Source organism: Hibiscus syriacus, unplaced genomic scaffold (assembly GCF_006381635.1).
Source record: "Hibiscus syriacus cultivar Baekdansim isolate YM2019G1 unplaced genomic scaffold, ASM638163v2 tig00111848_pilon, whole genome shotgun sequence".
In the NCBI taxonomy this organism is placed as follows: domain Eukaryota; kingdom Viridiplantae; phylum Streptophyta; class Magnoliopsida; order Malvales; family Malvaceae; genus Hibiscus; species Hibiscus syriacus.
Window position 1 is genome coordinate 938,815 of NW_024063201.1, and position 72,089 is coordinate 1,010,903.

Below are 72,089 nucleotides of genomic sequence, written 5' to 3' on the forward strand. Positions count from 1 at the left end.
CACCCCCGAGCATAAATACAGGAGATCAGCTATTGTGCCTAATAACTGAATATTGCCTCATTTTTAGAAAACATGATGTGGTTTTGAAAAGTATGTCGACTTATTCAAGGAATTACCAGTAATCACCCCCTGAGCACGATCGCGGGACATATACTATAAATTCCTTAATAAGTGAACAATGCCTTAGATTTGTAAAAACAATGCAATCAAACAAAATTTTATTTGTCATAATTAAACTAAAAGTAAATTAAGGCATTTTCTAACTTAAAGTGTCAAATTAAGGAACATAGGAGCTCAAATTTAAAATGTAAGTTCTAGTGTTAATACTTAATGATATATTTTAAAATGGATTAAATATTCACGTATTAGAAAGTTTCTCTTCTTAATTTTAAAATAGTCGAATATTACCCTTAGTCAATTTATTTCAATTCGAGTCAAACAATTCTTATGAGGATAACAAGCGAGATTAATTAAAAGATGCCTTGTACCTAATTTATATATCAAAATGAATACAACTATATATGTAATTTATAAGCAATCAAAACCTAAATATAACTAAATATTGATAAGAAAATATACATACACATTCTAATAATAACATACAAAAGAAATAAACATTAAATATATACATGCTACGATTATATAAAAGCAAAGGCTTTATTTGATCAAAACCAAACTGTCTTGAATAAATATAAGCATGCAATTACAATTAATATAATATAGAATAAATATATATATATATATATATATACATATATTAAGTCATTTAACCAAGGACTACGTGATATATTAAAAGCATATACACTATTTATATATACTGTTTTTAACACACATACACAAATATAAAATATGATATATATACCATACCAAATTACGTGCATCATGCGATATATATATGTATATATTTATAAATTACACAACACATACACAGTAAAAATCTAATATTATAAGCACTGAAAATGCAATAAACCCGACCACAATTAAATATGCGCGAAATAAAAAGACCAACTAGTAAACATGTAAACCTTGATTTAATGACCTAAATGAATTACAAAGAAAAATATGATGGCCTGAAGTTAAATAACCCAAAAAAATATGACTCAAATCTAAATTTAGAAAATAATTAAATCAACACAAAGGATAAATTAAAAAACATTCCTTGCCAGTGATTAAAATGAAAATACACGGCTAAAGTATAGGGTTATAAGGGAAATTTACCCTACATTTAATATATAAAACCCTAATTATAAACTAAACCTAATCTAATTGTAAACTACCTCAGCCGCATACTCTCTTATTCTTTACACTCTCTCTTGTCCACTCTTTCCCACGCACACACACGGCGCCACTCTCAACCCCTGAACCCGACCACCGTAAACGGCGGTCCGGTGACCTAAACCGATGATCCCGAACTCCTCACAACTTTCGCCTCGCCATGCTAACCTCCAATCTGGGTTCTAAAGCGCATAAAAAAACTCTTAACAGACTCAAAGAAGCCCTTGATCTCTCGACTTCACTCTCTCTTTGGCGCCGCTTCTGTCTTCTCCGGCGAAGACCCACACACAACAAGGTAAGCTAGATCGAAACCACCTTCTCTTACTCTTACCCTTTTTATTTTTTTTTAAAAACCCAGATCTGAAAACCTAACTTATAATCTACATGTAAGCCTTTAGAAGCCTAAGAGTTCTCTAGCTTTCAACTCCTCCCCGACGAAATCGATATCGGCGACACTGGCTCCAGCGAAGACTCCCAACAAACGGTAAACTCAAACGACCCTTATTTTCGTAGTGTCTCTGTTTTGAAACAAAACAAACACACCGCATGCTAGAACAGGGAAGTGAATTAAAAAAATCTCTATGTAACTCAATCAACTGCTATTAATTTATGTTAATTCGAAAACGAGGGACTGAAACCCTTTGTTTACACTGCTTGATAATGAAATATTGAGAGCCCCATACATATCTTTTTTAGTAGCAGAAGACCCCCTCCCCTCCCTTTTTTCTTTATGAATGCCCCCTTTTAAAACCGAGAGCCTCCTGCTCCAATCATTTTTTCTGTTTTTGGTCTCCTTTTTCTTCACCAAATTCCTTTGTCCTTTTGTGTATTTTCTGTGTTTGATGAAGTTTTTATTGGAGCAGGTAAAGTGATTAATTCTTTGCTGACTTTGGAAATGATATTTGAATATGGATTTGTTGCAGGGTTCACGTGGGTAGCTCGGTTGGGGTGCTGACAGGGCGTACACGAGTTGTTGCTAGGTTGAAGTGATTCACGTGGGAGGCATAGATGACTGTGGTAGAGTTGCTGCCAGGTCTTGTAACCTTGCTGCCTGGTCTTGTAACCTGTAAAAAACAATTATATTAATAATTATAATATAATTATAATAATAATAATAATAATATTTAGGACGAAAAAACGAGTGTCAACAATCATCAATCCAAGACGAATCGGCAAATGCGAGATTATAAATCCTGAAACAATTATCACTCTTTTAAAATGTAATATTTAGTTTAAAGTAATAAATATTGAATAAAGTCTAATTTAAGTTGAATTAGGTTTTTGAAGGCTATATAAAGGCATAGAGTCTAGAAACCAAATAATGTCTTCTGCGTTAAACTCTAACAATTATATATTTTCACTTATTCGTTTCAACTAGATGAACTGCATAGAGGTTGTGACATTATCGTAACAGTTTGAAAAAGCGATATCATGAGAAATAAATCGAATTCATAACATAACTCTACAATTTTGAATTAAAGTTTCTCATGCGAAATGTTGTTGATTGATGACAATGAGCTGTTCTTGACATAGAGATTTTAGAATCGATGCATGAATATGTTGTTAGGGAACAACATATTGGATTGACCCGCTATGAGCATATGTATTGGATTATAATGTGATGGTCACAACATTACTCATGGTGGTGACGACATGTATGATCCTTAGACTTGAAATCATTACTATCTCGACCTATATTGTCATGTGTTTTGATACAGTCAATGTTTTGATACAGTCAATGCTCCGTAATAGGTCGCACTATAAATATTGATGTTGAACACATTACGATATATGTAGTGTGGTGTGAATGATCAAGATAGGATTTGTCCTTCCTACAAAATAGAAATTATATCATAGGTCACTTGATTGAGTGAGACTAAAAATGCATGACCATGCTCGAACAAGTTGATATGAAATATCATAAGTTGTTTGTTTATCGTAGTCGACTCTGGATATAAAGAAATGTTAGATGGGCTATACGAGTGTGACTATTTTAGGACTTGTGTCTATTCTAGATATAAAGGATAAAAGGATATAATACATAAAAGGAATTTGTCACGAAGAAGTTATTTCAAATCATGACTTCTTGTAACAATGATACATTGCTAGATGTCACTCATTGTTTGTAATATTAGAATGGTTCTAATAATTACTATTAATGTTACAGAAACCTACAGGGTCACACCCAAAGGTTGAGATGAGCAAATTATAAGTTATACATGTACAATTTTATTTTACTTGAATTAAAAGGTGTACTTAAGATTAATATATATGTGTGTGTGCGCGCGTGCTTTTAATTATATCGTATATGTTGAAAGAATATTAAAATATTATAATTAATGTAATTATTTCTTTCAATAAATAATTCGTAAAAACTCCCAAGAGTTAGGGCAACAACAATATATAAGGAATATGACGGCCTAGCAGTCATTTTATCCCTTTTCCAATATTTCTCAAAATAGTTTTTGAGAAAAGAAAATTTGCTTTCAATCGGATGAACTAAGTAGAGGTCGAGACGTTTTTGTGGAGGCTAACGATTCAAATTGTTTTTGATTATCTTGTTAATTTTTCTTTTATTCAAGGAATTCAAGGTAAATAACGCATCTCTTCTTCCCGAATTCAAGCTTTCGTACTTAAATTACTGGTGAGATCGTCGAATAATTTTTTTGCTGCGCCATAGGATGTACCGGCGATGCCAACAAGAATAACTTCTACTTCTCACACAAGTGATGGAGGACACTTCATTTTAACATACTGTGTAGTGATGAATTATTTCTAATGTACGCAAACATTGAAGTTCTACTTCATTTGCTTAAGAATTGGAATTCTCCAAGGATATTTCCTAATTATTTCTCTAAGAACGTTAATATCCTCTTTTGTGTACATATAGCGTTTATATTCCTTTACTTAATTTGCAATAAGAAACTCATGACTAAATTTGATGTTTTATGATATGAAAGAAAGACCATGAACTTATCAGACCCAAGTCTTGAACTCTATCACTTGTTGCCTTATGAAATACTCGGGATCTCAATATCCAAAACTATTTTGGAGGGTCCTACTGACATGAGTTTGATCAAGTTCATAACTTGTCATTGACAGGTCAAAATCAATATATTTAACCATGAAATTCTCAAATTCACATTGTTTAGATATGTAATTTTTTTTATTAATTTGGGGTTAAATATATGGCAATATTTGTTTATAGATAACTCTCAACCATGTAACATTAAACACTCAAACCCCTGATATTTTTGGTGCACTCATTGAGTGATTGAAGATAATACGTACATGTGCACATCATTGCCATCGTCTAGCTTGTGTTTGTACATTTGCATGTCTTTGACATGTATCAAATGTGTTTCTTCTTTTAAAAGTTCATACATTTTTTCCTATTTTGGCCTCTACTTTTACTTTCTTCCATCTTGGTCCAATATTTTTTAAACTCTAATTAGTTTGCTACGACGTAATTAAAAGTTGTTTGCTGTCAAAAAGTTTTTTGAAAAGTGTGTTTGATGGGACACACCTCTATTGAAAAATTACCAATTTAGAAATTGATCCGTAATAGATATCAGTTCGATAATTAAATTTTTTGAGTGATATTTGAATAAAAAAGCCAACGTCTTGGTCCCTTTGACCAAATGATGAAATTTCATATTTCACTACACTCTTTTCCTTTTGATATAAAATTTCTAATTTATTATCTTAAGAATTTATGTTTTAATCTAGGTAGGGGTGTAAATGAACATAGCGTTCGGTGAACGGTTCGTAAACCATTCATATAACATTTGTTTATATTCATTTGTTAAGCTAAATAAACGAACATGAAAAAAATTATGTTTATTTAATAAAAGAACAAATACAAACATAGGTTTATTCGGTTCGTTTATGTTCATGAACAAGCTCGTTTATGAGCTCGTTTATGAGCTTGTTTATGAGCTCGTTTATGAGCTCGTTTATCAACTTGTTCATTTATGTTCCTGAACAAACTCATTTACCCAATCCCCCTTTTCCTTTTATTTTTTACTTTTTAAATATTCGTGAAGATAAAGATTAAATAGAACACATGTATAGACACCTATTTTTTTATTGGGATTAAAATATATATTATATTTATTATTATATACTATAGTATGATTATTATTATTATTATTACTAATATCATTTTATTTATATTTTATGCAGGCCAACAAGTGACAATTATAAGTCCAGAATATACACTCACTGTCCACACCGCCAACTCCAATTAGCCTCTGTGTCAACGACAAGATCTTATCCTCACCAACAGCTTGGGCCATTTCAATCGAATTCATCAAGTCACATGCACCAAAGTCAAGCAAAATTAATGATTTCACCTAACCCATCAACATCATACCAAAAACAAAGAAAATGCAGATGCATCCAAGGAGATTTGGTGAAGATTTCAATAATAAAAGGGGGAGAGGATTCGAATAACAAAAAAAAAACAGATTGAAATAGAGAGATTGGGGAAAATCCTTGTAAACAATACACTGTAAACTCTATATTCAAGCAACAACAGACTCAAAAGGGGTATCAATTATTTTTTCCTATTATTTTGTCATTTTAATGCATTTTTCCTTTGATTTGTTCACTTTAAATCCTTGCATGTTCGATTAGGTTGAGTAGAGTTTCTTTTCGGTTCTCTTAAGGTATAGTAATATATATATATATATATATATATTTAAAAAAACAACCAACATAGATATACATTTTTATTATTTTCGAATCTAATCTAGTTGCCCTCAAATAACAGAAAATAATATAAAAAAAGAATAAATAGAGAGGAGTCAAGAGGTTACCTGAGAGGAGGAAGGCCATCATCGGAGCATGGTGGCCAAGTTGGTTTTAGTTTTGGAGTGCGGCGCTGTGGAGTAGAAAGAGGAAGAGAAGAGTTGAATGGGTTTTGCTTTTAGGTTAAGTTCACGTGTAAAATAAAAAAGCAGAGGAGATATTATGTCTCATGGGTATTTTTGGGTAATTCACCTTAGGTCCCCCAAGCCTTGCTATGTTCTTGCATTTTAGTCTTTATTTCTGTTGTTTCTTTAATTTAAATGCTCTATTTTCATTCTTTGAAATCTGATTTTTTTTATATCACCTCCCTATTTAATTTTAAATTGGTATCCATGATTTATTTTTATTGCATATTGCTCCCTATGTAAATTTTGCCGATAAACATTAATATTAACTATTAATTATTAACAATTATTTTTAAAATTAAGATTTATGTGCTAATTTTTATTTTTCGTACACATGCCATATATTTTCTTTTGGTTCATTTTAGTCACTAGCTACTATGCAAAGGAAATGCATATTATGTTTGTAATCCCTGTACTTTTGCTCTAAATGTATTTTAGTTCTGCTTTGGGTTACTTTCATATTATTTTGAACCTTTTATTTTATTTGCATTATATTTTTATCCTTTATGTTTGTTTACTTATTAGACCAAATTATCCCTATTTATTTTAATAAATTAATTTCACAATCTATTCGATTTATTAAAAATATACGCACTTGTCTTTTAAAATTTATTGTCCGTTTGTTTTAGTACCTGCATGTTTGATTTTCCCATTTGTAATTCATTTATTTATTCTCATTTTTATATTAATATAGTGGGCACGGTACATCTATATATGTGTTAAGATTTCTTTAAATTGTTATATTTTATCTTGAATTACGTGTATGATATATATATATATATATATATATATATATATATATGTATTAACTTTTATTAAAATATGCATGATATATATATAAATGTTTTACGCATTATACCTATATTTTAACTTTTATTAAATCTATTTGATAATATTTTTAGTATTATTATCCGAACGTCTTTCAAGAACTGATTTATAGTACGGACGTGAAAAATATCATTTGATTAAAGTGGTATAATCCGATACGATGTTCGAATGAAATAAGATTTAAAATAGATCTAGTTTGTTTTACTAATTAAATCTTTTGTGATTCAAGGCATTTGTATGTAGTAATTTATTTGTTGTTTGCAAATTGTCGATAATTTATATTCTATTTGCATTTTTTTTAAAATCAATGAGGATGAAATTTTCTTTATGAATAAGAAATAGATGAAATATCATTCCCGACAAAGGATTGCTAATGTCGAGATTTCTTTTCAAATTAATTTTTTTTCTCTAATTAGTTAATTAATTTGAAGTAAATTAATTAATACTCAATAAATGGATCATATATTAACTATATATATATATTCAATTCATGATTTCTACCATTTACGATGATATGTAAGCGATACAGTACCAGTTTTGGGCGTTGTGGGGGTGCTAATCCTTCCCCACGCGTAACCGACTCTCGAACCCGTTTTAATCGGATCTTTGGTAAACGCAGACCAGCTTTTGTCTCAAAAATGATTTTTTTCTTAAAATTGTTTTTAAAAGACAGTTTTAGGTATTCGACCTACCTAACCCAAAGGTCGATGGCGACTCTTTTCAATTTAATCCAAATTAATCCAAAATCACTGAATTTTCCAAAATTAAAAGTCGTAACTATGGTTTTTAAACAATTAAACGATTGTCCCGCCGGAAAACGGTTACGACAGCTTGGCGACTCCGCTGAGGACATTTTTTTAGAGAGTCAGGCTGTAAGTCGATTACACATTGTAGTTTGGTGGAAATTATGAGTTTGAGTCTTTGATTAACTTATGATCCTTTTATTGAAGTTTTTAATTGCTTCCGTTTTATTATTGTCTTACTAACATTTTGATTTTTGCTTTCAGATTTGTCCATGTTTTTGTCGTGATTTCATTTTCCTTTTGAGTTAAAGGGCTGAATGTTCCTCCTCACATACATCACGTTCACTTGCATACCATAAGCTCACTTACGAGCTTTGTCCCTTTTAGGTTGAAATGAAGTCTTAACCTACGTGAGATAATTTGTTTCTCTGTACGGGTTTTAGTAAGTAATCTTTAGGGTTCATATACCTTATGTCTACGTGAGATAAATTGTTTCTCCGCAAGGACATAAGGGAATGTATCCTCTTGAATTGAACCTCGATCTGCACGAGCCTGTAATGGGTAAGGATTGAGGATTTGGTAGCCCAAGGGGGCACCGACATTAAGGACAATTCGAGTACCTTTTTCCCGGCCAAAACCATGCATATAGTGAACCGTAGAACGGTCACACTAGGTATAGACATATCAAACATTTGACCGTCAGTAGGTACCCAAATTAAGTGTACACAAAGGAAAGGAGAAGCGTTTTTGAACCTTTTTATTTTCTGTTGAATAACATCATGTGAACTAGATACCATGCGGTTAGGATCATTTCATTTAAAATAATTATTTTGGGTAGGACCACTATCTAATAAAAGCATGCTCGGGTATATATCATGATTGGGTAAGTGTTATATTTATTTTTAAATAGCATCTTTTAATTTTATTGTTTATTTCGCCCATACTAATTTATTTCTTTCCTTTTGCATATGTCATTTTTTCGTCATTCTTTGCATTGTATCATTTTTGCATCTGCATTTGCATCTTCGCATTTGCATAATCATCATGAATAAAAGAAAGGTATTAATTAAACCAAGTAATCATCAGATTAGAAGAGCGATCATTGAAATGGAAAAGAGTTTTCATAACAAGGAAAAACTCAATCCAACGGTTCAAGTGATACATGCATCACAAGGCTCACATCAAAGGAAGAAGTAATAACTCTTCCAAATGATCCACTCGTCCAAGCATTGGAAAAGAAGACCAGAACAATAGCATACTTGAGATGACTTTTTGAATGGTATCCTGATCTTATTTGGTCAACATGTCTTCTGGACATACAACCTTCTGTCTCTTATCGTTTCAACGGTTCTTGAATCGCATCAATCTGATATCAGGAACTCAAGATATGACCATTTTACTGAAGATGGTGCATGCAGGAAATCTTATACGGGATTAATACGTTATTTTGTAAATATTACGAATTTTCAATATTTATATTGATTATTTGTAATATAATTTAATATAGGATGATTAATTATCTTTTAGGATCAGATTTATTATTTTATTAGGAATTAAGGTTGGGTTAAAAAAATATTTTTAGTTATTATTATTTTATTAGGAATTAGAGTTAAAACATGTTTAGTTTATTATTATTTTATTATTTAGTTATTTAGGACCTTTAGAATTCAGCCCCTATATAAAGGAGGCTTCATTAAACTTTGTAAGGCATATTTCTTTGATTAATAATACAACGAGAGTTCGTTTTTGCAAGTGATGATTGCCTCGTGCCTTCGAAGCTTCTTCTCCTTGAGTTCTTTCAAGTTCTTGTGAGGGAGATTAATCTTCACACTCCAATTTGCCTTTTCATCACGACTAGGAGGGTTGGTTAGAGCCATTTATCGTGTTTGCCTTTTCATTGCGACTAGGAGGGCTTGATAGGACACTTATCCATCTATTTTTCCACAAATCCATCCGCACCATCAATCATCTTTACCGTTCACCTTCATAAGGGAAATCTTTTGATTTCTTTATTATCTTATTTCATCTTTCATTTATTTATCTTTTTTTTATTTTATTCTAATCGTGTTGTCTTGATTCCAGCACATAAAAGAAACCCTAAACAATCCTAGCAACTGCCGCCACCTTCCCATATTCATCACCTTTGTTCTTCATCGAGTCTAGAGCTTTCTAGGTTTGATTCTCCAACAAGAGCAACGTTCATCAATCCGCCACCGCTTCTCTATCAATTGGTATCAGATTTGGGCCGATTCTTGGAAAGAAGCAAGCAATTTTGCTTGTTCTTGCACACAAAACCGTCAAGGTACCCCAACGGAGCTAGTTCAGAGAAGATTCATCGTTTCAGGTTCTTTTTATTTAATTTTAATTTAGATTCAAATCCTTCTTGTTAGTTTGCTATTTTTTTCAAAAACAAAAAACAAAAAAAAGGCAAAAAAAAAAAACAAAAAAGCCAAATTTCAAAAAAAATTACAAACGGAGGTATTTAGGGCTGATTTTCTGCAGATATTATATCCATCTTAATTTTAATTTCCATCCCAAAATTCACTTCAATCAGAGTTCATTAGAGCCTTCAAATACATCATTCAAGTTTTATCAGCAGATTCGGTCTAGAATATTGTCGAATTTCTTGAAAATTGTACAGGAGGAATTTTGTGGTGAAAATTTCCAGATTGAAACTTCATATATTTGAGATCATTCATACAAAATATCAGAATTTTTAGAGATCAATAACAACTTCGAAAAAAGTGATTAAGAAAAACAGATTGTTTGAGGACTCACCGTTCAACAGAGTCTACTGGATACTACTGAAGGTATTTGGTTCTGAAATTTTATAGGTGGTTTCTTGACGCATCGAAAGACATTCAAGAAATTTTTCAGAATTTTTGGACACCGGTAACCCCCTCAAAAACGTTGCTCAAGTTGATACAGCGTTTTCTAGGTTTTCTGGTTTGGTCCCTTTTTCTTTGACTCTTAGTGCTTTAGGTTCTTTTGTTTTTCCTTGTTATTGTTCTTTTGCATTATCTAACACATTATCTTCTTTGTGTTAGTAGGACTAAAGAGTTTGCATACTTCTTCCTTCTTTGCATTCTCGTTCTCTTGGAGTCTAACCTTTGTTTGGCCTCTTAGAGCTTTTAGGTTTTTCTTATCGCCTTTGCTAGTAATCAAACTCCGATACGAACTGTGAAAGACTACTTGGTAAAGTGAGTTTTAAAGAGTACAAGGTTGGCTTACTTTCCTCTCATTGTGTTACTTTCTTGGAGTGACTTGCGAGGTTTCTTGCTTTGTTAAATTTTCTTTATTTTATTTTTATTTTACTTTTAATTTTTTTTTCGAGTGTTATGATTTCAGGATGGGCGACAATAACAACAATACACTTACGGCTATCTTAGCCACACTTGCACGACTCACGACTCAAGTTGAAAGATTTGATGAACTTACCAATACCGTGAGAGAACGACAAGAACCATAATTGGATCTACCAAACCAGAATCCAAGACCAAACAATATTGAACTTTTGGTACCCAGGCGAGAACAACCACGTTTCCAAGCACCCGAACTCTTTGCAAAACCAAAGTTCATGATCCCTTCTTTCAAAGGAGACAATGATCCGGAAAAGTACATCGATTGGGAAGAAAAGGTTGATCTCATATTCGCATACCATGACTACCCCCAAGCTAAACAAGTTCCCCTCATCACCATGCAATTCGAAGGATATGCTCGAACTTGGTGGATGCAAACAAGGAAAAAGATCAGAACTTCCAAATTCCAACAATCACTTCTTGGACCGACCTCAAACAAACCATGAGGAAGAGATTTCTACCGACACATTATACACGAGAAGTTAAACTACGACTACACCGACTTCGACAAGGTAGAAGTTCAGTTGAAGACTACTACAAGGAGATGCAGTCCTTACTCAATAGGGCTAACATAACCGAAAAAGAAGTCACCGTGTCAAGAATCGTCGTCGGCCTGAACTCAAACATCACTGATCTTCTTGACCTCCATGGGTACGAAAACCTTGAAGATACACTAAAGAAAGCAATGACAATCGAAGCACAAATCCAGAGGAGATTTCGAGAACATTACCAAGGTACTTCATCCTCTTACCAAGGTAATCATTCAAATCCTTCCTCATCTTCTGCTCCATCTTCTCTGAAAAAGCCAAGAGATGACAAACCTGACAATGAGAAAGAACGACCAGCAAAGAATGACACACTTCCAGCCCCTAAAGATCAAATTTGTGAGAAGATAGGGAAATCAAAAAAAGAAAAAGTTGAGAAAGAGGCAAAAGAAAAAGAGGTCACTATTTACAAAAGCCAAAAGCATAATGACCCATGGGATGTGAGTGAACCTAATTGTGAGAAGAAAAGAGTGACAAAATCTACGTGTGAGCACAAAAGAATTGAGAGAGAACCTTCTTTACAAACAGCCTTTCATCCTTGTTCGCTTTAGAGAATCAATTGTTTCGATTTCTAACATTAACAAGGATTTGCCTAGTGTGTTTTCATCTTAGTTACAGGATTTTCGAGAAGTGTTAGGTGATCCACCTAACGAATTACCACCGAAAAGAGGAAAACAACACCAAACCAATCTAATTCAAGGTTGCATCATACCTCGTCAAACATACAATCTCGAAGAAACCAAAGAGTTAGATTTGTTACAAAAAGGCTACATCCAGGAAAGCCTTAGTCGTGACGCCATCTTAATGACGAAACATGACTTGAACAACTCCACATGCTTTATAGTTCATGCACAGAGAATCCATGTAAATGATGAGAAAGTAAAAGCAACACGAGACTGGACCATACCATCTTCCATCGCCAAGAGTTGTCGAATAGTGCTAGGTGACCCTCCTGACGGGTTACCACCTGAAAGCCCTAATCACTATGCCATATCAATTAAGAGTCACAATTTACGGGAGTCCAAAGACCGAGATTCGAGGACGAATCCTTTTGAGGAGTGGGGGAATGATACATGCACCAGAGTCCAGAATACATGCTTCTTTGGACTAATGTTTCTACTCGAACCTATTAGAAGAACAAAGTCTCGAAGATTCAAAGCATATCTATTCGGTAAGAATAATGTGAATGAATCATTAAACGATTCTAATGTTGCTCCATTTAATGTTTCAGATTCGAGGTCAAATCTTTTTGAAGAAAGGGAGGATGATACATGCATCACAAGGCTCACATCAAAGGAAGAAGTAATAACTCTTCCAAATGATCCACTCGTCCAAGCATTGGAAAAGAAGACCAGAACAATAGCATACTTGAGACGGCTTTTTGAATGGTATCCTGATCTTATTTGGTCAACATGTCTTCTGGACATACAACCTTCTGTCTCTTATCTTTTCAACGGTTCTTGAATCGCATCAATCTAAATATCGGAAACTCAAGATATGACCATTTTACTGAAGATGGTGCATGCAGGAAATCTTATACGGGATTAATACATTATTTTGTAAATATTACGAATTTTCAATATTTATATTGATTATTTGTAATATAATTTAATATAGGATGATTAATTATCTTTTAGGATCAGATTTATTATTTTATTAGGAATTAAGGTTGGGTTAAAAAAATATTTTTAGTTATTATTATTTTATTAGGAATTAGAGTTAAAACATGTTTAGTTTATTATTATTTTATTATTTAGTTATTTAGGACCTTTAGAATTCAGCCCCTATATAAAGGAGGCTTCATTCAACTTTGTAAGGCAGATTTCTTTGATTAATAATACAACGAGAGTTCGTTTTTGCAAGTGTTGATTGCCTTGTGCATTCGAAGCTTCTTCTCCTTGAGTTCTTTCAAGTTCTTGTGAGGGAGATTAATCTTCACACTCCAATTTGCCTTTTCATCGCGACTAGGAGGGTTGGTTAGAGCCATTTATCGTGTTTTTCCTTTTCATTGCGACTAGGAGGGCTTGATAGGACACTTATCCATCTATTTTTCCACAAATCCATCCGCACCATCAATCATCTTTACCGTTCACCTTCATAAGGGAAATCTTTTGATTTCTTTATTATCTTATTTCATCTTTCATTTATTTATCTTTTGTTTATTTTATTCTAATCGTGTTGTCTTGATTCCAGCACATAAAGAAACCCTAAACAATCCTAGCAACTGCCGCCACCTTCCCATATTCATCACCTTTGTTCTTCATCGAGTCTAGAGCTTTCTAGGTTTGATTCTTCAACAAGAGCAACGTTCATCAATCCGCCACCGCTTCCCTATCAATTGGTATCAGATTTGGGCCGATTCTTGGAAAGAAGCAAGCAATTTTGCTTGTTCTTGCACACAAAACCGTCAAGGTACCCCAACGGAGCTAGTTCAGAGAAGATTCATCGTTTCAGGTTCTTTTTATTTAATTTTAATTTAGATTCAAATCCTTCTTGTTAGTTTGCTATTTTTAAAAAAAACAAAAAAAAGGCAAAAAAAAAACAAAAAAAAAACAAAAAAGCCAAAATTTCAAAAAAATTGCAAACGGAGGTATTTAGGGCTGATTTTCTGCAGATATTATATCCATCTTAATTTTAATTTCCATCCCAAAATTCACTTCAATCAGAGTTCATTAGAGCCTTCAAATACATCCTTCAAGTTTTATCAGCAGATTCGGTCTAGAATATTGTCGAATTTCTTGAAAATTGTACAGGAGGAATTTTGTGGTGAAAATTTCCAGATTGAAACTTCATATATTTGAGATCATTCATACAAAATATCAGAATTTTTAGAGATCAATAACAACTTCGAAAAAAGTGATCAAGAAAAACAGATTGTTTGAGGACTCACCGTTCAACAGAGTCTACTGGATACTACTGAAGGTATTTGGTTCTGAAATTTTATAGGTGGTTTCTTGACGCATCGAAAGACATTCGAGAAATTTTTCAGAATTTTTGGACACCGGTAACCCCCTTAAAAACGTTTCTCAAGTTGATACAGCGTTTTCTAGGTTTTCTGGTTTGGTCCCTTTTTCTTTGACTCTTAGTGCTTTAGGTTCTTTTGTTTTTCCTTGTTATTGTTCTTTTGCATTATCTAACACATTATCTTCTTTGTGTTAGTAGGACTAAAGAGTTTGGATACTTCTTCCTTCTTTGCATTCTCGTTCTCTTGGAGTCTAACCTTTGTTTGGCCTCTTAGAGCTTTTAGGTTTTTCTTATCGCCTTTGCTAGTAATCAAACTCTGATACGAACTGTGAAAGACTACTTGGTAAAGTGAGTTTTAAAGAGTACAAGATTGGCTTACTTTCCTCTCATTGTGTTACTTTCTTGGAGTGACTTGCGAGGTTTCTTGCTTTGTTGAATTTTCTTTATTTTATTTTTATTTTACTTTTAATTTTTTTTTCGAGTGTTATGATTTCAGGATGGGCGACAATAACAACAATACACTTACGGCTATCTTAGCCGCACTTGCACGACTCACGACTCAAGTTGAAAGATTTGATGAACTTACCAATACCGTGAGAGAACGACAAGAACCATAACTGGATCTACCAAACCAGAATCCAAGACCAAACAATATTGAACTTTTGGTACCCAGGCGAGAACAACCACGTTTCCAAGCACCCGAACTCTTTGCAAAACCAAAGTTCATGATCCCTTCTTTCAAAGGAGACAATGATCCGGAAAAGTACATCGATTGGGAAGAAAAGTTGATCTCATATTCGCATACCATGACTACCCCCAAGCTAAACAAGTTCCCCTCATCACCATGCAATTCGAAGGATATGCTCGAACTTGGTGGATGCAAACAAGGAAAAAGATCAGAACTTCCAAATTCCAACAATCACTTCTTGGACCGACCTCAAACAAACCATGAGGAAGCAATTTCTACCGACACATTATACACGAGAAGTTAAACTACGACTACACCGACTTCGACAAGGTAGAAGTTCAGTTGAAGACTACTGCAAGGAGATGCAGTCCTTACTCAATAGGGCTAACATAACCGAAAAAGAAGAGGTCACCGTGTCAAGAATCGTCGTTGGCTTGAACTCAAACATCACTGATCTTCTTGACCTCCATGGGTACGAAAACCTTGAAGATACACTAAAGAAAGCAATGACAATCGAAGCACAAATCCAGAGGAGATTTCGAGAACATTACCAAGGTACTTCATCCTCTTACCAAGGTAATCATTCAAATCCTTCCTCATCTTCTGCTCCATCTTCTCTGAAAAAGCCAAGAGATGACAAACCTGACAATGAGAAAGAACGACCAGCAAAGAATGACACACTTCCAGCCCCTAAAGATCAAATTTGTGAGGAGGTAGGGAAATCAAAAAAAGAAAAAGTTGAGAAAGAGGCAAAAGAAAAAGAGGTCACTATTTACAAAAGCCAAAAGCATAATGACCCATGGGATGTGAGTGAACCTAATTGTGAGAAGAAAAGAGTGACTAAAAATCTACGTGTGAGCACAAAAGAATTGAGAGAGAACCTTCTTTACAAACAGCCTTTCATCCTTGTTCGCTTTAGAGAATCAATTGTTTCGATTTCTAACATTAACAAGGATTTGCCTAGTGTGTTTTCATCTTTGTTACAGGATTTTTGAGAAGTGTTAGGTGATCCACCTAACGAATTACCACCGAAAAGAGGAAAACAACACCAAACCAATCTAATTCAAGGTTGCATCATACCTCGTCAAACATACAATCTCGAAGAAACCAAAGAGTTAGATTTGTTACAAAAAGGCTACATCCAGGAAAGCCTTAGTCGTGACACCATCTTAATGACGAAACATGACTTGAACAACTCCACATGCTTTATAGTTCATGCACAGAGAATCCATGTAAATGATGAGAAAGTAAAAGCAACACGAGACTGGACCACACCATCTTCCATCGCCAAGAGTTGTCGAATAGTGCTAGGTGACCCTCCTGACGGGTTACCACCTGAAAGCCCTAATCACTATGCCATATCAATTAAGAGTCACAATTTACGGGAGTCCAAAGACCGAGATTCGAGGACGAATCCTTTTGAGGAGTGGGGGAATGATACATGCACCAGAGTCCAGAATACATGCTTCTTTGGACTAATGTTTCTACTCGAACCTATTAGAAGAACAAAGTCTCGAAGATTCAAAGCATATCTATTCGGTAAGAATAATGTGAATGAATCATTAAACGATTCTAATGTTGCTCCATTTAATGTTTCAGATTCGAGATCGAATCTTTTTGAAGAAAGGGAGGATGATGCATGCATCACAAGGCTCACATCAAAGGAAGAAGTAATAACTCTTCCAAATGATCCACTCGTCCAAGCATTGGAAAAGAAGACCAGAACAATAGCATACTTGAGACGACTTTTTGAATGGTATCCTGATCTTATTTGGTCAACATGTCTTCTGGACATACAACCGTCTGTCTCTTATCTTTTCAACGGTTCTTGAATCGCATCAATCTGATATTGGGAACTCAAGATATGACCATTTTACTGAAGATGGTGCATGCAGGAAATCCTATACGGGATTAATACGTTATTTTGTAAATATTACGAATTTTCAATATTTATATTGATTATTTGTAATATAATTTAATATAGGATGATTAATTATCTTTTAGGATCAAATTTATTATTTTATTAGGAATTAAGGTTGGGTTAAAACAATATTTTTAGTTATTATTATTTTATTAGGAATTAGAGTTAAAACATGTTTAGTTTATTATTATTTTATTCTTTAGTTATTTAGGACCTTTAGAATTCAGCCCCTATATAAAGGAGGCTTCATTCAACTTTGTAAGGCAGATTTCTTTGATTCATAATACAATGAGAGTTCGTTTTTGCAAGTGCTGACTGCCTTGTGCCTTCGAAGCTTCTTCTCCTTGAGTTCTATCAAGTTCTTGTGAGGGAGATTAATCTTCACACTCCAATTTGCCTTTTCATCGCGACTAGGAGGGTTGGTTAGAGCCATTTATCTTGTTTGCCTTTTCATTGCGACTAGGAGGGCTTGATAGGACACTTATCCATCTATTTTTCCACAAATCCATCCGCACCATCAATCATCTTTACCGTTCACCTTCATAAGGGAGATCTTTTGATTTCTTTATTATCTTATTTCATCTTTCATTTATTTATCTTTTGTTTATTTTATTATAATCGTGTTGTCTTGATTCCAGCACATAAAAGAAACCCTAAAAAATCCTAGAGACTGCTGCCACCTTCCCATATTCATCACCTTTGTTCTTCATCGAGTCTAGAGCTTTCTAGGTTTGATTCTTCAACAAGAGCAACGTTCATCAATCCGCCACCGCTTCCCTATCATCAAGCTTAGTCTGAAGAAACACAAAGGGCGAAAGGAGACAATTTGCTTGGGGATTACGTATCACAGATGATCACAAATGTCAATGTCAATCTCAAGCAAGAATGATCTACAAGAGCTGATAGAGATTTAGGATATTTAGAGAATAGTTACCAAGGATAAATTTCACAAGAAATATGGTGACATGGTTTATCTCCTCTGCGTAAAGATAGATGAGTCGTTGCTTAAAAGCTCTGGTCTGATGCCGGAATTCCGCATACAAATGTTTCAATTTTAAAAGATAAGATTTGACACCAACAAAAAAAGAGTACCGCTCTATTAAAATTTTGAAAGCCTCCAGGTGGATAGAATTCATTGGCTTCCGAAAGTCCAATCCTTCAAAAGCAAGCTTGTGAAGATTACAAGATTAATGATAGTAGAACACATCCAACAAATGGTAGAAAGGGAGTGTTTTCATTAGCATTGCCTCAAGAAGGTGATACTAGAGCACATAGATGAAGATAAGGAATTAGACACATTTTCTCTAGCTATACATGGTTTAGTGATATTCTCAAAGACTGTGCTACACGTTGAGGTTGTTGTTGTACATCTTTTGGATAGATTGGAGAAAGGTATAAGTCTTTCACTGGCTATCTTGGCAGAGACTTTTTGATTCCTAAATGATTGCCATAGATTAGAGGGAAGGCAATTCAGAAGTTGCACTTAACTACTCACCATCTGGATTCAGAATCATTTCTGGAAAAAGGAGAAAGTTATTGGGATAATGACTGAGATCATGAAGCTAAATAAAAAGGCCAAACCGTATTCATAGATTGATCTTTCTTATAAAGATGAAAGTTCTTTTGGAAGAATGAAACTCTTTCTAAGAATGATTACTTTTGGAAATCGATACCTTTTGTATTTGCATCTTTGCATTTTTATGTTTGTATTTATATTTTCATTTTTTGCATTTGCATCTTTGTATAGTTATATTTATAGTTTCAATCTTACATCATGCATTTGCATTTTGTTTCAAACTATTTTACATGCATTAAATCATGAAAATATGAGAATAATTCGAGGAGGATTCTATGACAGAATTTTTGAAATCAAATTGGAGTTAATTTGGTCTTCCTAGAGAAGGATAAGAACCATGAACGAGATTGTAGCAAGGGTTAGTAAAATCGAAAAAACTCCAAGAACAACTCATAAGGAACCAACACGAAATGATTAATGAAGTAAGGAAGTTCCAAGTTGAATTCAGGGAACAGATGTCCAAGTTGATGAGCATGATGGTTACTGTAATATATGGGGAGAAATCATCAGAGGACCCTATTATACAAGAAAAGATGAAGACTTCAAATGATAATCTGAATGATAGTGGTGCAGCCAATGCGATGGCAAAAAATGATCAAGAACATGTTAAGGAATATGGTAATTCAAGTCAACTCCAAAAATAAAGTATGATTCCAGAAAATGCTACAGAGATCATATTGGGAAAAGTATAAGTTCAGGGTGAAACTTCTAATACGAAAGTGGAGCCAGACTCAAAGAAGAGAGGCAAAGAGGAGGTTTACATGCCAGTAAAGAATGACAAAAAGAATAAAAAGAAAAAGAAGAAGATGATACCTCTGATTCTGATTCTGATCTCATATTCGGACTTGTTACCCTTTCTTTTTGAAAGTGGGATCCTAATGTCTATTCCTCTAAGGCCTAATACTTATTTACGTCTAGATTGGCAAGGTGTCAAAAATTCATGCGGCTATCATTTTGGAGAGTTTAGCCACTCCACGGAAAATTGTGCGACACTGAGATTAAAAGTTCAAAACCTCATCATGAAAGGATTGTTATGCTTTGAAAATAGAAAACCTAAGCTCTCCGGAAGCTCAAAACTTGTCGATGAAGGGATATCTGCAAACCAATGTCTCTCCCAAGACGTTAGTCAAATGTTGAACCTTCAAAATGAACATCTCAATGATTAGTCACAAGGTCTTCAATATGGTCATAATAATGGCAAGGAGAAGGTTTTTTTTAATATCATGTCGGAGCCCGAGGACACTTTATCAAGAATTGCAGCAACTTCAAGCGACAAGTCCAAATCTTTTAACTCATGGAGTTATAGAGGAAGATGTTAATAATCAGTCTGTTTCGGTCAAACAATTGGGATTCAGCTCCCCGAATGATGTTGATAAGGTAAGAAATGAAGTTCAAACGGAAGAGGGCGTAAAAAGAGGAATGAACAAAATCAAGGAAAACAAGATATGTGAAGCAGAGATAAATGATCCAACTTTTGAGACCTCTCTTACATTGAAAAATGAGATAAGTGTGGGAAATGACAAGCAAGAAGCTAAAGGAGAGGTAATCCGAGACTGGTCGCAAAAGATGTCTTGGGAAAATACGACCCTCAAGGTTTTCAAGTGCCCATTTCCAACTTCCTATCCCCTTTAATCAAGAATCAATACCTCACTCCAAGGCCTTTAAGAGTGAAGACTAGTCCATCTGCTTATGGCTATGATCTGAATAGTGCTTGCGATTTTCATCTAGGGGCATTGGGCCATCATACTGACAAGTGTATACCATTGATGGAAGAGATAGAAAGGCTAATTGATAATAGAGTCCTGACAAGAGAAATGATCAAGAAATGGGGGGCAAATGAGGACAAGGACCCTGGGCCAATTATACACCCAATATTATAGGAGCAATATGGCATGATGGATAAATAAGTGGAAGTTGTTATTTACCACTATAGTACTTTTCATTTTCAACATCTTGTTTGAACTTGTTTTTTGTTCATTTCTCTGCCTTTCGTGTAATAAATAAATTTTTGTTGCTTTTAATGTTATGAGCATTGAATCAATTTTGCAATCTTGAAGTTCTTTGAACATCAACAAGATTAAAAACTCTTTATGATTAGAGTTACACATCTTTGACAAATTATCAAGATTGAAAATTTGTAAAACAAGGACCTTGACCTGACTTCAGATGAAATATGCCCAAACAGTATACCCTTCTACAAATATGAGATAGCCTTCTCCAATGCAAAGAATTAGATAAAAGGCTTGGTATTTACATATAGGAGCGTACAACATGGGGCATCTTTCGTGTGACTTTGCGAAATTGTCTAGATTACTTTCTATTGATGACTTTCGATAATGAAATCTTCACAATTAGGTAAAGTCAGTTGCTTGGGAATTGAACTCTAACGATGAGATTTTCTGATTTCCACCAAACCACCTAGACTATAACAGGTTTTTCTTAAGAGTTATATATCCATGTTATATTATTATATATACAATAAAGATTGAGTTGTCCCTCTAGAGCAATTGGTTAATAGCCCCGACTTTATGGATAATATTTAGCTAGATTATTATATTATATGTATACAATAAAGCTGAGCTATTCCTCTAAGGCAATTGGTTATAGAGAAAAATCGAAAGCCCTGGCTTTATGAATAGATTATATTCAAATCATGACCTTGATCGGGTACTTGGCAATTCGGTGTATGCTCCACTGCGATTGTCAAGTCGAAGACTTTGTGATGAGATGAACTCTTCAGCTAGACCGATAAAGGCAAATTACAATAAATCTGATCTCAGCTAGCCAGACCATGGCAAATTTTATAAATAAAGAGTTTCGGTAAAGATAGACTAAGGGAGTTAAGGAACACCTATTATAGTCAACTACACACGAGCACACAAAAATTTCATTTTTAGATCGATATTTTCGCATTGCTATGGTTAAAGGGAAGATTTCAGAGAAGTGAGATAAAGGTATTCTAGATGGTCTAGTAGTTGGCTATGCTAGTTGCATCATTTTATCCGCATCCGGTTAAAATACCAAGTCATAAAAGTGAGGCATATGACAATGTTCACAAAGAATGAGAGAGGAGTGACATCTTCAATAGATGTAACAATAGAAAATAGGAAAGCCGACCTGAAATTTACCCATAAATCTTGATACTTGTCAAAGAACTATAACTTTAAAACATTAAAGAGTTGTTGATTCTTTTGATATTCTTTAAACTCATGCTTATGATTTGATTCTATTGTGAACCTGTAAGAAACAATACTTTACAAAATTCTTTTATTATTTGATAAAGAAAGGAGGAAAACATTTTCAAACAGGACAGTCTCAAATGAGAAAGGTTATTGAATTAAGTTGAGGAATGTTATGCCTCTACTTGAGAAAAATAATGAGCGATGCCAAAACGATGAAGCACTTCACATTCTTGAAAGCAAGTGGTCCGGAAGATCAGGAGGGTTGGAGGAGAGAACTTGTAACACTCTCTTGTGACATTATCAGCAACTTGATAAGAAGAGAATGATTGTCTCGTTCGAAAAAAGATCACATATCCAGTTCATAGCAAAAAAGGTAAAAATGCAACCAGTCAAGCAGAAGATGACCACCTTACGCAGAAGAAGCACATCTCTCAGTCATTTCTGTTAGAAAGATTGATCACTTCTTAAGTTTGTGATAACATGAAGATAATCCCTCGAAGTTACTTGACAACACTGTTGTTTAGTAACACCAAAATGAGAGTATTCAAGATAAGCACATTTGAGCACGAATAAAGCCACAATGATCCATAAATGGGGTATTATCAAAGTTGACTTGAAGGTTGGAGGTCCATATTATCCATGTGGGGCATCATGAAGGTTCACATCAGCATGAAAAAGACAGAAACGATCCATGTGAGGCATATTGAAGGCTCACACTAGCATGAAAAGGTTGGGCATTTTGAAGGCCCATCTCAGACAAAAAATGATTCATGTGGGGGCATTTTGAAAGTTCATTTTGAAGGCTCATATCAGCAATAAACAATTTTGAATATATTTTGAACGTTTATATCAGCAAATGTTGGGGCATGCTGAAGGCCCATATCATCATGTGTCAAGAACATTGATTTGAGTAAATATTTCCAATGAGATAAAAAGATATGAAGACTGAAAATGATAAATCAGTGATAGTGGAGCTAACTATACATAATTGCTTTGTTCATTAGGTTGTTGCATTATTATGGTGATTTGCTACTGGCAGTTAAAGCATCCCATTTGCGGTCTCACTAAGCTTTGTTCTTAAGTGATGTCCTACAAAAGCTCCAAACACTATGAAAAGAGCATCACTGATTGAGAAATCTGAGCAGAAGCTACAGGAAATGATGAATGTGTTGTCAAATGCTTTACGAACCAGTGATTATGGTGCTGAACCAATGTTGCGATCATATGGTGTTTCTATTTGTGGACTCAAGATGAAGTTTGTCTTCTTCAACCCCAAGGTTATAAGTGAGATATGATGAAGATTTCTTTCCACGAAAGAGGTGATAAAATTTTAACAACAAGAAACCAATGGAGCCAACTAAGGTTAAACAATAAATTGTTGTTAAGCATCTCGAGATCATATGGTCTGAATAGCCTTGTTCGAGATCGGATTAGATGTGGAGACATGAAAGGAATTAGGATAAATCCTCCTTGTAATGTGTTTCAAAAGACAAATCAGAACAGATGCTACTCTCCTGATCAATCTCTGCTAAGTTTAGCATATCTACATCTACATTTTTCAAAGATGATAGATTCTCTTTTCAAAGATGAAAGCTTTATTGGATTTTTACACAAGTCCAAACAAAGAAAGCTGGTGTTATCCAGGACAAAATGGGGCATCAAGATCATAATTTTGACTACGGCAAGAGTTCCACAAATGAAACATTTCTTTTGAGACCTTAAAGAAAAGAAAAAGATACAAGTGGATTAAATGGTTTATCAGAAATGTCAGCTTGAAATGACATTTTGACTAAGTAAAGGAAGACCGAGTTCATCACTTTGAAGTCAAATGAAGATTGCATCAACATTTTTGCATTCATAAGAACATCATTTCCATAATAGAAAATGCATTACATTGATACATTTGATTGCATTCAAACATAGTTTTTACAGATCTTCGTATGAAAAAAAAGAAGATTCATGATGGAAAATACCTTACAAACAGAAGGAATTCCAGAGATTAGCAAAGCTTTCAGCAAAGATCATGATCCACCACAGAATGAGGTGAACCAACATTTCCAGTTCATAATGAGAAGAACTCGTCCTAAAGGAGAAAGTTTGTAATGAGAAGAACTTGTTCCTTTCAAGTCCATCACAGAAAGAGATGGATCAACATTTCTAATGGAGAGTTCATAATGAGAAGAACTCATCCAACGAGGAAGAAGTTCATAATGAGAAGAACTTGTTCAACTTCGTATCAACATTTTCAATGGAGAGTTCATAATGAGAAGAACTCATCCAATGAGAGAGAATAAGTTCATAACGAGAAGAGCTTGTTCGACCTATCACTCGATTCACGGTATTTTGAATCAGTGACATCTCGCTTGAGGGATTGACATTTTCAGAAGAGTTCATAATGAGAAGAACTCGTCCTAAAGGAGAAAGTTCGTAATGAGAAGAACTTGTTCCTTTCAAGTCCATCACAGAAAGAGATGGATTAACATTTCCAATGGAGAGTTCATAATGAAAAGAACTCATCCAACGAGGAAGAAGTTCATAATGAGAAGAACTTGTTCAACTTCGCATCAACATTTTCAATGGAGAGTTCATAATGAGAAGAACTCATCCAACGAGAGAGAAGAAGTTTATAACGAGAAGAGCTTGTTCGACCTATCACTCGATTCACGGCATTTTGAATCAGTGACATCTCGCTTGAGGGATTGACATTTTCAGAAGAGTTCATAATGAGAAGAACTCGTCCTAAAGGAGAAAGTTCATAATGAGAATAACTTGTTCCTTTCAAGTCCATCACAGAAAGAGATGGATCAACATTTCCAATAGAGAGTTCATAATGAGAAGAACGCTTCCAACGAGGAAGAAGAAGTTCATAATGAGAAGAACTTGTTCAACTTTGCATCAACATTTTCAATAGAGAGTTCATAATGAGAAGAACTCATCCGAAAGAGGGAGAAGAAGTTCATAATGAGAAGAGCTTGTTCGACCTATCACTCGATTCACGACATTTCTAATCAGTGACGCTTCGTTAGAGGGATTGACATTTCCAAAAGAGTTCATAATGAGAAGAACTTGTCTTAAAGGAGAAAGTTCATAATGAGAAAAACTTGTTCCTTTCAAGTCCACCACAGAAATAGGTGACTCAACATTTTCAATGAAGAGTTCATAAAGAGAAGAACTCATCCACGAGAGAGAAGAAGTTCATAATGAGAAGAACTTGTTCAATCCAACGACGAAGGAAGAATGGACAAAAACTGGTTGTCTTTTTCATCTTTGCTCTATTCTTGTTAACACAAGAATGTGCAAAGAAGGGCAGCTATAGACACCTATTTTTTTATTGGGATTAAAATATATATTATATTTATTATTATATACTATAGTATGATTATTATTATTATTAATATTACTAATATCATTTTATTTATATTTTATGCAGGCTAACAAGTGACAATTATAAGTCCAGAATATACACTCACTACCCACACCGCCAACTCCAATTAGCCTCTGTGTCAACGACAAGATCTTATCCTCACCAACAGCTCAGGCCATTTCAATCGAATTCATCAAGTCACATGCACCAAAGTCAATCAAAATTAATGATTTCACCTAACCCATCAACGTCATACCAAAAACAAAGAAAATACAGATGCATCCAAGGAGATTCGGTGAAGATTTCAATAATAAAAGGGGGAGAGGATTCAAAAAACAAAAAAACATATTGAAATAGAGAGATTGGGGAAAATCCTTGTAAACAATACACTGTTAACTCTATATTCAAGCAATAATAGACTCAAAAGGGGTATCAATTATTTTTTTCCTATTATTTTGTCATTTTAATGCATTTTTCCCTTGATTTGTTCACTTTAAATCCTTGCATGTTCGATTAGGTTGTGTAGAGTTTCTTTTCGGTTCTCTTCAGGTATAGTAATATATATATATATATATATATATATATATATATTAAATAAACAACCAACATAGATATACATTTTTATTATTTTCGAATCTAACCTAGTTTCCCTCAAATGACAGAAAATAATATAAAAAAAAAGAATAAATAGAGAGGAGTCAAGAGGTTACCTGAGAAGAGGAAGGCCATCATCGGAGCACGGTGGCCAAGTTGGTTTTAGTTTTGGTGTGCGGCGCTGTGGAGTAGAAAGAGGAAGAGAAGAGTTGAATGGTTTTTGCTTTTAGGTTAAGTTCACGTGTAAAATAAAAAAGCAGAGGAGATATTATGTCTCATGGGTATTTTTGGGTAAATCACCTTAGGTCCCCCACGCCTTGCTATGTTCTTGCATTTTAGTCTTTATTTTTGTTGTTTCTTTAATTTAAAAACTCTATTTGCATTCTTTGAAATCTGATTTTTTTATATTACCTCCCTATTTAATTTTAAATTGGTATCCATAATTTATTTTTATTGCATATTGCTCCCTATGTAAATTTTGGTGATAAACATTAATATTAACTATTAATTATTAACAATTATTTTTAAAATTAAGATTTATATGCTAATTTTTATTTTTCGTACACATGCCATATATTTTCTTTTGGTTCATTTTAGTCACTAGCTACATGCAAAGGAAATGCATTTTATGTTTGTAATCCCTGTACTTTTGCTCTAAATGCATTTTAGTTATGCTTTGGGTTACTTTCATATTATTTTGAACCTTTTATTTTATTTGCATTATATTTTAATCCTTTATGTTTGTTTACTTATTAGACCAAATTATCCCTATTTATTTTGATAAATTAATTTCACAATCTATTCGATTTATTAAAAATATACTCACTTGCCTTTTAAAACTTATTGTCCGTTTGTTTTAGTATCTGCATGTTTGATTTTTCCATTTGTAATTCATATATTTATTCTCATTTTTATATTAATATAGTGGGCATGGTACATCTATATATGTGTTAAGATTTCTTTAAATTGTTATATTGTATCTTGAATTACGTGTATGATATATATATATATATTAACTTTTATTAAAATATGCATGATATATATATAAATGTTTTACGCATTATACCTATATTTTAACTTTTATTAAATCTCTTTGATAATACTTTTAGTATTGTTATCCGAACGTCTTTCAAGAACTGATTTATAGTACGGACGTGGAAAGTATTATTTGATTAAAGTGGTATAATCCGATACGATGTTCGAATGAAATAAGATTTAAAATAGATCTAGTTTGTTTTACTAATTAAATCTTTTGTGATTCAAGGCATTTATATGTAGTAATTTATTTTGTTGTTTGCAAATTGTCGATAATTTATATTCTATTTGCATTTTTTTTTAAATCAATGAGGATGAAATTTTCTTTATGAATAAGAAATAGATGAAATATCCTTTCCGACAAAAGATTGCTATTGTCGAGATTTCTTTTCAAATTAAATTTGTTTTCTCTAATTAGTTAATTAATTTGAAGTAAATTAATTAATACTCAATAAATGGATCATATATTAACTATATATATATATATATATATATATATTCAATTCATGATTTCTACCATTTACGATGATATGTAAGCGATACAGTACCAGTTTTGGGCGCTGTGGGGTGCTAATCCTTCCCCACGCGTAACTGACTCCCGAACCCGTTTTAATCGAATCTTTGATAAACGCATACCATCTTTTGTCTTAAAAATGATTTTTTCTTAAAATTATTTTTAAAAGACAGTTTTGGGTATTCGACCTACCTAACCCAAAGGTCGATGGTGACTCTTTTCAATTTAATCCAAATTAATCCAAAATCACTTAATTTTCAAAAATTAAAAGTCGTAACTATGGTTTTTAAACAATTAAAGGATTGTCCCGCCGGAAAACAGTTACGACAACATGATAAAAATTACATTTTAAACTATGAATTTTAAAGAGTGTAAGCACATGTGGCATAATTTTATCATTTTTCTTTAGGTTGCAAATGAAATTAAAAATCAAATATGTAAACGAACGATAAACAAACACTGAAACAACGTTAAACAACATTAAATTAACTCTAAACGAACATGTTTATGATCACATTCATGAACATCAATCGAACGCTAAACAAACATGTTTCATGAACACGTTCGTGAACATATAAACGAACACGTTCACATCATTAAATGAACATGTTTGTGAACAATACATAAACGAACACGAACATCTTCAAAAATAATAAACGAACATGAACATGATATTGAAAATCTAACCGAACACGAACCGAATACCTTCAAAAATAAATAAATAAACACAAACATATCCTTTTTCGTTCAAGCTTAATTCATTTACACCCTAAATCCAGGCAACCAATAAGATTCCTAACTTCATCCATGTGCGAAATGATAAAAAAATATTAGAATTTAGGTTAAAATACGTATTGTTCCCGTACTATTTGTCCATATGAAAATTAGTCTCTCTACTTTTTAAGTTAAAATATTAAATTTCAATTGTTAAAACATATGATACACAAATTTATTAAATTTTAGGGGTAAAAATATATTTATTAATAGAAAATAAAAAAAATTTAAAGTATATAATAATCTAAAATTTTCAAGGAAGATTACACCCACCCACTCTCCCTTCAATCCATTTATCACTAAATTTTAAATATATAACAAGGATAAAGACTTAAAGGGTGTTTTGGTTGGTCAGAAATCTCATTCCCGGTAATGTTTTATTACCAATAGTAGATTTTTTGGGGTATATTACCGGGAATGTCATTACCTCCCTTCCCTTAGGTATTGTAATATTACCGGCGTTTTGGACTAAAATGCCCTTAATTTTTTATTTTTTTTCAAAAATATCATTCTTCTGTCATTAAATAATAAAAATTCTATGAGAGTTAAATTACAAATTTATCCTTAAATTATTTAAGATTTACAAAAAAAGTCTATAATTAAAATTTTATATGAAGTTCAGGGATTAAATTTTTTTTACTCTTTCATTAAACCTTTTTTATATTTTTAATTTTGTAAAAAAAATTATATAAATATTATGAATTTAATTTTTTTATAGAAAATATATAAATATTTTACAATTTGTAATATTATACAAATATATAATAAGGACAATTTGATCAAATATACATTCCAATAATCTTTATTCCTTTAACCAAACACGGTAATCTTACATTCCTACGAAACCAACCAAACACGGTAATCTTACATTCCTGCTAAACCAACCAAACACAAAATACAACATTCCCAGTAATCCTATTCCCTGGTAATCTTTTATTCCCACTGGTAATCTTTTATTCCCACTGGTAATCTTACATTCCGTGAACCAAACGCACTCTAAGGGTAATAAAGCATCTCATACAGTAGTGATTTGTTAGGCTTTTCTGAAAATGTCATTCACTTTGTTTTCTTATGTATTAGACAATTTTTTCATTTATGACAAGAATACCCTTAAAATAATATGACTATTTAAAATGATCATTCCTTTTGTGTATAATTATATTGAAATTAATTTATTTTATTTTTAATTGTGATTTTATTTTTTAATACCTATTATAAAATAATATCATACATATAATAAAAATAAAAAAATATTAAAATTTTATTTTATTTTAAGTGTTTATTTTTGTATATGCTTGATTCAGGTTTTATTTTTTATATATATTTTATTGCGTTTATTTTTTTAGAATTAATTTCATAAAATGTTTTATGTTATAATTTTTATGTTTTCTATTAATTTTTTTAAAATAATTTGATATGATATTTTGTTATATAACTCATACATGTAGCATGAATAAAAAACTATAACAATTAACACATGCTTACACAAGTGTAAATACCTATATCTCTTAGTATCTTGATATTTAAAAATAAACACATAATTATATTGGTGTAACTATATTTCTATATTTTTAAAAAATAAAAAATTAAAAGTAATAAAAATTATATTTTGATTTTAATATTGAGAATGTAACTTACTAAAAGTTATATATTTTAAAAATAATTTAATAAAAATACATTTTTTATATTTATTCAGCCAAATTACATTTTTTTCAAATAAATAAAATAAAATAAAATAATATTCCTAATTATAGATTAAGTAATGAGACATTTTAATAATCTTATTGTTAGTAACAATCTTACGATTGGTGAACCAAATAACTCGTGTAATCTATATTTTAACCCGAAAAAGATTAATGACAATCCACGAAACTACTGGAGAATTGTGGGTCAGTGATGGTTGCAAAGCATAAATCGCTAACACATGCGCAACGCAACCCAACCCAAATAAAGAGGAAGTGCTGAAAACGAAATTTTCAGGCCGAGTTTGGGCAACGCGTCTGGATCTGGATTCTTTGTTACATTCTTCTCCCAAAGTTCCAGTTTGATAATCTCAATAGGCATCCCTTCGAAACCAGATTTTGCGGCATAAATTTCTCGCTGAGGGCTGGTGAAAACTCTGTACAGATGTATGTAAATTTTCTTTTTGTGCTTCAATTCAATATATATGGGAAGATTTGTGTCGGATTTGAGATTGGTTGTCTCAGATTCATTTATTTTTATAAAGTTTTCAAGCATGAGTTACCATTGATACAATGTAGCGATTTGGGTTCTTTTTTTCTTGCTGTTCTTATTGTGTTCATGCATATCTAGCTGCTAATTGATTTCTTTCTTGTACTTTTTTCGGGGTAATCATTTTATTTATTTGATTGTTTAGTTCTTGGTGAGAATTATGCGTGTTCCAGTTTGACTACGTTTAACATTTATGTCGGCATATAAATATATATTCATTGCGTCTAGTTTATGCATTTACTTTTCCCTGTACGTTTATTGGATTAGATTTACTCTATTTTTTTTCTTTCTTATTTTGTAGTTTCTTTTATTTGCATTTGTTTGTTATTTTGAGTTCATGTTTTTTACTGTGCTTGTGAATAGGGCTATAAATGAATTGAGTATTCACTGAACTATTCGTTCATGCATTATTTGTATATGTTTTTTTTTTAAGTTAAACAAACGATAATTAACAAAAATTTCATATTCATTTAGTAAACGAACGAGTTTAAACAGAGATGTGGTCGGTTCCTTTATATTCACAAACAAACTTGTTTGTTAGCCAGTCTATAAGCTCATCTATTGGTTTTTTATTTAAAGTTGATACTTTTCCTATAAAAGATATTTAGAAAATATTGATGTTTTACTTTATTTATTTATAAAATGATTTTTAATATATTTGTTTGATTATTCTATATCTACAAAAATATAAATATGTTCAATTATGATTTGTTTGTTTATTATTCATTAAAAATATTAATTGTTGGCAAACATGTTCAATTACATGATTATGAATATATTGTCTAACATGTTCCTTTTGTGTTCATGAACATGTTCAACGAACATGAACACACATAATTTTAAAATTTTTAACGAAGAAGGTTAAAAATAATTAAACAAACATGAACAAAGATCTGTTCGTTTAAGTCGTATTAATATACAGCCGTGCTGTGATTGTCTTCTATAGCCTCTTTTATCAAAGTATGCAATCAAAATTTTCCCGACTTATGATTTAATGCTTCATTGTTACTCGATCTGAAGACATGCTGTTAGATGATACTAAACGTCATGATCTACATGCTTCTTATGTCATCTAATCATGTTTTGCTGAGGAAAACATCTTGCATTGGTAATCTGGTTTTCTTAATTTCTATCCTTTATGGGTATTTTTTTTTCAACTTTCTCAATTCAGCATGAAGTCTATTCCTGATCTTGCTCCTTTAGAAGCAGTATTGTTTGATGTTGATGGAACTTTATGTGATTCTGATCCTCTCCACTATCAAGTCTACTGTGAAATGCTCCCAGAGGTATTTGTTGATTTCTTCACTTTCTTATTTAACTCTCAAATAAATCATCTTTTATCAACTCTGGAACTAAATGACCTTATTATATGTTACAAGTGTGTTAAATTTTTATATGTTTTTCTACCTATTTGAAGAATCATATCCCAATTCCAGTGTCTGAATACGAATACTACAAGAAAAATAGAACAAAGGGTATCGACACAGCATAAATTTTATTTCGATTTGTGTTGAAGTCAAGCATGTTCTTCATTTTCTTAATTCAAGGTACAATGCCTGTTTGTACTTGCAAAACTGAGAGCAATTTGAGGTTTTATTGTTTGCATGTTCTTCATTTTCTTAATTCAAGGTACAATGCCTGTTTGTACTTGCAAAACTGAGAGCAATTTGAGGTTTTATTGTTTGATAATGCTAATACATTTAAACAGATTGGTTTCAATAATGGAGTTCCAATCGATGAAGAATTCTTCATCAAAAATCTTGCTGGGAAGCACAATCCTGATATAGCCGTCCTTCTCTACCCTGATGATATACCAAGGGGCTTAAAGTTCATGGAAGATAAGGAAGAAAGGTTTCGCAGGTATAAAACTGTGAATGTTTCATGTTTGATCCATTTTGAAAACTATTGAAGTTTACAGTTTGATAGAAATACGCTTTCTGGATGAAACAGGTTGGTCTTGGAAAACTTACCACCGATAAAGGGTCTATACAAACTAACAAAATGGATCAAAGATTGTGGGTTAAAGCGAGCAGCTGTAACTAATGCTCCGAAACAGAATGCCGAACTCATGATCTCGAAACTTGGCCTCAAAGAGTTCTTCGATGTTGTTATTCTAGGAAGTGATTGCAAGCGTGCTAAGCTGTATCCAGATCCTTACTTGAAGGCACTTGAAGTACTCAAGGTGTCAAAGGATCACACATTTGTTTGTGAGGTGTGCCTTCTTTTCCCGACCACGTTTCCAACATAAAGAAGTCATGAATATGAACATTATTTCAAAAGCTTGCTCTGGTTTTTCTATTGTCCAGGACTCAGTATCGGGGATAAAAGCAGGAGTTGCAGCAGGGATGCCAGTTGTGGGGTTAACGACTAGAAACCCTGAAAGTGTTCTTAAGGAAGCTAATCCAACTATTCTCATAAAAGATTATGAAGACCCTAAGTTATGGGAGGCCTTAGAGGAGCTTGATAAGAGGAGAGGTTGAAAACATCCGCTTGAATTCCAAAGCCATTTAGGAGGTTTAACTTTATTCGAATAATAATACACCCACAATTTGCTTATTCATATGATTCTTTTTCCTTTTTGATATAAGAATAGATACCATTCCTTTAGTATAGATACTAATCATATAGTACCAATGCTAGGATAATTTTATCGAATTTTCTCAACCTGAGTCCTATTTTAGTATCATTACCAAGGTTACTACCAAGGGATAGTCTTGATACTACGCCTAGTATCAATAATTTTAGTATTGATACTACATTTAATATTAATACATGTTCAAAGATAACTCTCAATCATTTGACATTAAAAGCTCATACCTCTGGTATTCCTGGTGCTCGAACTCGAAATCTTAAAGAATAATAATAATTTATTTATCACTGTGGTCATTCGATTCGTGCTTGGTACAACTTGTCGTAAAATTTAGGTAATCTTATTCATCATATGAAACTGTCCAGAACACATCAAAACATTGCTATAACATGTCATTCCACCATGTACACTTATCTTAAACGATTTATAAAAATGATTAAATTAATTTATCATAATGATATGCACGTGGCAATGAAACCAATATATTTATAAAAATTATTTACAAAGCACTAGTTTTAGATTCTAAAATTCTCGCCATTTCTGGTACCGACTCTTCCAAGTTCTATCCACGAATTGTATTATAAAAAGTAAAAGAAAAAGAGTAATGCAAAGACCAAATGTCTTCCGGGCATCCTTTGATCTTTAAACTCTCTCTTAAAAACCTTAAGCTGCACAGCTCAAAGGAAAACATGGGACATCCAGAAACTCATAGTTCAAACCTTCAAAACCTATCAAAACAGAATCATCTTATATTGATCTTATTCGATCTTCGCCCGCCACCCTTTCGAGTGGAAGACATACCGGAAGACTTGTCAACCAAGGAACTTGCGTCCTCGGATTCTTGTATTACTTGCTTCAAACTTTCTACCACTTGACTCATTGCTGGTCTTTCTTTGGCATTTTTGTTTAGGCAACTGTTAGCCAACTTTCCCAATTTTTGTGCTGCTCTGAGTGAATAATTGCCTCTAAGTCGAGGATCCATTATCATGCCGAATCGTCCATTATCGGGAGGAAACCGTTTAACCCAGTCTAGAAGCTTCTGCTCCGACGTGGGGCGGTTTCTTTCAACTGTTCGCCTCCCCGTGAGCATTTCGTAAAGTACCACTCCGAATGTCCATGTATCACTTTGGATTGTGAGATGGCCTGTTTCTACATACTCTGGCGCAGCATAGCCGTAAGTTCCGACCACCTTTATGAAAATGAAAACAAACACAATGTCAACCACCTTAATTCAACAACTGTTACGGAAATGCATCATGCTTCTCAAAACTTTTTAAAAGGCAAGTGTGACTCCTGAGAGACAGATTTAGAGAAACACTTGAGATGCTGAAAATGCACATTCTTTGCACATATCAAATTAGTCTTGAAATAGTGTATCCCGATATCTACTCACCGCCGTTGATACATGAGTCCGATCACCTGTTGGCCCTTCTCTTGCAAGACCAAAGTCCGAGAGCTTCGGCCTAAAATTTTCATCCAAGAGCACATTTGAGGATTTGAAATCTCGATATATCACCTGTTCAAATAACACAATTGCAGTATATTAACAGTTAGGTAAATTTAGTGCATATGTGATGACATACCATGGTTCCATATAAAAGAAGATTGCACCTTGACTTCAAATCCTTCATGTAGATAAGCCAGTCCTTCAGCCGCACCAAGCATGACATCTAATCTTGTTCTCCAAGGCAACGTGGAAGTTGTGTTAAAAAGATGATCTTCTAAGCTCCGATTAGGCATGAATTCATACACCAGCAGTCTTTGAGTCCCTCTTTCGCGTTCAACCGAACAATATCCTAAAAGTTTTACGAGGTTCCGGTGACTAACGACGCTGAGAAACTGAATCTCCGCAAGCCATTCCTTATGACCCTACAAGATTAACAACAGCATCCTAAGAAACAGAAACTAGCAAATAAAAAAAAGGTTTTAGCATGTTCTACAAGCTACTATTGTTTAAGGTACCTGTAAACCGTGCGTGTTAAGCCTCTTAACAGCAACAACAATGGGATCACCTCGATCATCGAGAGGCCTAATTGTTCCCTTATAAACACTCCCGAAGCCGCCCTCGCCGATCTTAAGCATCCTATTGAAACCCTTTGTAGCATCCTTCAACTCTTGTAAAGAGAAGACTCTTAAATTATGCTCCGTCTCTTTATACAACTCTGGTATGCTCCTTGGAGATGGCATAGATCTGGTTGTCCGAATCAGTGCTGGATTATCCGAGTTACTTTGGTTCCTCAACTCAGGAGCAGATCTTGATCCTCTTTTCTTACTCTTAGGTTTCTCCTTGATGAACATAGAAAAACACTTCATTTTCTACGGAACATAAGTCCCCGATAAGGAACAAGAGAGAAAATTGAACCAGGTGCAAAGCAATGGGAAAATGAAGAAGAAAAAGGGAAATATATACAAGTATCGAAGTGGATGAGGATGATTGAATAGCTAGTGTGAAACCAAATCGATGCCCGGCTAAGAAGTTCAAGAGAAGTAAAAAGAAACACCTTTGGAAAATGTTGCTGTATGGCACCTGACACCTAACACGGAGAGTGAAAAGGGTTAAACTACCAAAATGCTCAATTTTGTTTCATTTTTGTTCACTTTTCATCATTTATTATAAACATTAATATGTTGATCTTATAACGTTTTAATCCTTTCGTTATCGATTTATACTGTTTTGATGATAACATACATTTTGATCACTATTTCATAAATGCCATTAGTATGATGATAAGATACACTAGTAAAGTAAAATGGGTTTAATGTTTAATTTGACCCATAAATTTTAGGTAAAATACTAATTGAACCTTAAACTTTAGATAAAATATCATTTTAATTGTTGAATTCAATCAAAATCTTTCGTGCCATTCACTGCTCACTATTGTCGTTGGTCACTGTTGCTCACCATCATCAATGATCCAAGGATCTCAAAATTTTCAGTTTTTTCCCTTTTTGACCCATGAACATGAATTTGATGTATGTTTAAAATTAAGGCTTTCTTGTTCCATCATCTTTCTTGTTCTATATCGTTATGTGATTGCAACTTAAGAAAAAATATTTGATTTTTCTTTTGTTTCCTGTAAATAATTGCAACTCAATAACAAATTAAGGTTTCATATGTTCAGTGAGTTGAGTGTACGTAAAAAATTTACAAACATCAGAAAAAAAAGAACGAATTGAAAATTTTGAGACCTAACGATTGTTAACGAATAACGATGGTGATTTATGGAGACTGACAATAACTGATTACATTGATGAGAAACAAGGGACTGTGATTAGATTTAAAGATTAAATTAGTATTTTATCTGAATTTTAAGAGTCAAATTATATTTATCTATAGTTTAGGTGTCGAATTGAAAATTAATCTCTTTTACTAACATGCCAGATAACCAAACTGAAATCATTTTAACGTCTCGATAACCAAAACTTGTAAATTGATAACATATATGACTGAAACATTATTTTTAAAATTTAATTAACAAATGTGAATAATTATGAAATGGAATTGATCAATTCAATAGTTTACCCAAGGAAAAAGGGCGTGCATGAAACGATTGAAATCAAGTCAATGAGAAGGACGGGAGAGGAGATCCAATGTGGCTAAAGAAACAGTAAACATGTACAAATAAACGAGGATAAATTACGAGTTTAATACTTAAACTATAAATTTTTTTATTTTTTTAATACTTAAAATTTTAATTTTTATTTTAATACTCTTGTTCAAAATTTAATGTTAAATTTTAAAACTTTTTGAAAGTTTAGATATTAAAACGAACTAAAATTTATTGTTTAGGTAATAAACACGTTCAACTTTTAACGGTGAGGTACTGAAATAAAACAAAAACTAAACGTTAAGTATAGTTTAAAAAATTAAAAAATTTAGGTATTAAAACATATCATAACTAATAATTTAGGTACTAAATTTGTAGTTTGCCCTATAAACAAATACAGAGAAAAAACACAAGTTATAAGCAATGTATCTCTTGCGGTTTTGGGGGGGGGGGGGAGAACGGGAAGGATTAAAATGATTTATTAATTAGGGAAAGATCGAGATAAGCAGGTAGGGACAATCGTAAAAAAAATCATTATATATTTTAAATATTTTTTATATTTATTATCGATGATTTATTTTTTATTTTATAATTTTATAACATTAATTGAAAATATCTTGATGGTTGGATTCTAAACTTCAATCTCTAAATCATAATTAGCAATTTGGAGTATTGAATTTTGAAAATTTTGGATAAACTACATGTTTAGATCTAAATTATTAGTTTTGATCCATTTTAGTACTTAAACTTTTTTTTTAAATCATACTTAAACTTTAGTTTTTATTTCATTTTAGTATCACTGTTCAAAAGTTAACATTATGTTTTGAAAAAATTGAAAATTTAGGTACTAAATTGGATCAAAATTGATAATGTAGTACTAAACGCGTTAAGTTTTTAACAATGGGTACTCAAATGAAACAAAAACTAAACATTAGGTATGATTTTAAAAAAATTAAAAGTTTATGTATTAAAATGGCTCAAAATTAATAGTTTAAGTAGTAAATGTATATTTTACCCGAAAATGTTTTATGGCATTTTGTGGGTGTTAGTGGAGGGTGGGTTAAGATGAAGCCATTGCAAAAATCACACGCACCAAGTGTTTAGACACAGAGCAGTGGAAACAACGGGGCTCCTCATTAAGTGCATAAAAGCAAATTGATTTACGTTGTTGTCGTTCATACAGTCAAGACAACTGCAAAAATGCAAACACCACAAATTTCGGCTATATATATATCGATTTTTTTAAAAATTAATTATAAAAATAATATTATTAAAATATTATTTATCAAAAAGAACTTTCATTTTAAAAAGAGAAAAGGCAACATGCTTATAGTATCTAAATCATATTATCTTTATATTATTTAAATTATGATTAATTTTTTTATAATTTATATATAATAGAAGTAGAGATAAAAAAAGTATTTAGAAAGAGAAAAGGCAGAATGTTTTTGCTGAAACTCGTCCATGAAAGAAATTCTAAATTGTTACTAAAAACGTATCAAACTCTTCGATAATTGAGAGAGGAATTTGGTTGGTGATGCGTTTACATCATTATTTTGTTGGGTGTTCTTCATGCGTTTACATGTTACGCCGCATTATTTCATTTGGTCCACATGCGTGACAATTACTTGTAATCAGACCCTTTATTTATTATTATGGTAAACTACCTATTTAGTCATCCAATTATCATTTTAGTTCCGTTTTGATCATTTAACTACTTTTTGATTTCAAAAGCATCACTAATATTACATTGTAGTTTCATTTTGATCAACTGTTATTAAAATTTAACAAAATTGTTGAAGTAACATTTTTTCAATGATGACGAGATATTATCTTACGGTGACATGTCATTATCATCCTTCATTTTTTAATGGTAGGTGACCAAAATGAAATCAAAATATAACGTTAGTGATGATTTTGAAAAAATAAACGATCAAAGTAGAATCAGAATGATAGTTAGATCACTAAATACGTAGTTTACCCCTTATTATTATCATTAATGGAAAACAAAAATGATTTAGACTGTGTACGAATGTTATATAAACATAATAATATCACAAATGATTCGATATGTTAAAATCTTAAGCGTTAATTAATTCAATTTACATATTAAATATTTATCATGCTAATCTTATGTTTTACTTTTATATTGTTTTCCAAATAATTTTTTATATAATTTCAATAGACATAATTTATGTATTTAGGTAGATTTGTTTTGGTATTACTTTTGAAAAGTGATTTAAAATGTGTGGTAAAAAATATTTTAAAAGTGATTTTGAAAAGTGTAATTTAAAATTGAACTATTTGATATTGCGGTCAAAAACAAATATTGAAAAGATAAAATGTGAATTTTAGACATTATGTTGTAAATTAAAAATATAGTATTTAAATTATATTTACACTTATTAATACTATGATATTTGAAATATATCAACTTAAAATATAATAAAAATATAAAAAATATTTTATGATAACCCTTTAATAATATTTTTTATATATGAAATAATTTATTAAGAATTTTTTTATCTATACTTCTTAACATGTGGACTTAATTGTGGAAATCAAAAGAGTTACGACTGAATACAAAAAAGTCCATAACTAGTACATGCCCTCTAAGAATAACTCAAGACGTACTATGAATATCTCGGCTGGTTTTGAATTGTTGTACTGGAATGCTCATGATAATAACTCCCCTTGAACGGCCTCTTATGAACCTTCACACATAAATACATTCCGATCACTGAGCTTACAAGCTTAGTGCCTCACTAATAATTGTACCATACTACATGTGTTCACTAAATGCGCTAGCTAGTGGCACATGTATAAAGTCATGACCAATACTGGTCTATTATACTGTGGCGAACGTCATGTGCGGCTGAGGATTATGTATCTCGGAGCTTACGCACCAATCTAGCTTGCCTGAATATCCTTGGGTATTTTAGGGTAAGATCCGGAATTGCATCGGAAACGTACACTTGACCAACTTACTCTGTCAAGTCTTGAGGCATCTATGCCTAGCTGGCGGTTAAGTGCCTTGGCACTAATTAGGATATTCAACTGACTATTGTATTCTACTAAAGTAACTAGAGTGTCCTGACTGTGTCCCGAGTATTAAACAAGACTAGTTTTATTTCATCCTAGTTGTTATTGTTTCTAACTGTTCTGAGTTTGATCAATGTTCTCACTTGTAGTTTTATTTCATGGTATTCTAGTATTATGAGATCCTTCAATTCTATCCTTTAAACTTTTGGTATTCTTTCTCAAAAATTGTCCGTGGGTACCGATACTAATCCCCTCAGTATCAGTACTGACCTCTAGGTATCAGTACTGACCTCTAGGTATCAATACTGATTTCTAGGTATCAATACTACTGGCAAATTTTAGGTTGAGAAATAAGAGTTAGTATCGATACCTTGGTTGGGGTATCGATTCTCCTGATATGGGGTATCGATTCTCCTGATATGGGGTATCGATCCTCCTGATATGGGGTATCGATATAAATTTTGGCTTCTATTGTTTGAAAAATATCTGAGCATCGATACCCCTTTTAATGGTATTGGTATCAAACCTCTTCGGTATCAATACCAAATTTGGCTTTGATGTTCTCAAAAATACCTAGGTATCAATACTTCTATGGGGAGTATTGATACCCTACCCATGGTATCGATACTCTATGAAGGAGTATCGATGCTACTTGCACAAAATTTCCTTGTTTTACTCTAGATGAAGAATCGTATTAGTATTGTTCCTCCAGTACCGATACTTGTGTCCATAAATGTCTTGCTTTGAGCACAAAAAATGCCAACTTCCTATCTCAAACACCCTACTGAGGGCCCTAACTGTTATTAAAGTCTTATGTATGAATACATGGGTAATAAAGAGTCTATAAACATGCTGAAAGATATTGATATTTGAATTCTACCATGAAAATGCTTCATAACTCATGCAACCTACCAAACACATTTAATGACTCTCATGGGGTAGAGTTGAGTTAGAAGTGTGTTACCTTGATGATTTAGACTGCTGAAAGTGTCCCAAGCTCAACCCAAGGTATGTTTTTCCTTCCCTTTGCTCTTGGAGCTTTCTCTAACTTCTCTCATTAAGCAAGAAAACAAAGAAAAGGTTACTAACGTTGTTAGGAAGCTTAGGGGAGGATTTAAAACGTTTCTAGAGATCTAAATCTTTCGAAAATGAGCTAGAATCATTTAGGTTTCTAAACCCCACTAAACCCGGTTTTCTTCACCAAAACTTACAATTGAGAGCTTGAAATAAGGGCATTTTTGTTCTTACCTTATTGATTCTTGATCAAGCTTGAAGGATTAGAAAGTTGACACCTTTAACTTGGAACTAAGAGTAATGGAGGCCAATATGGAAAAAGAAGAAGATAAAAAGGATGGTGAAAAAGAGAGTGAGAGTGTGCAGGATGTGAGGTCACAATTTCTTAATGTTTTTAGCTTTTGAAATTTAAAAAGGTATAATTACTCCTTTGGTCACTCTAGTTTCATCCTCATTTTAAAAATATCCTTTTTATAAAATGTTGGGCCAAACTAAGTCCAACCTAAAGCTAACTTGGTCCAGGCTTCTCTATAAGGCTAATGGATTAATTTAAGCCCACTCGGGTTAACTCGAAAAGCCCACTTGGGTTAACTCGAAACTACTAACCTGGGATTTGGGGTGTTACAAATCTCTCATCCTAATTAAAATTTCGTTCTCAAAATTTACCTGGATAGAAGATGTGAGGATGCTGAAGATGCATGTCCTCATCGATTTCTCAAGTAGCTTCCTTAACGCCATGGTTCCTCCACAACATTTTCACCAAATGAATATTCTTGTTCCTTGGCTACTTAACATCTTTGGCTAAGATTATGATGGGTTCCTCTTCATTGGTCATGTCTGGGCTCACTTCGATATGTTCTAGGGGTATGCATAAAAAGGATCGAAACAGTATCTTCTGAGCATGAATACATGAAACACATTATCAATGCACTCTAACTCCAGTGGTAAGGCTAACCTATAAGCAACTAATCTAACCCTTTCTAACACCTCGTAAGGTCTTATGAAGCGCAGGGTCAACTTTCCCTGTAGACAGAAACAAAGCACTTTCTTCCATAGGGAAACCTTCAAGAACATCTTGTTCCCCCACTGTGAACTCTATATCCTTACGTCTTAAATTCGTGGAGGATCTCTGTCTATTTAAGGCTTGTCTTAGCCAACCTTGGATTAACCAAACTTTCTGTTTTGTTTCTCTTATCAAGTCTGGACCTATAATCTTACACTCACTGAGCTCTATCCAATAAATTGGAGTCCTGTACTTGCGCCTATACAAGGCCTTATATAGAGCCATCTAAATGCTTGACTAAAAATCATTATTGCACGCAAACTCCACTAAAGGCAAGTGGTCCTCCCAACTATCCTCTATATATATAATAGTGCACTTGAGCATATCCACTAAGATCTAAATAACTCGCTCTGACTGGTCATCTGTCTTAGGATGGAAAACTGCAATGAATTTTAGTTTGGTGCCTAAGGATTCATGAAGGGGTTTCTAGAAGTGCGAAGTGAATAGAGAATTCCTTTCTGATATGATGGATATCGTTACTTTGTGCAACCTCACTATCTCACGGATGTACAACTGAGCTAACCTTTTTAAGGTATAATTCATCATAACAAGGAGAAAATATGTTGATTCAATCAAACGATCGACTATGACCCAAACTGCGTCATGTGTCTGTTTGGTCATGGGTAACCCGATCATGAAGTCCATGGTTACTCTGTCCCATTTCAATTGAGAAATATGAATGGGCTTAAGTAAATATGAGGGAACTTAGTGTTCCGCTTTAATCTACTAACACACTAGACATCTAGCGATAAAATTTGATACTTCCCTTTTTATTCCTAACCACCAATACAAATGTTGAAGTTCCTATTACATACTGTTACTGTCTGGATGGACTGAGATTGGACTGCCATGTGCCTCATGAAGTATCTTACTATGTAATTGAGTGTCTGTGGGTACGCAAAACCGACCTCTGATGTACAAAAAACTATTATGTAATTTGAATCTTGGTACTTCACCTTGGTGAACCTCTTCAACCTGAGCCCTTAACCTATCATCTGAACTCTTCAGCCTCTTGGTGTCACCTATTAACTCAGGCTCAACTCATAGCTCGATGAATAAAACACCCTCACTAATCAAGCTCAATCGTGCTAGGACAATTCACAACTCTGACATCGACTTTCGGATCAAGGAGTCTGCCACCATATTTTTCTTACCCGGATGATTGTCTATCATTCATTCGTAGTCCTTAAGAAACTCAATCCATCTGCGTTGTCTCAAGTTCAATTCCTTCTAACTGAGTAGGTACTTAAGACTTTTATAATCCGTGAATATGTGACATTTATCACCAAAGTGGTAGTGTCGCTAAATCTTCAAGGTAAACACTATTACTGCTAGTTCAAGGTCATTGGTGGGGTAATTGCACTATGAGGTTTAAGATGGCGAGATACATAGGCCACTGCCTTGCCTTCTTACATCAAGATGCATCCAAGATCATTTAATGAAGCGTCACTGAAAATTGTAAAGTCCTTATCCGACTTCTATTAGGTCAATAATTGGGCCTGAGTTAATACGATCTTTAATTGTTTGAAGCTTTTTTGTCATTTTTGATCCCATAAAAAGAGAACTCTTGTCAATGGGGAAACTATCATTGACAAGACCTGAATAAATCGACTGTAGTACCCAACTAAACCTAGGAAGCTATGCACCTCTATCACATTCATAGGTGGCTCTCATTCAACTATAGCTTGAATCTTCTAAGGGTCAACTCCAATGTCGTCTTCTGACATGACATGACACAAAAATATTACTCCTGACAGCCAAAACTCACACTTCCCAAACTTAGCATGCAATTAATGCTCTCAGAGTGTCTGAGGGGCGATGTAGAGATATTGGTCATTCTCCTCCTCTAATCGAGAGTACATTAGGATGTCGTCTATAAACACCAATATGAACTTATCTAAGTAGGGGTGAAAGACTTGGTTCATCAAGTCCATGAATGCCGCTTGGGACTTAGTGAGTCCAAACGACATTACTAAGAACTCATAATGAATGTATCTTATTCTGAAAGTTGTCTTTGCTATATCAGTTTCATTCACCTTTAACTGATAATAATTGAACCTTTTGATTTTGGAGAACACACATGCTCCCTTAAGATGGTCTAAGAGGTCCTTTATCCTCAGGAGTGGGTAGCGGTTCTTGATGGTTAACTTGTTCAATTTCTATAGTCGATGCACAACCTCATTGACCTACCTTTATTCTTTACAAACAAGATCAAAGCTATACAAGGAGAAATGCTCTATCGAATAAAACGCTTCTCTAAGAACTCCTGAATCTGGGCTTTTAATTCCTTCAATTATGATGGGCAATACGATATGGGGCAATGGACACTAGAGTTGATCCTGGTATTAGCTCGATGCCAAAATCCAATTCACGATCGATGGTAAACCTTACAAATATTCCAGGAACACATTAAAGAAATCTCACACTACTTGGATATCCTCGAGTGTTGGGACTGATATTTGGGTGTCGACCACATAAGCCAAAAAGGCCTCACATCCATGATCAATCATCCCCTGAGCTTTTATGGCTGACACTATCCTTTAAATGTCCTGTCTTTTTACTAGTCATCACAAACTTGGTACCATAGTCTGTCCTGAGCTTGAGCTGTTTGGCTTTACATTTAAAACTAGCGATCGAAACGATTTTTGATAAAAAAAAATTTAATTTTAAATTTTTAAATAATGTGATTTAAAATTCTCGTTTCAAATAATTTGGGATTCCCTTTTAAAAATAAAATAAAAAATTAGTTAGAGGATTCACCACTTATCTTTGATTAGGGTGTGATTGGGCACCCAAAATATTTTGTCATTTTAATAAGATTTAATTTAAAAAAAGTACTAAAACAACGTCATAAGGTTTGCATACCAAAAAGATGAGTTCGGGAGTCGATTACGCGTGGGGAAGGATTAGCACCCCCACAAAGCCCTAAATCAGTACCTAGTCGATTAATTAATTGTATTTGCAATGAAACATGATAATACTTAATTATTTCCTATCGAGAAGAAGCGATCTCTCATACCTTGAGGCAATCGATTACTACTCTAATCGAAATAAAGGAATATTACAGTTCATTTCAAAATTTGTTACCAATTCGAATACATGAAAGATGACAGAATAAAGTAGATAAATTAAATTAAAAATTACCAATCTTTTTAGAAAGAATAAGAATATTCGATTATATAAAGACGTCAAAATCAGACCTTTTATAAGTTCTAACGATCTTTTCTCAAAGAATTTAAATAGACAAGCATTTCTTTTTCTTTCATTCCTAAATTTTTAGGTCTGGTCAAATTTTAGGGTTTCACTTGACGAGATACACTTTCATTTTAAAATTTTCGGAAGTAACTTTCTTATACGTTAAGACATCCACCCCACGACAACCTTAAAATGAAAATGTATTACCCTTAGTCCAATTATTTGGATTGAGTCGAGTTATGCTTATGAGGGTATCTTAGATGTCAATTTTGAAAGGATAAATTACACCTAAACCTCTGTGTATGAACAAACATGCTTATGTAAGCACATAAAATTAAATAACATGCTATTTCATCTAGATTGAATTAAATAAATTTAAAAACATGCATAAACCTAACTTAACAATATTCAATATCATATAAATTTCACAACTTGCCACATTACTTTAACCTAAAAAAGAGAGAAAACATGTATATGCGCAGGCATACGAAAATGAATGTAATATTCATTAAACAAATCAAAAACACATTCATTATATACGTGTTAATATATATATATATATATATTGCCAAAAAATGCATGAAAATTTAATAAGATTAAGCATAAAGATATAATGTAAATAAACAAAAGTAAATAGGCTTACTAAAGTGTGACTAAAACAAATAATAGTAAGCTAAAGGCACCAATGTACACATGGCATAAAAAAAGAGAAACCTAATGTAAATTTACTATAATATATGTAATGAAATTAAAATAAAACACTAAATTATGCAGGACTAAAACGAACTTCATGAAAATAATATGCCAGATATGTAAACAGTATGAAATACAAATACACAATCAATAAGGACTAAAATGAAACTAAATGAAATTTGTACACTCATTCATGAACACCGAAAACTATGTTGAGGATGATGTTGAACTCCAAGCGAACTTTAGAGAATGACGGAAGTAATTAGACTTAAAGGGTCACTTTAACGAGTATAAAAGTTTAAAAAATCTAAATAACTTCATTTTTATCATTTGAAAATGTTTGGATCAAAAGACTTTCCCCAAAATTCTATGAGACATTCTTCGTGTTCTTGGTGTTCATCAAAGAACACAGAAATCGGCCACTGCTTCGCTGCACCAGCACCGCAAGTTGGCTCCGATCATCGTTCGCCGATGATAGAAAAGGTAACTGAACACCTTTTTGACTCCCTTAGGCCTTAAAAGGAGTAGATTGAGAAACAAAGAAGGATTTCATTTTAAAAAAAAGAACTTCATTTACGACAATACAAAGATTTGAAGGAGGTTTCTTTCAAAAGAAAACCTCAGTTTCCCTAATGAGTTTCTCTCATTTTTATCTCTTTTTTTATACAAAATCCTCACTATTTTTTTCTCTCAATTTTCTTCTTCTTTTTTTCTACGAATCTGGTTCCTTCCCCTCTGATTTTCTTTGACTTGATGATAATGGTCTTCTTGTCCTCCCTCTACCCTTTTATTTTACAGGTATATGAAGGCCTCATGATCCTATGATTTTTGGCTTGATTCCTGCTCTCATTTGTTATTGTGGCCATTTTCCCTTTTTTGTTTTGCATGTGAGATGAGGGGATGAAAAATTGGGTCCTTTAACAACATTTGTACCTTTACGCATGGGGAAGCCTCTGTCACTGTCATTGTCACTGTTGTGGTAGAGAAGAGGTGGCTAGGTCGTTGTGGGGACTGGATCTAGGCGCGTGGCGATTGGAACGTTGTGGGGAGCTGGAGAGCTCGAGCGTGCATCAAAAGCTAGTCAGGTTCGATGGTTAATCTCCATGGGCGGTGATGGCTGATGCAACATTAGGGTTAACCCTAATTTTGAGTTCCAATTTCAATCGTTGGATCTTCCACCCATCCGAGGGTTAGCATCTGACGGCGCTTAAGGCTGGATATGGCTAGGGTTTCTCCAAACCCTAAACATCTAAGCTATTGATAGCTCATGCCTTGGATACTGTTGGGCCTCCAACCTGTTTGAATCAATGCTTTTTGGACTCCAATTTCTAGGTCACCTTTCTTTATAATTGCTTTGGTTTTTATATAATTAGTTTTGGGATTGTAAAAAATAAAAACAAAAACAAAAACATTTAATTAGTATTTTGACGAAGCCTAATAGTCATATATATATAATTATTTATTTATATACTCAATAATACAAAATGCATATAATATATATAAACACACACACGCCTAGTTAAATACAATGAATAATAATTATCCTATTTGTTTGGTAATCATTTAACATATAAATATAACTAATAATAATAGTATATGTAATCATAATTAATAGCAATAATTATTAATAAGTATCCCATACATAATTAAACACACACATATATAATATAATTAATAATATAATATAATATAATATAATTATATAAACCCAAATAAAACTTGAATGAAACCCCAGACAAAAAGAACATCTACAGCTACCCCTCCTTGCTTGTTATCGTGCAACGAAAGTAGAGAAAAGATCAAAGGATGTTCATATTTTTCCGGCTATAAGGAATTTGAAAGGTTAATCCGCTCCACTGAAACTTCAAGTAGGTCAGATTTGATCTACTCCGCGATTTTTCAGGTAATATGATCTGAAAAAAATTTGATTCACTTCACTGCTCTTCAGAGAAGGTTGAATCGAAGTCAAATTACTTCACTGATCATCAGGAAAACCAAATCTGAAAGAAGAAGGATATGCTCCATTACACTTTAGGGGAGATCAGACTCGAGAATATTTTGATCCACTTCACTGCTCTTCAGGGAAGAATGAATCAAACTTGATTTGCTTCGCTGCTCCTCAGGAAGACCAAATATGAAAGTAGAAGAATATGTTCCACTTTTTCAAGTAGGTCAGGCTTGATCTGTTTCTCTATGCCCGATAATCTTTTTCAATTAATTTGCCTTTATCCTACATCTGTTGGTCATGCGAGAATATTTTGATCCACTTCACTGCTCTTCAGGGAAGAATGAATCAAACTTGATTTGCTTCGCTGCTCCTCAGGAAGACCAAATCTCAAAGTAGAAGAATATGTTCCACTTTTTCAAGTAGGTCAGGCTTGATCTGTTCCTCTATGCCCGATAATCTTTTTCAATTAATTTGCCTTTATCCTACATCTGTTGGTCATGCGAAATACACATATGTTAGTAATTAGCGCGTTTGAGGGTTTATTTAATTATTTAATTTATTTTTCTTCATTTTTTATTTTTTCTTTCTATTTTTCATTTCATTTTTCATTTTCTCTTCTTTTCTCTTCCTTTTTCCTTTTTTTTTCTCTTAATTTTTTCATTTCATTTCATTTTTGTTTGTTTTTTTTTTCTTTTTTTCCTTTTTAAAGAATTAAATGAGACACTTTGAAAATCACTTTCTCATTCTCTTTTAAATACCATGTGGAAGCATCTTGTCGAAAGGTCTTATATATAGCCCGAAGGACTTATCATCTTGCTCGAAAGACAAACAAATGACCCGAAGGATTTAATCATCATTCTCGAAAGACTTACTGATGGCCCAAAGGACTTATCAATTTTGAAAATAGTTTACTAGATAAGAAACTTTGGAAATCAATTTCTTACTTTTCAAAAATTTCATTTTCTGAAAATATTAGATGAGAAACTTTGAAAACCGCTTTCTCATTTTTCAAATTATCATATTAAAGCATCCTATCCAAAGGTCTTATAGATGGCCCGAAGGACTTATCATCTTTCTCGAAAGACTAATAGATGACTCGATGGATTTAATCATCATACTCGAAAGACTTACTGATGGGCCGAAGGACTTACCAATTTTGGAAATAGTTTACTAGGGAAGAAACTTTGGAAATCACTTTCTTAGTTTTCAAAGAATTCATTTTCTGAAAATATTAAATGAGAAACTTTGAAAATTGCCTTCTCATTTTGCAAATTATCATATGAAAGCATATTGCCCAAAGGTCTTATAAATGGCCCGAATGACTTATCATCTTGCTCGAAAGACTGACAGTTGGCCCGAAGGATTTAATCATCATGCTTGAAAGACTTACTGATTGGCTTGAAGGACTTAACAATTTTGGAAATAGTTTACTAGGTAAGAAACTTTGGAAATTTCTTTCTTACTTTTCAAAAATTTCATTTTCTGAAAATACTAAATGAGAAACTTTGAAAGTCACTTTCTTATTTTTCAAATTATATATGAAAGTATCTTTCCTAAAGGTCTTATAGATGGCATGAATGACTTATCATCTTGCTCGAAAGACTGACAGATGACCCGAAGGATTTAATTATCATGCTCAAAAGACTTACTGATGACCCGAAGGATTTAATTATCATGCTCAAAAGACTTACTGATGGCCCAAAGGACTTACTAGTTTTGGAAATAGTTTACTAGATAAGAAACCTTGGAAATCACTTTCTTACTTTCCAAAAATTTCATTTTCTGAAAATACTAAATGTGAAACTTTGAAAATCGCTTTCCCATTTTTCAAATTATATAAAAACAATGTAATGGTCAGGTAATATGCCCCACTTGAAAGTACTGATTATTCTGTGGATTGGGCCCCCTGTTCTTTAGGTTCTACATCTCTAAACATGAGTCTCTACATTTGAGGTTTGAATTCTAGCTTTCACTTTTTGGGATTTTGACATCATGAATCTTTATTGGAAGATCTGTAAAACCATGCGTTTAAGTGTGAAACTCGAATGCAATTAATTGTATCAATGTAATGCATTTTATTTTATGCAAATGATGTTCTCATGAATGCATAAATGTTGATTCAATTTTCCTTTGACTCCAAAGTGGAGAACTCAGTCTTCTTACACTTGATCACTCTTCTCTAGGGTTCACTAAGTTATCAGTGTAGCAACTTATAATTTCAAGCTTTCATTTTTGAAGAGCCATATGGTCATCTTACATCTTTATGTCTTCTTTGCCTCTTATCTGCATTAATGTCTTAGAAGAAATGTTACTTTTTTTTGAATTCTTTCTACGGTCAGAAATATGACCTTGATACTATTTTTTGTCTTTACTCAATTGCGCTATCAGAGTTATTTTTCCAGGACTCTACAGTTAATTGATGCTCAACTGGTTGGATCTACAAGGTAATCTCTTCTCAAATTCATGGTCTTCCCCTGACACTCCAAGTTGTGAGGCTCATTCTCAATCTCTATTTGGTCTGAACCTTGTTATCTCAACATGATTTGGGTTTTTGGTCATGCACCAATGTGGGTACTTTCATGACTCGACCCTATTGGGTGTAAATATTTCATCCTTAATTGGTCTCATTCTTCCATCATTTATCAAAAATCACAAGCCCATCTTATGAAGGTGATTGTCTGCTTCATGATCTATTACTGATGTTGATGATGTCACAACAAAGTATAAGAAGTTTTTTTCTTGAGTCTTTTGATCTTTCAAACTTCATTGCTTCAAAAGAAAAGAAAGAATGTCTTCATTTCTCCTATGTTATTTATTCTTCTTGCTTTGGCTCTTATTCTTTCCTTTCACTTCTTTATTTGAGGCAGAACAAGTCTCACCTTCTTCAAGGACCTCCTTCATTCTCGAGAGATTTTTTTTTGAAAATGTTTTTCTTCTTCTTTCAATTTTTCAAAATGTGAAAACGTTTGATGAAGAATTTTTGAAATATGGTGCTCCATGAAACGACTCACAATTGAAACAAATTATAAAACAAGATTTCATTGAGTATCAAACAAATCAATTAATCTTTTGATTCTTCAAGAGTTATAGCCCTTTTGACAAGTTTCAATATTAATAAAAAATTTGAGGTATATGTTGATTCTAGAAAGGTAGGGTCTCTTAGGTTGGCCATTTTACTATAGCATATATGGTTCTTTGGTGACCACTGAATTGAGGAAGTGGTTCTTATGTTCATCTTCTAAATATACTCACCAGTTTCAAACATTCAAGAGCATATTTCGGATGTCGGGTGCTTCATTAAGAGATTTGTAAGACTGTCTCTTATGTCGTAGTTGCTCAATTTAATATTCGAATCACCCTTTCAGGTTTTCAACTCGAATCATCCTTTGGATTCAAAACATCTTTCAAAATTTTATATATTTAATCCCCCTTTGTCATTTTTCGTATCATGCATTAAAGATTTTATAAAACCTTTTGCAATTAAAAATTAAAAAATTAACCCTGAGAGGCAGAATGAAATCTGAAGATAGTCTCTTCTGCCTAGAACTCCATATATGATTAGAATGGACTTTTTAGGCGCGTAATGTAGGCTACAGTTCACAGTTACAAAAGAAAGGGATAATAGACCCAAACAAGTGTTTAAAGGTGATTGAACCAAGGATCAATTCATTCTGATGCCTTCAATCTTGTCTTATCAGATTTGAATATGCTTTCCACTTGCCTTTTATTTTCATTCTTTTTCTGGATCCCTCTAGACTGCCATTTTCAAGTTTTCACCCTAGAGTTTATCTTCATTTTCCTATATCTTTGACATTTCTCTCTCTTCTTGTTGAATCTAAATCTTTGATCCATTTGTACTTGATCAACCTTGTGGATTAAGGATCAATAAGCCATTCATATTGAAACACTTGATTTGTTCTCTTTCTTCTTTCTTTTTTTCTCTTTCTCTTTCTCTTTTTCCTTTTCCTTTTCCTTTTCTTTCTTTTCCTTTCCTTTTTGTTGTTTTCTCTTTTTTTTTCGAATATGAATTTATTGGATGAGTTTAGGACTTCAATTGCTTTGAGCATCTTCTTTTCCTCTTTATTTGAAGAATTTTACACTTCTATCTGAGTACAAATTGTTTCTTGTATTCGAACATCTTTTGCTTTTCTTGACCTAATTTGATCTTTGCACTTTGCACTTGATATACCTTGTGGTTCATTGTTATTTCTCACTTGACATGAATTGATGGTCTTCACTCATGTAATCAGATTTTCTTCACCTTTGCCCCAGTGAGGAGGGTGATCCTTGGTTGGGGTTGAATCAAAAGGAAAATAATTTAGGCTAAAATGGGGACAACAAGGGATATATTTTTTCTCCTTTTGTTAATGAATATTGAAAGAAAATCGTTCATCATTTCATACACAGAAGTACTTGCAAAATGAGGTATCCTCGGGGGGATGAATATTCAAGATTAACTTTTATTTACATGAAAACAATGTAATTAATACATGATAGAATTATTTAAATCATTCTATTTATTTATTCTTCTTCGTGCTTCGAGTATGATATGCTCCAATTATTCAATCATATCTTCAAAAACTTGACCTAGGATGTCTTATATCACTTCTTTTTGCAGGAAGATTCACGGACAAATAAAAGTTTTGCACTAAAGTACTTTAGGTTTTATTGGCATAAAAAATGAGGGTTTTGTGTATGAAAAGAAAATGATGTGACTTTATTGCCTCAAAGAGGGGTAAGGGTACGACTTTGGTGACTCATATAAATATAGTCTCAAAATTTAGTTTTGGTAGTGACCCTAAATTATTTAAGGTAAAGAATCGAGTAATCATGTTTTTGGCTTAGGGTGAGGTATGAGAGGTGTGATTTTGCCACTTGCCAAAGATCTATAATTCTTAAAAAATTAAAAGAATCTTTAATTCATTTGATACCCAAAGAACTTCAAGGTTTAAACTTATTTTATCCCTTATAACCCTAAAAAGTAACATAAGTTCAACCCCGAAACATTTTCACAAAATATTTAGGTAAATAAAGAAATAACAAAAACAAAATCAAACAAGACAATGTAAGTGAAATAAAGCTTCATGATGAATGAAATGATCTCTTCAAAATAAGGATACCCCATATTATTCATCTAATGTAGTGACATTTGACTCGATCGGATGCTACATATTGTGCTTTGATGCCCCAATTCGAGTTCATCATCCACTGCTCCACCAAGTCTTGTGTCAACGTTCCATTTTTAACAAGCATTCCTATCTCTTTTAACAGCAGCCTACAGTTCCCCTTAGAATGCCCAGATGACACTAAGTGGAAAATCATAGACACTATCTTGATCATAGTTATGACCAGAAGGGTTTGGTGGTACTTTCGTTGGCCTCGGTGTGAGGTATTGAATTTTAATCAAACGGGGGTACAAATCTGAGATAGAAGTTTGGAACACCTTTAAAGTACTTCTTGATGGTGAGACTTTCTTTTGTTGGTTTGAATGACTGATTGTTCTTTTTCTTTTGCGGTTGTGAGGGCTCTGGATGTGACATTTATTCACCTCATTAGCTTTCGCCTTTTGACCAGTTGGGCTTTTGGAAGTGATTTTCAAGTTTCCTTTACAGATTGCATTTTCAATTAACTCACCATCAGTCACAAGATCCTCGAAGTCCTTTGTTGAATTTTCCAGCATTAACTCGAAAAGAGGAGCTGAAAGAGAATAATGAAACATGTATGATATTTCACCTTCTAACATGAGAGGTTGAACTTGTGCTTTCATCCCTCTCCATCTTATGGCATATTCTTTAAAGCTTTCAGTAGCTTTCATCCTTATTCTTTGAAGATCTTGAAGTTTCATGGCTAAGCCTTTAACATATTGACATTGACCCAGAAAGGTATCAGCTAGATCAACCCATGTCTTGATATGCTTTCTGTTCAAACGGTTATACCATACTACAGCTGGCCCAGTAAGATTATCATGGAAGTAACGAATCAGTAGATTATTATCATTTAAATACCATTCTATCTTTCTACAAAACATTTTCAAATAAATTAGGGGACAATTGGTGTCATCATATTTCTTAAAATTAGGCACCCTAAATTCATGTGGGATGACCAAATAAGAGACCAGGTTGAGTTCTCTCGCTTTTAGTTCTTTGTGGGAGACATTAACACTTTTCATAGATCCAATTGCTTCCTTAAATTGCATGAATTTATCTTCGAATTGCTTATGATTAATGAGGCTATTCCCTAGGTTCGAGTGGGATGCCCCAGGGCAGGTTATCATTCTTGACGCATTAGTCTGATAACACTGATATCCTTTAGCAACTATTTTTCCTTTGTCAGTAGCCTTGGTTGCCAGCACCTGGATCATTTGATTTGATATATCTTGTAGAGAACTCGATGCTTGATTCATCATATATTGTTGTAACTCAGTCAACTGGTCTTGCAATCGATCTTGTGATTCCTCATGAGATTGATCCATTGTTTCCATTTATTTGTTCATGATTATAAGGAAGTCTTATCAACGAATAATCTTGGTATCACTATCACATAACACTCCATAAGTTATTTTTATGTTTTCATAACTAAAGCATATAACATGCTTAAATAAACAAATGCAATATTGCAAAAGGTATTATTCCAGAGTGGCCATCTTAAAACAACTTTCATTGAACAAAAAGGCTTTAGTAAATCAAACAAACTTTACATATAAAGAATAGATTTAGCTCCTAACTTTGCTATCTCTCTCAAAAGCCAAGTTAACTTCCACTCATACTCGGGTGTTGAGTTGTCAATATGCTTCAATTCTCTTGCAAAACTAGCTAAATCAACAAATTTGTGAGCCACATTGTTTTCTTGGGTAATAGCTTCTTTCATGAAGTTGTTTTTTTCCTCAATCTTATGTGTTCTCGAAGCTGTAGACAATGCTTTTCATTTTTCCTTGTAAGAAATTCTTTATGGTTATAAAGTTCTCGTACAAGATCTACATAACCATCTACAAGCTTCATCAATGTCTTGTTCTTATCTCTAATGGCTTCTAGCTCAACATTATTCTCACGCTTGTGGCGCTGATATGAAGCTTCCATATTGGCTATGGACATGTTCAACATTTGATTTTTGGCTTGACATCTTTCCAAATCATTAACGGTTGTATTGCGTTTTTTTCTACAATCTGTAAATCATACGAGAACTTCTTGGCTCGACCTTTATGTACCTTACAATTTTTTCTCCATTGTTCAGCATCGGTTTTTCAGTTTAGTGACCCCTTTTGTGCACTTCTCTGGGGCATTTCCTATACCAATATTTTAAGGTCTTGTCTGATCCTTTGAAAACCATCACGCATTATATCTATCTCTCTATTTAGTTTATCATTCTCAATCCTCAAATGAAACACTTGAGCTTCGTACTTTAGCAAACATTCTTCCTCCTGGATGCCCCCACTGATACCATTACCTTTGAACACTTTTGGCTCCATCTTAACAGGACATTCAATTACCAAACTAGGTCAACCTTTCATCTTGAACTCCAATATTCCATGATCCAAAAGATATTGGACTCGATGCTTGAAGGCGGTGCAGTTCTCAATAGAATGTCCTTGAGATCTAGTGTGATAGTTACAATGAAAATTGACGTCATACCAATTTGGAAATGGAGGTTGCAAAGGTTTCATATAATACGGGGCCACCTCTCGATCTTCTAAAAGATTATTATTCAACTCCTTATATGATATATGGATAGAATCAAAATGAGAACTACCTCCCGGCTTGGATTAAATTAGAGTTTTCTTGTTTATTTCCCTTGACATTGGGAGTAGACTCTCAAATACCAATGAGTTCTTATTGCATGGCTTCTTTTCATCTTTCTAAACTTCTACCATTGTCATCATTTCCTTGGTGTCTCTAGACAACTTGTTAGTATGAATGCTGATTGTGCGTGATTTCTCAGATTGGCTAGGATTAGCTTGTTCTAAAGTAGTCCCTTGTGTATTTGACACTGCGAGATTGTTTTCATCGAGCTCTTTTTTTTTGCAGAAGTCTCTTTTCCTTTGGCCAAAACAAATATTATATCCATCATCTTGGAATTTACTCTCACATCTCTCTTATCTCTTTTTTCTCTTTGTTGGACATACAATCTTGGGTCCATAGCTCTCCACTATTCTTGGAGTTTCCTCAAGATGCCATTCTGTAAACCTTTTACTCTGATGATCACTCAAAAATCGAAACCTTATGATTATTATAGAAAGAAAAGCATCATAAAAACAAGTTAGTGCAAATAAGATAACAAAATGAAAAGAATTATTATAAAAGCAATAATAAAAAAAATAAATAAACTAATAATCTAATACAAAAAAAAAAGAATGCAAATGCACAAGGTGTTAATTCCAAAAGCGACCACCATATAACAACCTTCATCAGACCATAAGTTCTCCTTACACAAGACAAACAAGTTTCATTTTTTTCATTTATTTGATCTATGCATTTCTCAGTATTTGATATTGTCTTCATAGTCGTTGTTGGACTTCTGAAAGTGTTGATCCGCCTATCTTCGTTTTAATTCACCTACTATGATTGTTGGATCTCTAGACCTCCATTTCCGTGGGATTCTCCAAGAGGAAAGAAACGTTGATATCTCATGAAGGATCTTATTATTCTTGACTCAACTAGCATCTAACTATTTGGTACCATCTCGATCTTTGTTCGTTTAATAGGATTCTTTGATCAACTCTGAGCTTTTTTCCTATCGATTAACTTTGTTTGTAAGTCATTTTCCTTTTGGATTTGACTACCTAGTTATGAAACTCTTATGTCGATATGAAAACCTTCTAATTTGGCCAGTCACTTGCGAATTAACACCTTGTTTGGTTATGATGTGAAAATGAAAATGAAAATGAAAGACTGAAAAAAATAAGATAAAATAAAAAAAATTGTTAGTACCACTCAACTAAAAAAGTAGAAAAATATTTATGAAAAGAAAAGATCCTACCCAACATGGTATGTACCTTGAAATGCTTTTATAACAGTTCTACCTAGACATGTTTTCTACCCCTATGCTTTGTTCAACAAATAAATCCTAACCTCATACCATCGAGTTCACAAGCTTGTTCGAAAAAAATGAACCTAACCGCACGATTTCTAGTTCTCATACATTTATTCGAGAAGTAAAATTATACTATGAAAATTAAAAGATGCTTAAAAGTTTTTCCTTGTGTACTCTCCTCACGGGAATCTTAAAGTTTGGGTGGCTCTACAAAAGTTCTGGTTCTAGGTTCACTATATGCTGTGTTCGACTCTAAAGTAAAAGGTTCTCAAATTGTCGTTTTCGGTGCCCCCTTGGGCTGCCAGACCCTCGATCCTGGCCAGACACATACATTCAGATTGAGTTGAATTTGAGTGAACACACTTCTTTATGTCCATACGGAGGTGAAAACCATCACGAGGACCATAAGGCATGAGCCCCAGGATCGATCCACTATTCCATACAGAGGTGAAAACCACACGAGGGAGTAGTTTCTCACTCTTACTTAAATAGGATGGAGTGGGTTTTTAGCTCATGTTATGATAATGCAAGTGCATAGTGTGTGAGGAAAAGCCAAAAAAAAAAAACACACACACACACACACACAATCACACAACACACAAACTCATTTCTCAAATCCCTTTAATACATATTTAATATGAAAACATTAGCAAACAAATCAATCCAACTATTTAGTGCTTAATCAAATTGCAAACAAAAATTTATTTAAACCACATAAGGGATCAAAATTTAAATTAAGACGAATTTATAATTTTCATTGCAAAGACAATTAGTTAATTGACTAATGGCCTGACTCTCTTAAAAAATTCACAGCAGAGTCGCCAAGTTGTCAAAACGATTTTTGATTTCTAAATAACAAATTTAATATTCAATTTTTAAAGAATGTGATTTAAAAATTTTGTCTCGAATAATTTGGGATTCCCTTTTAAAAATAAAATAATAAATTAGTTCGAGGAGTAGCCACCAATCTTTGATAAGGGTGTGATTGGGCACCCAAAATGTTTTATCATTTTAATAAGATTTAATTTTAAAAAACTACTAAAACAACGCATTAAGGCCTAAGTGCCAATAAAATGAGTTCGAGAGTCGATTACACGTGGGGAAGGATTAGCACCACAGAACAACCCTAAATTTGTACTTAGTCATTTAATTAATTGTCTTTGCAATGAATTCTACAAGTTCGAATTTAATTTAATTTAAGATCCCTTCAAAATAATATTCTTTGAATTTTAGAACGAAACATAATAATATTTAATTATTTCCTATCGAGAAGAAGCGACATCTCATACCTTGAGGCAATCAATTCCTACTCCAATCGAAATAAAATAATATTACACTTCCTTTCAAAAATTCGTTACCAATTCAAATGCATGAAAGATGATGGAATAAAGTAGACAAACTAAATTAAAAATTATCAATCTTTTTAGAAATAATAAGGATATTTGACTATTTAAAGACATCGAGATCAGACCTTTTATAAGTTCTAACGATCTTTTCTTGAAGAGTTTAAATAAACAAACATTTGTTTTTCTTTTATTCCCAATTTTTTTGGTGTGGTCAAATTTTAGGGTTTCACTTGACGGGATACACTTTCATTTTAAAATTGTCGGAAGTAGTCTTCTTATACGTTAAGACATCCACCCCACGACAACCTTAAAATGAAAAGGTATTACCCTTAGTCCAATTATTTTGATCGAGTTGAGTTACGCTTATGAAGGTATCTTATATGTCAATTTTGAAAGGATAAATTACACCTAAACCTATGTCTACGAACAAACATGCATATGTAAACACATAAAATTAAATAACATGCTATTTCATCTAGATTGAATTAAATAAAATTTAAAAGCATGCATAAACCTAACTTAACAATATTCAATACCATATATATTTCACAACATGCCACATTAATTTATCCTAAAAAAAAAGAGAAAACATATATATGCGCATGTATACGAACAAAAATGTAAAATTCATTAAACAAATCAAAAACACATTCATTATATACGTGTTAATATATATATAGTGCCAAAACATGCATGGAAATTTAATATGATTAAGCATAAAGGATATAATGTAAATAAACAAAAGTAAACAGGCTTACTAAAATTTGACTAAAAAAATAATAGTAAGCTAACGGCACCAATGTACAAATGACATCAAAAACAAGAAACCTAATGTAAATTTACTATAATATATGTACTGAAATTAAAATAAAACACTAAAGTATGCGGGACTAAAATGAACTTCATGAAAAGAATATGCCAGATATGTAAACAATATGAAATACAAACAGTCAATCAATAAGGACTTAAATGAAACTAAATGAAATTTGCATACTCATCCACGAACACCGAAAACTATGTTGAGGATGATGTTGAACTCCAAGCGAACATTAGAGGATGGCGGAAGTAATTAGACCCAAAGGGTTACTTTAACGAGTATAAAAGTTAAAAAAAATCTAAACAACTCATTTTTATCGTTTGAAAATTTTTGGATCAAAAGCCTTTCCCCAAAATTCTCTAAGATGTTCTTCGTGTTCTTGGAGTTCATCCAAGAACCCAAAAATCGGCCACCACTTCACCGCACCAGCCACAACAAGTTGGCTCCGATCGTCGTTTGCCAACGACGAAAAAGGTAAGCGAAAGCCTTTTCGACTCCTTTTTCTCTCCTAAATGCAAATCTATACTTTGTTTTCGTAAAAGAGGCCTAAAAAACTAGATCTTAGAAACAAAGAATGATTTCATTTTGAAAAAAAAACTTCGACTGCAGGGATACAAAGATCTGAGAAAGGCTTCTTTCGAAAGAAAGCCTCGGTTTCCCTAGTGGGTTTCTCTCATTTTCTTTTTTTTTTATTTACAAAATCCTCACTGTTTTTTTATTTTATTATTTTTTCTTTGAATATGGTTACTTCCCCTTTGGTTTTCTTTGGCTTGATGATAATGGTCTTTCTATCCTTCCTCTACCCTTTTGTTTTGCATGTATATGATGGATTTGTGATCCTCTAATTTTTGGCTCGATTCATGCTCTCATTTGTTGTTGTGGTCCTTTTCCCTTTTATTGTTTTTCATGTGAGATGAGGGGATGAAAAATGGCGCCCTTTGATAGTCTCTATCCCATTGTGTGTGGGGAAGCCTTCGCCGTTGTCATTGTTGTCGTAGAGAGGAGGTGACTAGGTCGTTGTGGGGATCGAATCTAGGCGCATGGTGGTTGGAACATTGTGGGGAGCTGGAGAGCCCACGCATACATTAAACGTTGGTTAGGTTCAACGGTTGATCTCTATAGGCGGCGATGGTTGATGTAACATTAGGGTTAACTCTAATTTTAAGTGATTAAAATCAACCGTTTGATCTTTCTCCCATCTAAGGGTTAGCATCTGGCGGCGTTGAAGTCTGGATATGGCTAGGGTTTCTCTAAACCCTAAACATCTAGGCTACCAATAGCTCAAGCCTTGGTTGCTGTTGGGCCTCCAACATGTTTGGATCAATGCTTTTTGGACTCCAATTGATGGGTCACCTTTTTTTGTAATTGCTTTGGGTTTTATATAATTAGTCTTGGGCATGTAAAAAATAAAAATAAAAACAAAAACATTTAATTAGTATTTTGTTGAAGCCTAATTGACACACAAATATATATTTAATATTAATTATTTATTTATATACTCAATAATATAACATGCATATAATATATATAAATACACGCACACCTAGTTAAATACAATGACAAATAATTATCCTATTTAATTGGTAATCATTTGACACATTAATATAACTAATAATAATATTATATGTAATAAGACTTAATAGCAATAATTATTAATAATTTGCCCATACATAATTATAGACACACACATATATAATATAATTATTAATAATAAAATATAATTATATAAACCCAAACGAAACTCGAATAAAACCCTGAACAAAATGAGAATCTACACTAGCATCATGTTCGAAGAACCAATCCATGCCTAGGATCATGTCGAACTCTCGGAAGGGTAATTTTATTAAGTCTGCTAAGAAGATATGATATTGGATTTCTACTGGGCATCGTCTGTGTACCTTTTCTACAAGAACATCTAGACCTAGAGGGCTCGATACTCGAACTTCTACCTCTAAATCTTCTAATGAGATTTCTATCGCTTAAACTAGGTCAGAGCAAATGTAAGAGTGGGTTGAACCGAGATCTATCAAAGCTGTAACTAGAATGGAAAATTCAGTGAATATATCTTAGATCATATCAGCTGCATCACAATCCTCGATGGCTCTCACAACGTATTGTCTGGAGGCTACCCTTGGCTCTGCACTGACAGTTGATATGGCTATCCATCTGCTCTGTTATCCAGAGACAGTACTACCACCCTTTACTGGCCTTCGACCTCTTTCCACATAATGTTTATATCTCTGAGTTACTGTTGGAGTCACTCCCTGAACTCTCAGAAAGTCACAAATAAAGTGGTTCAATGAGCCATAATTATAGTAACCCATAAATCCCTACTAGCATGTCCCTGGTTTTTTCCTCTCGTACTGAATACAAACGAGATGAGTGAAGCCTCTGGTCGACTCGTTGGCACTAGCTTCAGAGGCTAAGGTCAGAGGTCTTCTCCTAGACTTGGGTCTACGTCCTTGATCCAAACTCTGTCTGATCCTTCTCGATTGTGTTGTTGGGGGTCTCCATGAACCCTAGCTATCTCTTACCCTATTGAGCAGAGTCTGATATGATCTCGGTAGATCAATTACTTGACTAGACTAATCATTGATCTCACTAGACTGTCTGGCCCTTATACTTAGGGCTCTATTAATTGCCTTTGCCTGAAGAGGTAACTCAGCGAAGACTTTAGGAGGGTCGGTTACAAGGTACGACATGATATCGAGATGTAGGAAATCCCTAAACTTACATCAACAATGCTCCTCTGTAGAGATCAACTCTGGCGTGTATCTACTCAGTTTGAAGAACTCATACTCATACTCTATTACTGACCAGTACCCTTGAACTAAGTATAGAAACTACTCCCTCAAATCATTGGTGTGAGCCTCACTGATGTAATTCTATCTAAACTCATAATGGAACTACTCTCACGTCGGTCTCTTTAGCTCCAATGCAATCTCTTTAGTCTCCCACCAATCTATGGCGTCACCCTTGAGCAGGGCAGTAACGCACTCAAGCTTACCCTCAAGGGTAAGATACAACTGTCGGATTGTGCCTAGGGTCTCTTTGGGCTATTGGTACACCACTATGGAACTATCGTCCCCCATGCCGTGGAAGTCTAAGGTCTTGTATCTGCAAGGCCTCTTTATTAGGAACTACTGGTGGATTGTTGTGACTGGGATGCTGGTGGGGGGAGGTGTTGCTGTTGATGTTAGAGTATGCCCAAAGGCCAATCATATGATGATTGTAATGATACATTTTATTTACCGATTTTATTGAATAAAGGCATTGCCACTATTATTTTCAGTTATATATAAATGTTTAACATAAACTACAAGATAATAAATCCATATAATATCATAATTATTATTATTAAAAGATCCATAGTCAAGTATGTTTATGGGCATGGACAATAATAATTCTTTGACATAGAGATGTCAGAATTGATACATGATTATATTGTTAGAGAAAAATGCATTGGATTGACCCACCATGAATATATGTCTTGGATTATTATGTGACAATCATAACATTGCTCATGGTGATGACTATATGTATTATCCTCAGACTTGAGATCAATGCTATCCCAACAAATATTGTTGTATGTTTTGATGCAGTTAAACTTGCTCCGTAACTGGTTGCTCTATAAAGACTGTTATTGAATATTTTTCGATATATGTAGTGAGTGTGTATGATTAAGATATGATTTGTCCTTCCTACATATTAGGAAATATACCACAGACCACTTGATTGAGTGAGACTAGAAATGCATGGCATGCTCAAATAAGTTGATATGAGATATCACAAATTATTCGTTAATTAAAGTCTACTCTAGATATCAAGAAACAATATATGTGCTATACAAGTGTGACTATTCCAAGACTTGTGCCTATTATAGATATAAAGGACAAGCAAATGTAATACATAAAAGAGTTAATAATGATGATGATATATCGAATCATATTTTCTTGTAACTTAGGTGACAATGATATATTGCTAGATGTCACTTATTGTATGTAATATTCGAATTATTCTAATAATTACTGCTAACATTACAAGAAACTGCAGGGTCACACCATAGGATTGAAATGAGAAAAGATGTACAATTTTTTGTACATTATTAAAATATATCTAGAGTTAATATATGTATATTTGATATACATATGTTTTAATTACCCCGAATATTTAATTTGAATTAACTAAATAAAGATTTAATTAATTTAAATAATAAAATCCCTAATATGTTAGGGTAAGTTGGATACAAAAGAGGTGTAAGGTCTAGCAGTCGTTTTAACATTATCTTCAACTATTTTTCTCTAAACAGTGTGGGAAAAACAAATATTGCTATCAATCGGGTGAACTGAGTAGAGGCTGAGACATGGTTTTGAAGAGGCTTACGATTCGAACCAATCATCACCACCATTAGCTGTTGTTATCCTTGTTGTTTTTCAAGGAACCCGCTGTATGTATTCGCATCATTTCCTCCTAATTTCAGTTTATCATACTTGAATCGCTGGTGAGACCATCAAAGTTTTGTTTCCACTGCGCCATGGGGTGAGCCGACGGTCCCAACAGTTGAGGCACTAGGCAAGGATCTAGAAATCTACCTAAGTACGGAGGGTTTTGCTGATATGTATCAGGGACAAACTCGTTACCGGTGTTGGGTGCTAGTGAGGCATGACTCTTATCTCTACTATCCTAAATATATGTTGGGTCACCTAATATATGAAATTAGAAGGAAAATGAGGTTATTATTGCCATTTCAGTCTTAAAAGTATTATTGACACTCTAGAGGAATGTACAAGCATAAACAATGACTAACTCAAACCGGCCAGTCCTAGGAACGACTAAACCTAATGCTATGATACCACTAAATGTAACGTCCTAATCCCATATGACCCGAAGATCATAGGATCATAAAGCCACATGAGACCACCCACATGGCTAACCTAAAATTTTTCTTTTGAAATAACCGACTCTAAGGCATCTGATAAAAATCCATCCATGGAAATTAAAATAAAAAACAATAATATCATTTACAACTACGGGGAGCTCCAAAATATCAAAATAATATTATACCGAGTTTAAATCAAAAGAGTTATGAATGAATACAAAAGGTTCATAACTAGTACATGCCCTCTAGGAATAACTCAAGACGTACTATGAATATCTCGTCTGGTTTGGAACTGCTATACTTGAATACTTGATAACGATAACTCCCCTTGAACGACCTACTATGAACTTGTGCATACAAACATATTTTGAATAGTGAGCTTAAGAGCTTAGTGTTTCACTAATAACTATACTATACTACATGCGTTCACTAAATGAGCTACCTAGTGGCTCGTATAAAGTCATGCACAATATTGATTTACTATGATGTGGCAGGCGCCATGGTATGACTGAGAGTTCTGCATCTTACAGGTCACTTACCCCTCTAGCCTCCATGAATAATTTTAGGTTGAGATCCATAACTACATTTGAAATGTACACCTAACCAACTTACTCCATTGAGTCTTGGGGCATCTGCGCCCATATAGTGGTTAAATGCCTTGGCACTGAGTAGGATATCCAACTGACTGTCGTATTTTGTTAAAGTAACTCAGTTGTCCTGACTATGTCTCAAGTATTAAACAAGGCTATTTTTATGTCATCCTAGTTATTGTTTCTAACTATTATGAGTTTAATCACTGTTCTCACATGTAGTTTTATTTCAAGGTATTCTGGTATTATAGGATCCTTCAATTCTATCATTTCAAATTTTGTGATTCTTTCCCCAAAATTATCTGTGGGTACCGATACTAAGACCCTCAGTATTGGTACTGACCTATAGGTATCGATATTACTAGCAAATTTTAGGCTGAGAAATAAGAGTTTGTATCGATACCTTTGTTGGGATATCGATACAACTGGTCTAGGGTATCAATACTTACATGAGTATCGATACTGATATTGGCTTCAATGTTTTGAAAAATATGTGAGCATCGATACCCTACTGTGGGTATCAATAGTGGTATTGATACTTCCTAGGTATCGATACCAAATTTGGCTTTATGTTCTGAAAAATACCTAGGTATCGATACTTCTATGGAGAGTATCGATAGCCAACCCATGATATCGACACTCAACCCATGATATCGATACTCTATTAAGGATTATTGATACTACATTCACAAAATTTCCTTGTTTTACTCTAGTTGAAGAATAATATCGATATTGGCCTTCTAGTACCGATACTCGTGCCTAAAAATCCCCTACTTTGAGCATGAAAAATGTTAACTTCCTACTTTAAAAACCCTACTAAGGGCCCCAACTATTATTGAAGTCTTATGTATTAATATAGGGGTTATAAAGAGTCTATAAACATGCTGAGAAATACTAATCTTTGAATTATGCCATGAAAATGCTTCATAACTCATGCAACCTACCAAACACATTTAATGAATCACATGGGGTAGAATTGAATTACAAGTGAGTTACCTTGATAATTTAAATTGTTGAAAGTGTCCAAGGCTCAACCCAATGTAATTTTTTCCTTATCTTTGCTCTTGGAGCTTTCTCCAACTTCTCTAAATAAGAAATAAAGCAAAACAAATGTTACTAACTCTGTTGGGAAGCTTATTAGAGGATTTAAAAATATTTCTAGAGATTTAAATCTTTCAAAAATGGATTGGAATCATTTAGTTTCCTAAAACCCCATTAAACCCACTTGTGGTTTTCTCCACCAAAACTTATAATTAGGATCTTGAATTAAAACTTGGAATAAGAGCACTTTGGCTTTTACCTTGCTAATTATTGCTCAAGCTTGAAGGGTTAAAAAGTTGATACCTTTAACTTGGAACTAAGAGTTATGGAGGAAAAGATAGGAGAATAAGAAGACAAACATGATGGTTAAAAACGGAGTGAGAGTGTGCAGTACGTGAGATCACAATTTCTTAATGGTTTTCACATTTTGAAATTTAAAAGGGTAAAATTATTCCTTTGGTTACTCTAGTTTCATCCTCATTTTAAAATATCCTTTTTATCACAAGTTCGACCAAACCAAGCCTAACCCAAAGCTAACTTGGTCCAAGCTTCTCAATAAGGCTAATGGATTTATTTAAGCCCACTCGGGTTAGCCTGGGATTCCGGGCGTCACACTAATTTTTTGGGCTAGTAGTTTCGGGTTTACTCGATAGATTTATGGAGCTCATGGAGTTCGTAATTAAAGTCATTGGGTCGAGTGTGATCTTAATTGGGTTAGAATATGCCTAATTAGTCAAAAAATGAGGCTTTTGAATTATAGAAAGATGAGGAAGGACTTATATTGCAATTATCCTATTTTAAAAAAAGACTAAATCTTTACCTCTTTCATCTACTTTTTCTCTTCAGGTTTTTATTTCCTTCTCATTGTCTCTTTTCTTCTTCTTATCCAGGTTCATAACTCAAAGGTAAAATTTTTAGCCTATTTCATACTTCAAATTTGTTCATAATCCCTCCAACAACCTTGTTTTAAGGATTAAAGCTTTGGGTTTCTTATTTTACTAAAAAAATAGGGGGGTTTCATCCAAGCCCTAGAGGAGAGTGTTGGGTGGTTAAATGAACTTAATTTTAGGATTCTAGCATCAAGGTAGTGTATTTCTAATCCTTTGTCTTATTAAGGCTTTCATAATAATGATGATTTGTTATGGTTTTGGTATTTGAGTATTTTAGAGTTTCATACTTAATTCATGCCACATGTGGAAAAATTGATGTAAAGCATGTGCTTTTATGACACTTTATGACCCTAAGTAACTTCCTAAAGCTTTAGCACATGTTTAACAACTAAACTAAGAACTTTGGAGTATTTTTGGATGTTTCCTAAGCTTAATAAAGACATTTATGAGTTTTAGTATCAATACTAATTTAATAGTATCAATACTGGATTAGGCACCCATAATTCCACTCTAGATTAACATTATACTATTGAATTTTGTAAGCCCAACATTCGGATGTTTTCCATTTACAGGTCAGTAGCTTCAGTCGTTCGTGGAGTACCACCGCAACAGGACTTCCAACATCCCTTCCAGAGTATTGTATTGTAGCTTTAATGGGAACATATATTCATAGGACCCTTATCATTGTATTTTAAATTTGTAACTCAAAGTTTTATTATTTTGATTTTAAACTATGTGTCACGGAGCTCTGATTTATAAAATGTTTTTTTTAATAATTATAATGTTTTTCTACTTTATACCATTTTATATGTTTCAAAAGGAAAATGACCAGGTAATGAAAATAAAGGGTTTCCTAGATGGCCCAATACTACAGTTAATGATATCAGAGCATCAGGTTGAATCAGTTCTAGGACCTAATGGTAAGTTTGGCATTTTTTTTTCTTAATATGTGTTGCAAAAATTATGATGGCTGATAGTTAGGAGTATAGCATTAAGGATAGGATAGAGAGTCTTACCTCTCATCTTGATAGCTCAACGACGATTTCCTGTATATGGAAGGGGATCATGGGGTCCTATTAGGCTTATGAGTCGTAGAGGAGACCATCTTCAGAGGGTTAACTTCCACTCTCAAGGAGATAATGGATGTTATTCCTAGGATACAGACTGTTCAACTGGCCACACAGAGTACGTTAGTGCTGATAGAGTCTCAGTGGCGAGACTAAGGATATTCAAGATAGTTAACTTCTATGGATTAAGTGATGATGATCCAATTTTGGTCGATCAATGATTGAGAGAGACCATGAGAACTTTGAGATAGCTTCACTTTACCCCAGAGAGTAAGTTAGAGTGTATCATATCTTTGCTCAAGGGTGAGGTTATCAACTGGTGGGAGACTTTAGAGATGGTTCTATAACTGGAGGTGCCCACATGGGATCGATTTTTAAATGGGTATAGAGGAAAATATATCAGCAAGGCATATATAAATGGGTTGAGGATGCATTTCTCTAAGCTAGTTCAGGGAGATCGCTTAGTGTACAAGTACGAAAGATATTTCATTCGGTTGAGTCATTACACTTCAATGTTAGTTGGGATTGAGTCCTTGAGGTGCAAGAAGTTCCTTAAGAGACTTCATATTGATATCCATATATAGTTGGTGATTAGTCCACCTAGGGTATTTTCAGTGTTGACACGGTAAGCTAAGGATGTGGAGAGGGTGCAAAGTATGAGGAAGAGTTTGTTGGACGAATCAGGTAGCTCAAGTATGAGGGTTTGTATACTAGTGGATCTATCTCATTAGGTGGTAAAGAGGGCGAGAGGTCCACACTAGTAGAGGAGTGTTACATCAACCTTTTCACTCTAGTCAAGTCAGAGGTCAGACGTAAGGTCTTGTAGAAGATCATCAAATTCATAATCTGTGGTGAATATAGGCTCTAATAGAGTTTTGAGGTATCCAGAGTGCTAGCATTATGGAAAAAATCAACGAGAAATGTTCTTTAAACTCTCTAGGAAGTGTTATAGATACGAATCATTGGTACATATAGTGAGGGATTACACTCGTTTAGATGGAAATATCTTAAGTCGACCTAGTGAACAGTCTCAGTGGCTCAGCATGATAGAGTGTTTGCCCAGAGGGGTGTTGGTTCTATGCTCGGGAATGAGAGTAGAGGAGTGGATGATCCTATTCTTAAATTGACTATACACGATCCATCTTGTCAGATCACAGAGAGGTAGAGACATAACGTTGATGTCGCAGATAAGATGTTAGGTATGTTTCAAGCTACCTCAGTTTTTCATGTTACTCCAGTAGACATAAGCATGTGCAATCTTTTTTAGTGTCAAGTGAACTAAGTAGGAAAGGTATTTGTGTGGAGGATCCTGTTGTCATAATCCAAGTGCCTAGTTAGTGGGCTTTAGCGGGATATGTATAATTTCCCTAGAAATTCTTTGACCTCATGGTGATAGGTTCTGAGGTTTGTAAATAGGTGATTGCCCATTGTTGAGTTGAAGGTCAACTTTAAGTAAATGTTTAGCTGCATAATCCTCCACCCTCACACATTCCATAAGGGAACATTCTTTTGGATTGTCAAGTTAGATATGAAACTATAAGAAATTTTTTGCATCATTAGTTGAGAGCTCATGAGACAAACGCTACAAATATTTTGTAATCCCAAGTCTAACCCTAGAGGTAAGGATCTCCACAAGAGTATTAAGAATACCAGTATCGCTCTAACTATTATGTCAATCACCTTGTTGCCAGGAATATTAGAATATATTTCAGTTAGTGCCAAGTCACTTCAATTGCTAACTATGTGTAGATGCCCCAAGTACTTGTTAGGACTAAGTTAGTCGTGTGCACGTTTCTGATGCAGCAGTTTTGGATCTCACCCTAAGTACTAAGGATACTATAGGTATGATAATGAGTTTTGATTCTCAAAGAGTAATGAACCCTTTGACTTCCCCATGATGCATTCGTGCATGAACAATAAGAGATTTAACTAGGTGAGCAAAGCCTCATTCGTGATGTGTTCATATTGGTATATGAGCACGAGCTATATAAAAAATAATAATATGTAGCGTTATGTAATACTTTGGATCTTAGTGCTCGAGGTATAATGAGGCCAAGTACTTTAAGTTTTGAATGATTAGCGTTAGCAATAATCCAATAGCTTAGTGGTGGCAAGTAATAGAGACTACAAGATGTGGAGTCAAAGAACCCTTAAGTCAGAATATAGATTATGAAAGGTTTCTACTTCGTGTTATGTGCTCTCCAAGAGACCTAGATACATCTAGTTCGCTAAGCAAGAAAATGATTCCAGTTGTGTTTACCTTAGATACACGTCTGGTAAGTAGCGCGTATGTGAACTACAAGAGTATAAGAGAAATAGAAATAGTTTAGTAGAAGTGATGAATATTGAATCAGAGCTGCGTAGCGAAAATGTCAGAATGATATGTAGTGATTTAGGAATCATCGTCATATCTTTAGTGGATAACATCGAGGCCGAGTATGGAAAGTGTTCGTTGGATCTCGACATGTAGAATGAAGAGTTACCTAAGTTCAGTAACTAAAGGATATTCATAAGATTGTGTATTATGTTAACTTGATTGAGTAAAGTTAGCCAGTAAAGGGTTTAACGAGAGCAGTTGAATATGGAGTATTGTTTTCCTTATGAAACATTATGATCATCCAATGTTAGAGAACAAGATTTAGGTTCTCATATTTTGGTCCTCATGATGGTTGTTTAAGGTTTGACACAGGCAGCGCCTTTAGAAAATCATAGATCGATTTTATGAGTTCTGAGTTGTATGTTATGTTGCGGGGACCTCTTCCTTGAGGATAAATCTTGACAAGAGTTTAAGTGCTTCGAGTTTTCTAAGTGTTATACCTATGGATAGGTAATCAATCAATCCAATTAAATTTCGAGGATGAAATTTCTTTTAAGGATGGGAGACTTGTAAAACTCCAATTTCTAGGCTAGTAGTTTTGAGTTTACCCGAGAGATTTGTGGACCTTGTGGACTTCATAATTAATTTTGTTGGGTCAAGTGTGGGCTTTCTTGGGTTGAAATTGAGCCTAATGAGCCTTTAAAATGATGATTTTGACTTGTAGAAAGATGATGAATGACATATAGTGCGATTATCCCATTTTTTAAAAAAATGAAAGCTTTTATTTCTTTCATCTAGTTCTTATCTTCAGTTCTTTATTTCCTTCTCATTTTCCTTTTTTTTTTCTTTCTCTCCAAGTTCCATAACTCAAAGGTAAGTTCTTGAGCCTCTTTCATACTTCAAATTCATTCATAATCCCTCCAACAACCTCATTTTTAGGATTTAGGCTTTGAGTTTCTTGTTTTGCTATAGAAAGTCCAAAGGTAAGTTCTTGAGCCTCTAGCATACTTCAAATTCAATCATAATACCTCTAGCAACATCATTTTTAGGATTCAACCTCCAACAATATTTCTGGTTTTGAGTATAGATATTGGATGAACAAGGACTCATAATGATGCTCTAGATTAGTGATCATACTGTTGGGCTTTGTAAGCTCAGCGTTGGAATCCTTTTTGTTCGTATGAAGTAGCTTGAGCCGTTCGAGGAGTACCGTCGTGACAGTACTTTCAACATCCCTTTCAGAGTACTGTACTATAGCTTTAGTAGGCAATTGCATTCATATGACCCTTATTATTGTATTTCAGATTTATAACTCAGAGTTTTATTATTTTAGTTTTAAACTATATGTCACGAAGCTCTGATTCAAAAAATGTTTTTTTTTTATAATTGTAATGTTTGTCTACTTGATACCATGTTGTATGTTTTAAAAAGAAAATAAACATGTCTTGAAAATCAGGGGTTGTCTCGGCAACCCAATGTGACATTTTAAGCCCATTCGGGTTTAGGGTGTTACACTTAAAATAAGTACGAAATAATGATTTAGATATTTATTTTCATAAAAAACTTTATCTCGCCGATGGGTATTGTCGATGATCTATTTTTTTCAGAATTGTTCATATGAGGTTGGTGATAGGGAGCGAATTAAATTATTGGAAGATTGTTGGACTGAAGTCTCATCTTTAAAGGTTTCCTTTCTATGAATTTTTGGTTGTTGTAAAAAAATGGGTAAAGTAAGCGGTTTCAGATTTATATTGAACATGTCTTGGGTATCGAATACTGAAATTATGAGAGTATTGTTCTATTGGGAAAAAGCATTCGTGTTTCTTTCATGTATGTGATTAATAGAGCTATTAAAAGTTTGATCATCTTGGATCGCATGGTGTGGAAAGGGTCACGAAATGGGTCGTACTCTCCTAGAAACTTGTTCTTTTTATCATCATTTAGGTTTGAGAAGGATGGGATTTGAAAATTAGTGTGGTTAAAGATTGATCCTTCTAAGATTTCAGCATTCATTTGGAAAGTCATCCATCAATGAATTCCTTCTTTGGTCGAACAAGAGAAAATGGGCACTCAAAATCTGGGTCCCGTAAGGTGTGTCTTGTGTCATAAGGAGCGTGAGATGATAAATCATCTTTCTTTCCATTGCGATGTCATTTTGGGTGTGTGACAGAGATGGTGTGGAATGAGAAATATTAATTTCATTGTCCCAGGTAACACCAAGTCTTTTTTCATTGAATGGAAATGTTAGTCGATTAATAGAAACATAAAGTCTATGTGATGCTTGCATTCTTTGGGATTATCTGGTTTGTATGGGTGAGTAGGAATGTTGTCGTTTTTAAGGGTTGTGCTCATGATGGTGATAAATTATTTAAGTCGATTCTATTATTAATTGATATTTGGTGTAAATGCTATTGACCATTGAAATTTTGTTCAATTTTTTTTATTTTGTTAGATGCCGTAATGGTCGTGGCATAGGTTTCGTGTGATTAGA

General features: G+C 33.5%; 2 protein-coding genes across 2 annotated transcripts; one reads left to right on the plus strand and one right to left on the minus strand.

The window, feature by feature from the left end:
• Positions 1-30,290: 30,290 nt before the first annotated feature.
• LOC120172375 (haloacid dehalogenase-like hydrolase domain-containing protein Sgpp) lies at positions 30,291-33,100 on the plus strand. Its single transcript, XM_039179846.1, has 5 exons — positions 30,291-30,428; positions 31,703-31,817; positions 32,240-32,391; positions 32,482-32,743; positions 32,838-33,100. The coding sequence occupies exons 2-5, from the start codon at positions 31,704-31,706 to the stop codon at positions 33,009-33,011; spliced, it is 702 nt and encodes a 233-aa protein (XP_039035777.1). The 5' UTR covers positions 30,291-30,428; position 31,703; the 3' UTR covers positions 33,012-33,100.
• Positions 33,101-33,652: 552 nt separating this feature from the next.
• On the minus strand, positions 33,653-35,491 carry LOC120172373 (probable serine/threonine-protein kinase PBL19). Its single transcript, XM_039179845.1, has 4 exons — positions 35,084-35,491; positions 34,733-34,990; positions 34,515-34,637; positions 33,653-34,310 (listed from the first exon to the last, which is right to left on the minus strand). The coding sequence occupies exons 1-4, from the start codon at positions 35,432-35,434 to the stop codon at positions 33,864-33,866; spliced, it is 1,179 nt and encodes a 392-aa protein (XP_039035776.1). The 5' UTR covers positions 35,435-35,491; the 3' UTR covers positions 33,653-33,863.
• Between the last annotated feature and the right edge of the window lie 36,598 nt (positions 35,492-72,089).

Excerpts from the sequence above, each read along its gene's own strand:
- LOC120172375 (XM_039179846.1), top strand. The coding sequence starts at position 31,704 with ATGAAGTCTATTCCTGATCTTGCTCCTTTAGAAGCAGTATTGTTTGAT. Across the intron at positions 31,818-32,239 it reads ACTGTGAAATGCTCCCAGAG|ATTGGTTTCAATAATGGAGT; the intron begins GTATTTGTTGAT and ends ACATTTAAACAG. Across the intron at positions 32,744-32,837 it reads ATCACACATTTGTTTGTGAG|GACTCAGTATCGGGGATAAA; the intron begins GTGTGCCTTCTT and ends TCTATTGTCCAG.
- LOC120172373 (XM_039179845.1), bottom strand. The coding sequence starts at position 35,434 with ATGAAGTGTTTTTCTATGTTCATCAAGGAGAAACCTAAGAGTAAGAAA. Across the intron at positions 34,991-35,083 it reads TTAACACGCACGGTTTACAG|GGTCATAAGGAATGGCTTGC; the intron begins GTACCTTAAACA and ends TTAATCTTGTAG. Across the intron at positions 34,638-34,732 it reads ATGAAGGATTTGAAGTCAAG|GTGATATATCGAGATTTCAA; the intron begins GTGCAATCTTCT and ends TTATTTGAACAG.